Here is a 72,089-nt window from a genome sequence, read left to right as displayed (position 1 = left end):
GATATTTCAAAGTAGTTGCAATGTAATGATTAAATAGAAAATCAAATCTGATGGAAGAAAGAGGTTAGAGGGAGTCTTTACAGTTGCAGGAAATGGATTTCTAAGTCAACAGATGGCAGTCGCATGTGAGATCCAGGAATTAATCTATCCTATATTATTCTTTCTTTCTTCCATTTGAGGGGTTCCAATTTTTTGTTACTGTGAGACCACTTTTTTGGATCCAGAACTTTGATTCCACCTCCATTCTTCAGCATTTCTCTGTTGTATTGAGCATCATGTATGTTTTATGCAAAATAGTTATTTTCTGTTAGGTGATCTATGAGTTATTTTCTGTATGTCTTTCATGTATTCATTTTCAAGGAGAATGAATAAAATACAGCAAAGGTTTCCAAATTTAATTTGAGTCTTGTCTCCTATTTATGGATTTGTAATCTTTCTAGTTTGTGATCAAGGATCATAGATTAGGTTGCATCTCATTTTGGAATGTATGTGGGTAAAATGTCTTGCATATGGATTAAAGAGCCATGTAATTGCTTGGTATTTATCATAGGGTTTGCAAATTCCATGGTGGGATATTTTGAGTATGAGATTCAAATCTGAAGCAAATGTCTGTTCACAAGGTGAAGGATAGATCAGGGATCTGGATGTAGTAATATGTCTCAAATTTCCAAAAGATGTATGGTTATAATTCATTTAATTGCCCAATAAATAAGGCATTGATCAAAAATAGGATCACTAGATTTTGTTGCTCATATTTGGGTCTTGCTGATATCAACATCAATAATCAATGCTTTTCCCTTTCATGTTGAAGAGCTATAATAGAATGCCCTCACTCAGCTTATGAGGTTCATAGAGCATCTAGCTATCATAGTTCTATGTTATTTCGTGAGTTCTTAGGAGAAATAAGGGTTGTATATGCTTAATAAGATTTAGGGATATGTTTTGCACTGGTATGATATCAATTGAATCTCAGGTCTACCCACCTAGGTTTTGTAGAGCCTGAAGAAGAAGAAGGGTGATGCCTTATAGATGGCCTAGTGTCTAAATGGATGTGTTGATAATGGGAGTTAGCTGCCCCTAGATGCATCAGTTTCTCATTGGGATAATTGGAAACCGGTAATATTTTCAAACACCAACAGGGTGAACCATATTTTTTGTTGTGGTATGAAAAATCAAATGACTTTACTTTATGTGCTTATACTAATGTAGACTAGGAAGGCAATATGGATGAAAAAGAGTAAAAGTGGTGGAGAATTTTTCCTTGGAGGAAGATAGGTTTCTTGGCTGAGAAAGAAACAAGATTGTATTTCACAAGAGTACATGAGAAACATAGTATGTCGCAATAGAAAAAAAATTCAATCAAATCATGTGGATGAAAAAAATTCTAAATGATATAGGGATAGAATTTTTAGAATCTATTGTTATCATTGTGATAACACAAGTATAGTGAGTATGTCTAAGAATCGTGTGTTACTTTCTAAGACAAACCATATATTGATTAAGTATCATGTTCTAAGAGAAAATATTTTTGAGAAAGAAATCATATTAGAGTATTTTAATACAAAGGAGAAGATTATAAATATTTTTATGAAGCCATTTTCTAAGGTTACATTTGAGTATCACAAAGGATGCTTGAGGTTATGCCCCTCCCTACATTCAAGTAGATGATGCAAATATTGCATCAATCTAGTGGTACAGAGCACTATTTCTTTATCTATATTAAATGTTGATATTTCCTTATGTAGGAGTATCTATGATTTAGTATCATCATGAAAGACTCTTTTTATCTAGTATTGAATAGTGTCTTTGGATACTTGAGTTAATTAAAGACTTTGTTTCTAGTTCATTGACATAGTGTTACCTTTGATATTTATGTCAATGGGGGACAAGTAGCTCATGTAAATTGTATGCTATCAATTTGGGAGAAGTGAATGAATTTTAGAGAATCTCTTGTGATTAGGGGAGAGTTATAAATAAAATATGCATTTGATGTCAATGGGGAGAAGATAGTTTTATCAATAAGGAAGTATCAATTATTCTTGAGGGTTTTAGATTTATTGATGAAGAGGATTTTAAAAGATAAGAGCAATGGTAACAAGAGAATTAAATTTGGTAATCTTGGAGCTTAGATTTTTTTAATCTATGTTTCCATCAATGCCAAAGGAGGATATCATTAGCATGAATGTTGATGATATTCCTATGGGGGACTATTCTATCATTGCTAGAGCAGTTGGGAGACAATTAGCAAGACTGTGTGTTGCATTCGTGATTATGTTTGTCAATGATGTCAACATACTCTCAAGATTATCACCATAGAATACAAAGAAAATGTTTACATAGATAGAGTATAGAGGATGAGGTCCAACATAGTTGAGCACATGATCTATAGTTTTTCTTGAGTACATGGATAAGTGCATGTGTAGAAAGCTGAAAATATGTAAGAGTTATTCATGATTTCGAGAAGAAAGTTTGCATATAGAATATTAGAGAAAAGTTTTTTGGTATTCATATTATATCTACTAATAGGGAGATAATATGGATGAAAAAATTTAGAAAGAGACAATAGACAAATGAAATCAGCAAGTCCATGAAATCTTAGGTCACATGTGAAAAAAGTTGTGAAGATTGTGAGCCAACAACATTTTGTAATTATGAAAAGATGTAATGAATTATACAATCTTATTGTGGTCCTGTTGTAATTGGAAAAGCCTAAAGTTCAACTCAATAAATTATTTTGATGTACTGATATAAAAAGAAATTATTTTCCCTATGATGAAGTATGAATTATAATTATAAATGGAATAAGAAAATGAGCTTGATAAATGTGAATAAGTGATCAAAAGGATCACTGTGATGTGAAGTTAGAGATCAAGTATTGATATTTGAAAAGTATTTTGGTGAATAATTGGCACAATAAGAGGATAGAGAAAGAGTTTGAGTTTTTGATATAAATTGCATTTCTTTTATTTTGAAAAGAATAATATAGAGGCCAATTGGATAGTGAATTTAGTAATCTTTCCCCTGAAGTTATTTAGATTGTGGGTCATTCTATCTTCTACAACTCCTAATGGGGTTTTCATAACTCCTAAGAGGGTTGAAATCTCCTAACATGGACTAATATGTACTGATTTTATGCCATTAGCTCCTAACAACATCCATCATCTTACAAGGAACTTTTATTTTAGTAAAAAAAATTTGTGAGTACTGTTGGTGTTTTAAAATGTTATAGATTTTAAATTAGCCCAATGAGAATATGGTACATCTAGGCCCAGCTAGCTCCCATCTTCAACATACTATTTCAGACATCAGGCCAACTATAAGGGTAGACCCTTCTTCTACTTTAGGCTCTATAGAACCTAGCCGAGTGGACCTCAGATTCAATTGATATGGTACCAATGATAAAACCTATTCTTGATTCTAACAAAGTAGATAAAAACCCTTATATCTCCTAAAAACTCATGAAATCACATATATCTATAGTAGCTAAATGCAAACCTATGGAATTCATAAGCTGAGTGAGGGTTAGACTTTTTAGCTCTTCAACATGAAAGGGAAAAATGTTTGATTAATGATGTTGAATTCAACAAAACCCCTAATATGCAGTAACATGAACAAGTAATCCTGTAACTGATCAGTGACATTTCTATTGGGCAATTCCATGAATCAAATACATACATATGGATATATGATACTTATTCATATATTCAAATATCTAATCTATCCATTCACCTTGTAAATAAACATCTATGTTCAATCTAAATCTCATTCTTACCAGATATACTCCTCAACAAACTTGCAACCCTATTGATTTCTTTGAAGCATTTAGATAACCCCTTGAGTTATTAGAAACAATGAGACAACATACAACCTTAGGGGAAAACAACTATGACCTAGGCTCTTTGTTCAAAGATTATTAAACATTGAAAATTCAATGAGAAAGGAGACAAGATCTAAAATGAAAACTCAACCACTCGTTGTTCTTTGTATTGATTTCCTTGAAATAATACATTCATATGCCTGAATTTAAAACAAAGAAACACCTAATAGATTTGAACTATCTGTATTTATCTTTGTACTACTATTCATACAAGAGAATTATGCTGAAAGAAATGGTGTCATAGTCAAGAAACATGTCAAAAACTGGAACCAATGGTCCTACAGTGAAAAACTGGAACCCCTAATGGTATCACAGCAATGAAACTTTCTCTTCCAAAAAATTGAAACCAATACAATGAGAAAGAATGAGAATCATATAGAGGAAGGAAATCTTGGATATATTATGAACATGAAATGTGTCCACTTGGAAAGCCTCCTAGGAGTGTTAAAAACCATCTCTATAACCTCTCCCCTCAATTGCAAAATCAAATCCTCGTCATTTGGTTTCCAAAAGCAAGAAATATCTAAGATATTTGGTTGAACATCATAACTGATTTTGATGTGAAAATGAATTGAAGGTAAAAGTGAAAAATTAATTAAATATGACCTCAAGAAGCCAATATAATCTTTTCCAATTTGTTTTTTCCACATTCAGGCTTCAATAAATGTTCATATCTATCTTGTAACCAATTCTAATGATCAATGACAAATTTTGCCCATTCTACTGAGAATGCCCAGGGAATCACAAATTAGCTTATTGCATGAACTGTTGAACACTTGTGCAAAAACCAACCTCATATTTAGAAAACTCAGATCATTTTGGTTCCAATAGTATATTGGAGCTCCTATTTTGAGCAAAAATTGCCCCTGTTATGCCCATTTGAAGTTTCGGCTTCCATCTCATGGCTTTACACAACATTTCACAAAAAATTAATCATTTCCTATAGTTTGGACTATATTATAAATCAAATTTTATTAAAAAAATTGGCCCCTAAATGTGAAAGTCTGAGAAGAATAAAAATAAGTTTCTATCTAAAACCTTTGAATTTCTCTTGCCTTTTCAATCTGGGTCATACCTAGTTTGACCAACCTTGACATGTGGAAAGTTGTGATTGGCTTGGACTTGCACAATCATGTGTCCCTGCCACCTAGATGCCATGCACCATCATCTCATTGGTCCAGCACTTGCACAGGTTGCACCACATGGAATCACTTGATTTGTCCCTCTCATCGCCACATCAGCATGCCACCTGGATGCCACGTCATGGTCACTATGTCACTATATTAATTGGAGTGCAACTTCATGTCAGTGATATAGCAACATGTGTCAGATTTTCCATGTGGCACGATCTAGTGCATTTGCTAGATGTACCTGCCACATCATATCTTACCTTGAAGTTTGTGCCAAATGGCACCTTGTAGTTGGTCTAGAATTCCACTTTATTATTGGGTCATTATGCACCTTATTTTTGGCTACAACTTGTCCTTCTACGATTCATTATTGGGTAGCCACCTCAGCTGAGTCACTACCATTTCATTGATGTCGAGTCTCAAGTTTTCTAGACCATATTTTCAGATTTTTAGGTAGATTGCCATGTTGCATGCCATAATATCTCACCATTTTCTAGTGGTGACATAGCGATCACTGGAAATCTCCACTTTTCTAGCACTCAATTTCCTAGCTTTTTTGGTGATAATGTTAGTACATTTGTTCAAAATTATACCTTGTTCACCTCTAGTTGTCTTTCACATCCAAGTTGGGCATAGGGCCCCACATAGCATGCAGCTTCCAAAAGCATTGTCTTTCAAGACATCTTAATTATGAAGTCCAAAAGTATTTAAACACTCAAATGTTTCCCATATAATCAATGTGGGATAAATGTTTGAAAATGCCTCCTTGACTTGTGTTACCTATAGCATCTCATACTATTTGGGATTAATAAAAATATTACCATTTTTCTACATTGTAGTAGGATCAGGTTGTTGCCACCACTATCTTTCCTTTGGACTGCATTTTTTTTCCTACATCTTCTTGCATTTTTTCCCACGTGGTCTTTGTAGATGGAAATGGGAATTCTCTTTTCTAATACTAGCCAACTCTTCTATTTTAAATGCATGGGCTACCCTATTTACTCTCCCTCCTATGTGAGTCTTTATTGGTACTAGTGTGGTATCCACAACACATGCCCCATTCCTCACTAGGAATGGGGACTCCCTACTTTCTTCCGACTCTCAGAATCATAGTTCAGGAATTGGAAGAAGGAGAAAGTCTTGATTAAATCAGTTAGAGGAGAAAAATCACAAAAAAATCAAAAAATTGAAAATCTCAAAAAAATTCAAAAAATTTTAAAAATAAATAAACAAAAATTTAAAAAAAAAATCATCGAGTAAGACATGTCATCAGAATGACAAAGAGTTGGATCAAGAAACCCTTTCCACTTGATCCGATTCTGGACACAGTGATATTCCATGCACATGCTTACCCAGAAAGGGTAAAGGGGAGGAAGGTTATAGTTCCTATCTTTGCACACCAGTCTCCTATCAGGCCAAAAATAGTCTACCGACTTGATCGTCCAGTGGGATATTACCATCCTTCAGAGAAGAAGAAAGAAAAGAGTAAGAGAGCCTCTCCTCAGAGGATCTAGATAGAGCATGTTGAAGAACAGGCCCCTATGCAGCAACATGAATCTACTTCGAAAGACCCCCGAGACCCTACAATTTCTCATATCCAAGTTGATTTTCCATTGCCTCCTATTTTGTCAAGCCAACAAGAAGAAGGAGAGATTCCAAAGACATCCATTGATCTGATGCATGAAGAATCCGCTTCTCCTATGGTTCCACAGAAGCAAAGGACGGTTAAGGTTAGAATGAACAAGAGGCAGAGAGTGTATATGAGCAATGTTAGTATGCTAATAGAAACCAAATTTAAATAAATCTTCTACAAAGTAAACAAAATTCATAAACTTCAAGATAGACTAAGATGAGCTCTCAATTGAGAATATGAGCCATTGATGGACTCTCTCAATGAGAAGCTCTCTTGTTGAGTAGCTTTGTCTAAATAGATAGGATGTATGCTCAAGCTTATGCTTCAAAAAGGGCTTCAAATGGAGTTGGAATTTGGGTGTGAGTGTATGGTTTTGATGTAAAATGGCTTCTTAAAATGGCATTATGACTTTACTTCATGGATTGTGTTGTTTTGCAAAGGGGAAGGATCCAATTTATAGGCAAGAGGCTTGAGGGATTGAGGGCTAAGATGCAAGGATGGGAAAAAGCTCATGGAGGGCTCAGATTGCATGAGAAGAGAGCACATGGATTGTGCTTCCTTACAGCCAATCAAGGAGTGACACATGTCACATGGTGAGAGGATGGAGGAAAGGGGAAAGATGAGTCAACAAATGAGGCTCAAGGGATAAAATCTTCATAAAGACCCTCATAATGGCTTGTAAGAGCAATAAAAGGGCTTGGAAGAGTCATTTATGGCCTAGTGGACTTCATAAAGTTTTATGGTTGAGATATTTTGAGGGAGATGAGAGTAATTTCGACTTGGGCTTGATTAGGAGGGTTTTAAGCTTGCTTAGGATTGTGCAAATGATTAGAGGATGGTTTAGGATGGTTTAGGATTAGCTTAGGGATAGGCAAGTGGATGGCATTTAATGAGGGTGGGTGAAGGAGGAGATATTTGTTAACTTTGGCTTGGGTTAGTAAGTCTTAACCCATTTTTAGGAAATGTGACAAGGTTAGGAGGGGATTAGGATTAGGTTTAAAGACATCTTCTAGAAGAGTCTAGACTTTGGATGAGGATAAAGACTTTCTAGAATAGTCTAGAACTTCCTAGGATGAGGATGAAGACTTTCTAGAAGAGTCTAGAACCTCTTAGGATGAGGATAAATTAGATTTTTAGGAAATAAATAAAGTTTTATTTATTTCAAGGGTTCGGGTTGAGGAGATATTTATTAAAACTTTTTTAATAAACATGACGATTAATATTTAATCTTAATTAAATATTTTGAGTTGGGATTAGGGGTAGGAAATGATGGGATTAGCCTTTGATCGAAATTAAAGAAGGATTAGGAGATTTTGGAAGAGGTTAGTGGTCTTAAGGAAATTGGCCAAGTTTTGGGCAAAAAAACAAAATTATTTATTTTGGGATTTTTGGTCAATTTATTAATTAAATAATTAATAAATGAGGAAATAATGTTTAAATAAGATTTAAACATTTTTGGGAGGGATTCCTTAATTAAATATTTTTAATTAAGATAAAGGAATTTAATGGCATAAAAATAAATAAATTAATTAAATAAATAAATAATTAATAAATGATGATGTCATCAGGGACTATTTTCAGAAAATAAAAATACTTTATTTTCTAAAGGATTTTAGGTGTCTACAGAGAGTTCATAAAACATTAGTGCCTAATCCATCTGTTCTTGAAACCATTCCCGAGGAAGAATTAGATGAGGATGAAACAGAGTCAAATGGGGAGAAAGAACAAGTGCCTTTACAAGGGAGAACTCGATTTACCAAAGCCATAGAATTAGAAAGAAAGAAGAATGTCACAAATACCCCACCACCCACCCAAGCTATAATAGTAGAGCTCTCTTCTTCGAAAGATGAAGTACAATGATGGGTGAATGAGCAAAGAGAGCTAGGTGATGATATTCTCTCCATTCTAGATTTTGATTTCATGCCAGTGGGTACAAAATTGGTTGGAGATAAGATTAGAGATACTCCTACAGGCGAATCTCAATAGCAAGATTGGATGCAGATGCCACCTAAGACACAAGGTCTTCATCCAACGCCCCGATCTTCACCTCAAGCTATGATGGTAGATAAGGTTTCAGTGACACCTCCACCTCTGAGTTCAGAGGAACATGTTCAGAAAGAATCATCATTACAAGGAGAACCAGAACAAAGGACTACTAATGAGCCACCAAAAGAGGCATAGGTAATGGAATGTCTACAATAGCCTTCCCAGGAAGTTGAGGATCAAACTATGGGATCTACAAAAACTGAGACTATAGAAGAAGAACCCTCACAACAAGAAACTCCAAGAAAAAGTGACAGAGGGAAGGAGGTAGTTGAACACATTCCTTCATTATCTAGAGCCAAGGTTAAAGAAAGACATATCTCGAGATGGTTCCAAAAGGAAATAATGGAAAGCGCTAAGCATCAATTCCTTACTTTAGAGGATGATATTTGTGACTTTGCAAAGATTTTGAACAAGCTTCACTCTCCATTATAGGATGCAACAGCATTTGCATTCATTACCACTACTCAAAATCAAGACTTATTTGCACAAGTGGCTCATCCCCCGAAAGGTACAGATGAAGAAACTGTCAGCCTTCAAGACTATGAAGTAAAGAATATCATGTTAGGGAAACCTACATGGTATACTTCTCGACAGATGATGAGTATGGGAGTCAAAGAGATTCTTCACCATATGGAATGTGATGAGATTAAAATTAGAGCACTTCGAAGGCAAGTTGAGATCTTGAAAGGATATCTAGCTGAAGTTATTGGTCCTCTTGATTCTGAACACCCCGAGGAGACTTTAACTACCATTCTTAAAGAAGGGGAAGGTGTATGGCTCAATCCATTTCTAAGAGCTTGTCAGGATTGGTGAGACAACCTTGAGGATAGGGGTATCACTATAATTACAGGAAGTTTGAAATTATTACATGCTACACAAGACAATGTTGATAAGATCGTGGAAATTTTGAGGCGGGACTTCAGAATTATGGATGAGGTATAGGTTTGGAGCAAGGATTTGCAAATTCTACAAGCCATAAAAGGACAAAGGTACCAAATTATGATTGATGTATATACCGACGAAGAGCTAGACATGATAGATGATTGGATAGAAAAGATTGCAGAGGGAAATAAAGTGATGGAGACATTGTATGATGAGATACATAGGCTCAAGGACCAAGCTTGAGAGCAAATTTTGGAAGTAGAAAAGTTGTATAGTGATGCATGCTTGGATATTTTTGAAGATGAAGAATGAGGGAAGCTTTTACCAGTTGAGGTAGTTGTAGAAAACTTTAGAAAGACTTTAGAGGAAGAATCCAATGATGAAGACATTAGACAACCCTTCAAGATAGAAGAAGCATTGTTAGAGTTGGATACCAAACTTGGGGATTTTGCAAAAACTTGAATTGAGGTGGACAACTATAGACAGAAGGTCAAAGATAAGTATGAAGCTTTGGATCTTCCTGATACTACTAAGATTACTGAGATTATAGAGAAATTCAAGGGAAAATATCCAAACATATCTTTAGGATGAAGATGAACAAAACCTAGATGCCAAAATTTCAATTTTGACACTTAGAAAAATTTTGAGATTTTTGACTTAGTCGAGGTCCATAGATTTACAGGTCCATAGGTCCGTAGGTCCATAGCTCCACAGGATCGCAGCTCCATAGGTCCACAGCTCCGTAGCTCCACAATTCAAAGGTGCAGCGGCAGTTGACTGCCAGTTTCAAAAATAGCACTTTCCATGCATTGGAAATGCATTTTGATGGCATAACAATAAGATTAATTAATTAAATAAATAATTAATTAATAAATGATGATGTCATCAGGGAATTTTTTCAGAAAATAAAAATACTTTATTTTCTAAAGGATTTTAGGTGTCTACATTTTGCCCCTCTTTGATGTGATGCCACAAGTGGCATGGCATCAAAGATAAGACAATAAGATGCTCAAGGCTAGAGCAGAAGAGGAGAGAATGGACTGTGAGATGCCCCCTCAAGAAGGTGGTGGGGAGAGAAAGCAAGGCTCGATGGCTTCTTGAAAAGTACAAGAATCTCGAATGAGAAAGGAGACTCAGATTGGCAAAGAGAAGGGGCTAAATTAGCTCAAACTCTCACTATGGGAGAATGGTAAAGGAGAATCAGATGCACAAGAGGAAGCAAGCTTAAGACTTTAGGGAAGGTGGAAGATGAAGGAGCGGAGCGCTATAAAAAGGAATCCAGGATAGGGAGATGGATGAGGGGATTATAAAGCTAATGCAATAGGATTTCAAAGAGTCAGATTGGTGGAAGATGAGTTTTGATGATCCCTAGGACTAGGATTGTGGATCTTGAAATATGAGGCTTGGTGGATTGATTTGGATTGGTGGATCCCTAAGACTAGGATTGTGGATCCCTAAAGCTAAAGGTTAGGAGTGATTCAAAGAGATACTGATGCATAAGCTAGGGTAGGAGAGACAGATGTTGGATATGGATGGGGGATAATGGAGATGAAGGAAAACCATTGAAGCTTTTTGAGCGGGGGGATACTTCAAAGAGAAGTACCACCATGTAGTTGAGCACTAGATTTGCTATAGGACTGTTGGTTAATTGCCAAGGTTACCAAAAACATCAAGGCCTTTTCACCAACTGTCCAGAGGACTGATGAACTAACTCAAAACAAACATGCAAGGATTTCCCCAGTATCACACATGAATCCTCAAGGAAGCAGTCTGGAAACGACACTGGGTAACCCACAAGCAAAAAAGAAAACAAGTAAAAGACATGATCAAGACCTTACGCTTTGATTGCCCCATTTACAGTATACCATGATATGGAAGATCGTGGCAACCTTGAGGAGGGAACAAGGAGATTACTTGGAAAAGATATTTCAAGACCCAACAGGGAAGAGTCCAAATCCAAAGAAAGAAAAAATCCAAAAGAGAACCGTTTGCCAACGAGATGGGTAGGACGAGGTACTAACAGACCAAGATTAGACATGAGGAAAGCTATATCCTGCAAGGACCTATCAGAGAGCACCTAAGCTAGTGGATTTGGATGAGTGATGTGTCTGGCAAGCTGAACTAAGAAAGATAACACTTTGGTGACAGGAAATCTAGCTAAAGGATGCATTGGAATAGCTAACCAAGATGTGCGATGGGTGCAAGATGTTGATGAAGGACAAACTGACACGAACGCTAGATAAATACAATGGTACTAAGCTAAAGAGGATGTACAAGCTGATGGACCAAGATATGTTACAGATGTACAAGTTTGTTCATGTTTTGGTTTTTGTGAGATGGAAATGTTTGTGAAGGATGGGATGTCTATAATAGGTGATAGGTGGATAGGTAGATGGTTTGCAAAAAGCTTAAGTGAAAATGGGGTTTTGTGTGTGCATGTGATAGGATACAAGCTAGGATACAAGATTATTTGTAAGTTGGAATATGGTACAAGCTTTGGAAGAGATTTTGATATACAAGGTATGGTGCAAGATTTACAAGGTATAATACAAGCTTTGGTACAAGATTTTACAATCTGAGGTACAAGATTTTATAAGCTGTAGAGGAGGTATTTACAAGCTCCATTAGAATTTGGATATTTGGTTGGAACACCAAGGGAACAAGCAGGTGTTTTATGGGATGGTGGGTGAATGGATGATGGATAGGATAGTGATAGATAATAGATTTTTCTTAGTACACAAGGCACCTGAATTACTAGGTTTTCACCAAGGTACCTATCCAAGGCGCTTGAATTGCCAAGTTCTCACCATTAGACGCTTATTTCTCTTTACTATTTTTTTTTGTATTTTTCAAAAGTTGGGTATACCAAGGATCTTCAAGCATATAACTTCTTGAGATGAATGATGTTAGTAGGATCATTCAAGATTTCCCCTTCCAGTGTAGATAGCTGATAGGCTCCAGAGCCAAAGGAAGTAGTGACAACATAAGGACCAAGCCATGTAGGTTCAAACTTGCCTTTCTTTTCGTGATCTTCTTGGACTTTCATGTTTTCTTTGAGGACCATGTCACCTGGCTAAAAGTGTCATGGAAGCACCTTCTTGTTGAAATTCCTTTTGAGATGAGTTTGATAGACTGTGAGATGATCATAGGCTTGTTGTCGCTTCTCGTCTAAGAGATCTAGCTGGGTGAGCCGAGCTACTCTGTATTCTTCATCTGATATTTGCCCTTGCAAAGATATGCGCAAGGAGGGAAGTTCAACCTCTATAGGTAGTACCGCTTTGGTACCATAGACTAGGGAGTATGGAGTTGTGCCTGTGGATGTACGGAAGGAAGTTTGATAGGCCCATAGGGCTAGATTTATTTGTAGGTGCCAATCACGGCCAAAATCATTGACAACTTTCTTTAGGATTTTGAGGAGGGTTTTGTTAGTTGCCTCTGCCTGGTTGTTACCTTGTGGGAAATATGGGCTATAAAATTGGTGATGGATGCAGAGGGAAGTGCATAATTCTTCCATGTTGAGATTTTCAAAGTTACCTCCGTGGTCGGTGAAGATGGTGGATGGGATGTCGAAGCGGCAAACAATGTGGTACAAGATGAACTTGGAGACCTAAACTCCTGTAGCTGAGACTAGGGGGACTACTTCCACCCATTTAGTGAAATAGACTGTAGCTATTATTATCCATTTATGTCCATCAGATGAGAGGGGTGTGATAGTTCCAACTAGATCAAGGCCCCAACAAGTGAAAGGCCAAGGTGGTGCAATAGGCTGTAGATCCTATGCTGGAGCGTACACAAGATTTGCATGCTGCTGACATGGGAGATACTTTCTGACAAAGTCATAGGAGTCTTCTTCAATGGTAGGCCAATAATAGCCTGCTCTAAGGATTTGTCACGCTAGGACAATACCACTTGTGTGGGCACCGCAAAGTCCAGAGTGTACTTCCTTTAACACCATCGCGGCCTCATTTTGGTCTAAACATCGAGAGAGAGTATCGTGATAACCCCGACAATATAGGGCATTGGCTATGATAACATAGTGGGATGATTTTTGGATGAGGTTCTGGCATTGGGTATGTGTGAGGTGAAGAGATATGATACCATCGTTAAGGTAAGCGTGAATCTTATGGTGCCAAGGGGATTGGGGACCAACCAAGATACAAACACAGTTTGAATCCTCATTCACATAGGTGGGTGTGAGGAGTTGCTCCACTAAAAACTCATACTGTGTAGCTACTTGGGGAATTTCCAAGAGCGAGCCTATAGTAGCCATAGCATCTACTGCTTTGTTCTGTATTCGAGGCACTTGTGTAAACTAAAGCCTTGTAAAATGTTGGGTTAGTTGATCAACTAGCTCTTTGTAGGGTAATAGCTTTTCATCTTTGGTTTGATATTCATTTAGGGCTTGCTTGATGATGAGCTGAGAATTTCCAAAGATTTGTAGCTCAGCAATGTTCCATTCTGCAGCTATCTTTAATCCTACTATGAGGGCCTCATATTCAGCTATATTGTTGGTGCTAGGGAATTGTAGCTTGAAGGCTTTTGGAATGTAATTTCCTTGAGGTGTGACCAACAATATTCCTGCCCTTGATCCATGAGATGTGTATGAGCCATCAAAATAAAGTTTCCATGGGGGTTGTTCTTCAATTAGACAGATATGCTCATCTGAAAATTTTGTGATCAATGGATAAGCATCTATTAGAGGTGCATCAGCTAGGTGATCTGGTATAGCTTGCCCTTTGATTGCCTTTCTGTCCACATACTGGATGTCAAATTCGCTAAGGAGCATAACCCATCTGGCCAAACAGCCTGTAAGTGTTGTTCTGGAGAGCATATTCTTGAGAGGGTCAATCTTGGACACTAGTTGGATGGTATGACTTAGGATGTAATGGCGAAGCTTTTGAGTTGAGAAAACAACTGCCAAACAAGCTCTTTCCATAGGAGTGTAATTGAGTTCATAACCAACTAGGGTTCTACTAATGTAGTAGATGGCTCTTTCTCTGCTGTAGTCATCGAGTTGTGCTAGAAGTGTCCCTAGAGCAGTAGGTGCTGCTGATATGTACAAAATTAGGGGACGACCAGGAACTGGTGGAACCAAGATAGGGGGATTGATGAGATACTACTTGAGATGGTCGAAGCTACGCTGACATAAAGGATCCCACTTGAAGTTCTCATCCTTCTTCAGTAAATGTGAAAATGGTGTACACTTATCTGCAAGCTGGGAGATGAAGCACTGAACAGATTGAAGCTTTCCCTAAAGAGAACAAAGTTGTCACAGTGTTTGGGGAGGAGGCATGTCTAAGATAGCCTTGACCTTCTTGGGGTCAATCTCTATACCTCATTTAGAAACTATAAAGCCTAGAAGCTTGCTAGATGTGACCCCAAAGACACATTTCTTGGGATTCAACATGAGATGATATTTTGCTAACCTATCAAAGACTTTCTCCAGGTCAACAAGATGATCCATGAAGGTATGAGACTTGACCAAGATATCATCCACATAATCCTCCAAAATGCTATGGATGAGATCATGAAAAATGGTTGTCATAGCTCTTTGATAGGTAGCCCCAACATTCTTTAGGCCAAAAGGCATCATGTTGTAGCAAAAGGTTCCCCAAGGGGTAGTGAATGTTTTCTTTTGCTAATACTCTTCTGCAATCTTGATTTGATTATACCCAGAAAATCCATCCATGAGGGACAAAATTTCATGTCCAGCTGTAATATCTACAATCATATCTATGTTGGGCAAGGGAAAATCATCTTTTGGACAAGCTTTGTTAAGATCTCTAAAATCAGTGCAGATTTTGATGTCACCGGAAGGTTTAGTGACAGGGACCATGTTGGAGATCCACTCTGAGTAGTTGATAGGTCGGATAACCTTAGCAGCTAACATTCTTTCTAATTTAGCTTTGACCAATAATGCCACCTTGGGGTGCATTTTTCTAAGCTTTTGTCTGACGAGCTTGATCTTTGGTTCAACTCCAAGATGATGAACTACAAGCTTTGGATCAAGTCCTAGCATGTCCTGATATGACCATGCAAATCAGGCTATGTTCTCTCTTAAGACCTCAAAGAGGAGATCAGCTTGGTCTTGTGATAGGGATGCAGCAATGTGAACAAGCCTAGGGATCTCTGAAGAACTGATGTTGACTTCCCTAGTATCCTCAATTAGAATAGAAGATATCTTTGGTCGATTATCTTGAGGAGGTAATGCTAAATCCTCATGTTCTGCTTGTGGCTCTGGATGCTCTTGCTGAGGGGTTCTCTTCACTGCCTTAGCTAGTCTCAGATTCACCTTAGTTCCAGTTTTGGGTGTATCAGAACTAGGTTGGGGATTTTCTCCAAAATACCCCTTGGGATCAAGCTTGTAGATATAGGCAGAATCTAGCTTTGTTTTCTTGTGAGGTGTTTCAGCTCCCATGAATCTCAGAAGTGCTTCCTCTGATGCTAACTCATTAATGTGTATGACGCTTGGTTGATCCCAATCTATGAGTTGTGGATGGGCGAGTGGTAGCTCAATGAGGTGGATGGATAGTTCTTGGAGAACAGAGTCTCCGAGGGAGATTTGGTCTAGGATATCGTCGTAGGCTCTCTTTTCAACTTCCTCAGGAATGTCTTCAATTTTGACAAGGTCGTGGTGAATGTTTGAAAAATTGTGACCATTCTCATTGGTGCCCCCAGTTGTGGGTATGCCAAAGCCAAGACCTGACTTCGATTCCCACTTGTGTGCGTCGATGGAGCACTGCATGCCTCTTTCTTCTAGTCCTAGACCACCACCTTGATAGTTCCATTTGTCAGTGATGAGCTTATGTTCTTGGGGATACTTTTAGCTGAATTGATCAAGGCGTGCTTGATTTCTTTGAGGTGCATCCTTATGTAACCAATTGTTGATATCTGGAGTGAGCTCCTCATGAAGAGGGATTTTCGAGGATACAAAGGTTGTTGGGCCAAACTGTTTGTATCGAGGAGGTGGAATCTCCTTAGCTTTGTGATATGTCGATCTTCCATGGGCATGTGGATCAAGTGGGAGTACCCCGACAACAAAGGCATCTAATAGACTATACTCTCCACAGCCTTTGTTATTGATCTTCACGGTAGATAGGGTGGAGGCAAGGATGGTTTCTAGGTCATTACAAGTGTAGGATGAGATGGCGATGGTTGTGTCGATATCAATTCCAGGGCAATGGTTTATATATGAGGCTTCAACTGCATTGCAGTAAGCAAAGGGTTTTGGATCGGCATGGATGGTTACCTCAGTGCCTTGATACAGAAATTTGATGTACTGATGGTAAGTGGATGGAATGGCTTTCATGGCATGAATCCATGGGCAACTGAGGAGGATGTTGAATGGTAGGTTTAGATCAATAACATGGCAGAGTGTCTCTTGGATGATGGGCCAAACCTTGATTGGCAGCAAAATAGTTCCTTCTATGGGTCTTTCCAAGTTGTCATAAGCTTTGATGGTGATAACCTCACTGATGATATCTGCCTCAGTATACCCAGCTTGTTTTATGAATTTTAGGGTGGAAATATTCAAGTCTGATCCATTATCTATCATTACTCTTTTCACGGCAAAATTGGATACCATGATGGCTATGCGAAGCGGAAGGGTGTGGTCTGGCTCGACCATGGGTATGTCGGTGGGTTTGAAAGATAGGGCACATGAGGATGAAAGGTGTCCAACAAGATTATGAAAATTAGTAGCATTGATATCAGAAGGGATACGGGATTCTATGAGAGCATTGTCAAGGATGTTCTTGTACATAGGGCTAGAGTGAAGAAGGTCTAAAATAGAGATTTGGGCTGGCATGTTCCCAAGGTGTTCCAAGATATTATACTGGCTTTTTGACGGAGCTGATGATGCTGGTGAAACTAGTGGGTTTGCAATGTTAAATTGTGCTCTTCGAGTGGTGACTGCACACTCATTGTTTGGTCCTTGGATATTGATAACATTGACAGAAGGCTCTTTCTTCGATATACAACCTATAAGGCTACCATAGTCTATATAGGATGAAGTGTGGTCATTGTTCTTCCCATGCTGTTGGTTTGGCTGATGATTTTTGGTGTTGTTGTTGTTGGTTTGGATAGGTGCTTTTCCAAGATTTTGGTTGTTGTGTGGAGGAAAAGCATTTTGATAGATCTGTAAGCCTGCATTGAGAGAGGTTTGGGCACCAATAGTGATTTCCTTCCGATCAATGAGGTCCTGCACATAGTCTTTCAATTTCATGCATCTGAGGGTAGTGTGACCTTTTACCCTATGAAATTTGCAGTATTCATTGTCTTTGTACCATGAAGCTTTGGATTGGCTTGGGTCAATTCAATGGGTAGGAGAAAATTTGATGAGGTTTTCCTTGACTAATTTCTCAAAAATGACATCCAATGGCTCACCAAGGGGTGTATAGTTTCTAGGTGTAGGTTGGAATCTGGGCTTTTGTCCTACACCTACATTGATGGCATTAGCTTGATTGCTAGACCCTTGGAAGTTGGGTCTTGGATTGTGGTTTCGATAGCTTTGGTTATTCTATTTTTGGTAGTTGATAGCTTGTTGATTGTTTGGTTGATATGGTGGGTTGGACTGGTTATGAGAAGGACCAACAATATTCACATGTCTGGTGTCAGTGATGCCATCTGTTGCAATGTGCTTGTTTTTGTTCCAATATCTAGACTTGTCATTGGAATGTGATTGATTTTGGTAGGCCTCTTTTTAAATCTTGACCACACCATCTTTAATGAGTTCTTGCTCAAGGATTATTCCTTTCTCTTTGATATCTTTATAGGTCTGCAAACAGTTCATGGTCATGTGGTGAGCCAAGCTAGGATGGGCATTATCAATAAACATTTTCACCACATGGCACTCTGGCAAGGTGTAGGATATGCGGGTGGTAAGGGTTTTCCATCTTTGCAGGTATTCAACAAGGCTTTCTCCATCTTTTTTCTTAGTGTGGACAAGGTCAACTATTGATAGCTCTGTTTCAACAAGATGGGCATATTGGGCTACGAATGCCTCAGATAATTTAGCAAAGTTTTTAATTGTGCCATAGGGGATTCTGTAAAACCATTCAAGAGCTAGTCCAGCCAAGCTTTTGGGAAAAATGCGCAAGAGGAAGACATCATTGTATGCCACGTCTTGGCAGTGCATGTAAAATTCTTTGATATGTGTGACAGGGTCTCCTTTTCCTCTGAATTTGTCAAATTTGGGTACCTCAAAGTGTTTGGGAAATGGTGTCATGGTAATGGCTCTGTCAAATGGGTAAGGACACACATTCTCAAACTTGAATGTCTTCGGATCATTCCCTTCTTGGATGGCTTTCAAAGCTTTCTTCATTTGCTCCCATTCTGAATTGATAGGTGATGGCTGGGGTGCCCCCAATGTAGGAGTACCTTGAGGTAGGTATGCGCTAGATGGGGCCACTGAATATGGATGGCTGTGAGGGATTTGCTGATAGAGATTGTACATTGTTTGGGCAGCTGCATGGTGGATGACGGGTTGTTGAGGGGGATGTGGTGCATATTGCTGCATGTGCTGCGAGGCTTGCTGTTGATATGGGATTTGAGGTTGGGATTGAGGAACATAAGCTGGTTGTGGGATAAATGAATGCCTTTGTGGAGGTAAGGTATAAGATGGTTGTGAAGCTTGAGGAAAGGATCAAGGGGCTTGTGGGGTTTGACCAAGGTATGTGGGTTGCGCCCCCATTTGGGATGGTACCTGCAAATAATTGGTGGTTGGCTGGATTGGTGGGTTACCTCCTAGAAGTGGCATTGAAAAGTAGTTGGTAATAGGAGGTAATGGATTAGTTGGTGGTGGAGGTGGTGGGAATTGAAAGCTAGGAAATGGAATTGATGGGGTTTGATAGCTTGGTGACTGGATTTGGAAGCTCGGTAGAGTGGTGGTGGGAGCTTGGGTCACTTGAGAGCTAGGCAGAACATTGGTAGTAGCTTGTGGGGTTTGATAACTTTGTGGAGTGAGGGTGGTAGCTTGTGGATTTGTGGCTAATGGCAATAAGCTTCCAAGACCTAATGAAAATGATGGGATTGTGCTTTGGGTTGTGGTGAACAAGTTGGGGGTGATGAAAGGATGATTACTTGGCCCCATGGGTGACATCCCTGTTGTATATTGCTGAGGTTGGCCAAAGATGCTAGCACTAATTTGGGAGATGGGTGGATTTGGAAGGCTGGGTTGGGGAGCAACAGCAGCAATAGTGAAGGGCGTGAATGGTGAGGTGTTTTGGGTAAAGGGGGTTTGGAGCGGAGAGGTATGAACCAGGGATGGAGTGGTGGTGGTTGGGTTGGCTTGCGGCATGGAGATTTCAACTTGGGTGGATGATGGTATGTTTGGGTCTGTTGGATCATATGGATTGGCAGGAGGCTCTTCTTTTGGCATATATTGAGGATAATTTGAATCATAAGAGCCTATGGGTGGTGGCAGCTACCCAAACAATGGGTGAGATGGATCTGATAATGGAGGGGGTCTTCCAAAGTCAAAGGTTCCTACATTGTCCCTTCAAAAATTAGCCATGATTGACTCTTTGTTCTTGTTTATAATGGCGTTTACCAATACTGCATTTCCTGGTTGGTTCATGAAGGCTTCAATGTCAGTAGATGATGGCATAGCTTTCTCTGGGCTGAAGGATGGCTGAGTGCTCAATGGGGGTGAGGTTGTTCGATCCAAATGATAGGGCTCCATTGTTTCTTTCTTCTTAGCTAAGCGAGTGACGGGTGGCATGAAAAATGCTCCTAGGGATGAGATGCAACAAATGCTGGTGGATGCAAAAGGGAGGAAGGCTTTTCTATGAAAATTATTTCCTAGATTGAGGCAAAGCTATATGAAAAAACCTAAGGAGGATTGGGTTGGGGATTCTAGCTTTAAAGATATGTTTCCAAAGCACAAAAGGTCTGCTTTCCTATGTACAAGCTTGGTGGTGATTGTGTCAACTTAAGGATGGACTAATCATCCTTTAGGAAGAACACGAAATTGACCATTTGTGGATCCCAACCTTTAGCTCAAGGTGATGAGGGATAACAAGTGGAAAAGCTAAATTACCCTAGACAAAGCTTTGTCAAAAGGGATAACCTTGGTGAGATTGGTGGTTTTGAAAGGTTTTAGGAATGGCAAACTTTTAGCAAGGTGACAACAATTTTGAAAGCTTAGATAGTTTTTGGATTGCTGGCTAGATGGTTTGATTCTAAATGAGATGGATGAGCTAATAATGCTTAAGGGGATAACCTAAGATGGCTGGCTTTTCTACAAAGATGACTCTAAAGTGAAGCTTATCCAAGAAGATGTGGAGAAACAAGGGTGTCTAATCATAGAAATCATGCCTAGTTGGTAAGGCATAAGTAGGATTAACTCCTGGATGTTGGCTAAATTCGATGGTGCGCTCTAACCAAGCCTCTTGAAGTGCTTCGTCAGCAACTTTTTCCTCTACTTTGTGGAGTTTGGAAATTCGCGGGCTTGGTGTTATTTCTTTTCTCTTGGCTAAAAGTTCTTGGTATGCCTGAGATGGCTTGAGTTTAACTTTGTGAAACTTTTTTTTGGGTTTGGGTTGCTCTAACATGAATTCTTGAATCTGCTTGGCTTTGAGAGACCTCAGTTATTTTGCTTCAACTTGTTCAACTTCTAGAATAGGCAGTGACTATGCTAAGTGTACCCTAAGCTTGGATTGATCAAGTTTGGTAAAGATTCATTCAATAAGTAAAAGACCAAGCAATAGATAGAAATAACCATATAGAAGTTTTGATTCCCAGAATGTGATACTTGCGCCAAGGAGTGTGTGTGTTCTACAAATGTTTCGATCAGTCACTTCAAGCACATTAACATCCTAGATGGTTGTCTACAAGGATGATAGTTGGTTTAGTTAGGGAGTTCTCGATATATCCAAGGTACGTGAGGCCCAAATCCGTAGATGAAATCAAAAAGATGTCACACAATCGAGAGGAGCAGTAACCCACTTCTCCTCTTTCACTTCTCAAGGGTATAAAGTTCCTTGAGGCTTAGCCTGAGTGACAAAATCTTGATCCCAAGAGAGGTGTCTTTCGATTCACCTCCCAGTTCTTATACTCCACCAGAACGTGAGAGTTGAGGTCATCCAAGGGGTGATGAAATCCCCAAGTAGGCCTCCTAAAAAGAAACAAGGTTTTGGATCCTAATCTTATGCACCCAAGATGGCCTCAAAAGATGACAAGGGGAGAGAAGACTTGGATGACCTTGGGATAAAAAAAACATGCTTGTTCTTTTACTAACTGACTCTTATGTGTGGTAATCTAGACTTTGCAAGCACTCATGTTGAAGAGACAATGTTCAATTTCAACTTGAAGCACCAACAAAAGTAAATCGATCGAAGAATGCAAACAAGAAGAATAGTTAGGGTCAACAAAAGAAAACCCGCGCGCCCGGAGGCCCTCCACGTCAAGTATCGATTAATTTCCTTTAAAGAATTCAAGAGTTGGTGTGATTTTGTTTTAAGCCCAAAGCAAAGATGTGTCAGATTTGATTTGTCAAGCGCGCGCCCGGAGGCCCTCCACATCAATAGTTGTTCAATTTTAGTGCCCAAAATTGAAGTGTGATCGATTTAATCTAGAGTTTTGGTCATTTAAAAATTTGTATAAAGTTAAAGCAAACGTTCAAAGACCAAGTGAGTGAGTTAGATTGTGGAACATTTAACACCTTTTTCAAGTAGACCCATCCCCATAAATGGCACTGAGATTGCAACCAATGGTTGAATTGATGGGTGATTAGAAAAGAGGTGAGTCCAAGGAACTACTCAAATTGATTTTTGTAAATTTGTATTTAACTTAACAAAATTTCTTAAATGTCCAAAAATCAAACTTTACCTAAATTGCATGTGGAAAGGAGATTTGTTTTGTTCAATTTTAGAAGCTCCAAATGAAGTGTTTGATATTGCAATGGTTAATTGATCCTTGGCATTCAAGATTGGGTTTGTTGTTTTAATCATGAATTCATAAAAAAAACAAACTTGATTTTAATCCATGGCACTCAAGAGTGATTTTAGCAACATGCATTCAAAGACAAGTGATTAAACATTCAAGTTTTTTCCTTTGAGCATTCAAGATTGAGATTTTGTGTATTGTTTTAAGAACTTTGAAGTGCTTTGTTTAAACCTTCGATCATTCAAGATTTTTTTGGACTCAAAATTGAAAATGACTCTTTGGACTTTGGTTTTCATTCAAGATTTTATGTTCTAGTTTTCATATTTTAAGCCCAAAAATGATATTCCTAGGTTGTTTTGATGCATGAAAAACCTAAGAAACATTCAAGATTTTGCAACAAGACATTTGTTTGGAACAAATAGCAAAGCTTTTAGGACAATTTTTGGCAACCATTTAGGACTCTTAGTTTTCATGAGATTTTTAAAAGAATTTTAAAATATTTGCAAATGAGGTTCATTTTATCCTTGATTGATGCTTTGAGTTTAATTTAGATTTTAGTGTGCACTTAGTGCTGATTTTGAACCTTTTGAAATGGAAACTTGAAGTTCTTTTTAAATTCCCAAAAATGAAGTGTTCCTAACTTTGCATGAATGCATCTAAAACCTTGATATTGCAAGGATACAAATGATTGGATTGGTTTAGTTTCACTTGTTAAAAGATTTTTTTTTTTGTGCAAATTTTTAATTTTTTAATGGATTTAAGTATGATTTGGGGGTTCATTTTAAGAACTAAAAAGAAGTGTGTATAATTTTGCTTCCTTAAAAAAAAATGGCCAAGATCTCCCACAAGAAGAAGAAGAAGTAGATGGAATAAGAAGAATATAGACAAGAAGAGGAAGAATAATTTCAAGTGCTTTGTCCACCTATAAGCTTGAAAAATCTGCAAATACTATGAGATAGACAATGAGTTCCTTTGTCTTCTTCATGTTCATGTGGACCTACAAAACCAATTTATACAATCCTACCAATCACAAAAACAAGCAAAATTATCCAAAATAAGCAAATGACATAAAAAACTTGACTAAAAAAGCTAATGAAGATGACCCATACGGGGTCCCACCGGGCATGCCAAAATGTATATGAGCGATGTTAGTATGCTAATAGAAACTAAATTTAAATAAAGCTTCTACAAACTAAAAAAAATTCATAAACTTCAAGATAGACTAAGATGAGCTCTCAATTGAGAATATGATCCATTAATGGGCTCTCTCAATGAGAAGCTCTCTTGTTTAGTAGCTTTGTCTAAATAGATAGGATGTATTCTCAAGCTTATGCTTCAAAAAGGGCATCAAATGGAGTTGGAATTTGGGTGTGAGTGTATGGTTTTGATGTAAAATGGCTTCTTAAAATGGCATTATGACTTTACTTCATGGATTGTATTGTTTTGCAAAGGGGAAAGATCCAATTTATAGGCAAGAGGCTTGAGGGATTGAGGGCTAAGATGCAAGGATGGGAAAAAGCTCATGGAGGGCTCATATTGCATGAGAAGAGAGCACATGGATTGTGCTTCCTTACAGCCAATAAAGGAGTGACACATGTCACATGGTGAGAGGATGGAGGAAAGGGGAAGGACTATTCAACAAAGGAGGCTCAAGGGATAAAATCTTCATAAAGACCCTCATAATGGCTTGTAAGAGCAATAAAAGGGCTTGGAAGAGTCATTTATGGCCTAGTGGACTTCATAAAGTTTTATGGTTGAGATATTTTGAGAGAGATAAGAGAAATTTCGACTTGGGCTTGATTAGGAGGGTTTTAAGCTTGCTTAGGATTGTGCAAATGATTAGAGGATGGATTAGGATGGTTTAGGATTAGCTTAGGGATAGGCAAGTGGATGGCATTTAATGAGGGTGGGTGAAGGAGGAGATATTTGTTAACTTTGGCTTGGGTTAGTAAGTCTTAACCCATTTTTAGGAAATGTGACAAGGTTAGGAGGGGATTAGGATTAGGTTTAAAGACATCTTCTAGAAGAGTCTAGACTTTGGATGAGGATAAAGACTTTTTAGAATAGTCTAGAACTTCTTAGGATGAGGATGAAGACTTTCTAGAAGAGTCTAGAACCTCTTAGGATGAGGATAAATTAGATTTTTAGGAAATAAATAAAGTTTTATTTATTTCAAGGGTTTGGGTTGAGGAGATATTTATTAAAACTTTTTTAATAAACATGAGGATTAATATTTAATCTTAATTAAATATTTTGAGTTGGGATTAGGGGTAGGAAATGATGGGATTAGCCTTTGATCGAAATTAAAGAAGGATTAGGAGATTTTGGAAGAGGTTAGTGGTCTTAAGGAAATTGGCCAAGTTTTGGGCAAAAAAAATTTTTTTTATTTATTTTGGGATTTTTGGTCAATTTATTAATTAAATAATTAATAAATGAGGAAATAATGTTTAAATAAGATTTAAACATTTTTGGGAGGGATTCCTTAATTAAATATTTTTAATTAAGATAAAGGGATTTAATGGCATAAAAATAAATTAATTAATTAAATAAATAAATAATTAATAAATGATGATGTCATCAGGGACTACTTTCAAAAAATAAAAATACTTTATTTTCTAAAGGATTTTAGGTGTCTACAAAGAGTTCATAAAAGATTAGTGCCTAATCCATCTGTTCTTGAAACCATTCCTGAGGAAGAATCAGATGAGGATGAAATAGAGTCAAATGGGGAGAAAGAACAAGTGTCTTTACAAGGGAGAACTCGGTTTACCAAAGCCATAGAATTAGAAAGAAAGAAGAATGTCACAAATACCCCACCACCCACCCAAGCTATAACAGTAGAGCTCTCTTCTTCGAAAGATGAAGTACAATGATGGGTGAATGAGCAAAGAGAGCTAGGTGATGATATTCTCTCCATTCCAGATTTTGATTTCATGCCAGTGGGTACAAAATTGGTTGGAGATAAGATTAGAGATACTCCTACAGGTGAATCTCAACAGCAAGATTGGATGCAGATGCCACCTAAGACACAAGGTCTTCATCCAACACCCTGATCTTCACCTCAAGCTATGATGATAGATAAGGTTTCAGTGACACCTCCACCTCTGAGTTCAGAGGAACATGTTCAGAAATAATCATCATTACAAGGAGAACCAGAAAAAAGGACTACTAATGAGCCACCAAAAGAGGCATAGGTAATGGAATGTCTACAATAGCCTTTCAAGGAAGTTGAGGATCAAACTATGGGATCTACAAAAACTGAGACTATAGAAGAAGAACCCTCACAACAAGAAACTCCAAGAAAAAGTGACAGAGGGAAGGAGGTAGTTGAACACATCCCTTCATCATCTAGAGCCAAGGTTAAAGAAAGACATATCTTGAGATGGTTCCAAAAGGAAATAATGGAAAGCGCTAAGCTTCAATTCCTTACTTTAGAGGATGATATTTGTGACTTTGCAAAGATTTTGAACAAGCTTGACTCTCCATTATAGGATGCAACAGCATTTGCATTCATTACCACTACTCAGAATCAGGACTTATTTGCACAAGTGGCTCATCCCCCAAAAGGTACAGATGAAGAAGTTGTCAGCCTTCAAAACTATGAAGTAAAGAATATCATGTTAGGGAAACCTACATGGTATACTTCTCGACAGATGATGAGTATGGTAGTCAAAGAGATTCTTCACCATATGGAATGTGATGAGATTGAAATTAGAGCACTTTGAAGGCAATTTGAGATCTTGAAAGGATATCTAGCTGAAGTTATTGGTCCTCTTGATTCTGAACACCCCGAGGAGACTTTGACTACCATTCTTAAAGAAGGGGAAGGTGTATGGCTCAATCCATTTCTGAGAGCTTCTCAGGATTGGTGAGACAACCTTGAGGATAGGGTATCACTATAATTACAGGAAGTTTGAAATTATTACATGCTACACAAGACAATGTTGATAAGATCATGGAAATTTTGAGGCAGGACTTCAGAATTATGGATGAGGTATAGGTTTGGAGCAAGGATTTACAAATTCTACAGGCCATAAAAGGACAAAGGCACCACATTATGATTGATGTATATACTGACGAAGAGCTAGACATGATAGATGATTGGATAGAAAAGATTGTAGAGGGAAATAAAGTGATGGAGAGATTGCATGATGAGATACATAGGCTCAAGGACCAAGCTTGAGAGCGAATTTTGGAAGCAGAAAAGTTGTATAGTGATGCATGCTCTGATATTTTTGAAGATGAAGAATGAGGGAAGCTTTTACCAGTTGAGGTAGTTTTAGAAAACTTTAGAAAGACTTTAGAGGAAGAATCCAGTGATGAAGACATCAGACAAGCCTTCAGGACAGAAGAAGCATTGTTAGAGTTGTATACCAAACTTGGGGATTTTGTAGAAACTTGAATTGAGGTAGACAACTATAGACAGAAGGTCAAAGATAAGTATGAAGCTTTGGATCTTCCTGATGCTACTAAGATTACTGAGATTATAGAGAAATTCAAGGGAAAATATCCAAACATATCTTTAGGATGAAGATGAACAAAACCTAGATGCTAGAATTTCAGTTTTGACACTTAGAAAATTTTTGAGATTTTTGACTTAGTCGAGGTCCATAGCTTCGTAGGTCCGCAGGTCCGTAGGTCCACAGGTCTGTAGCTCCACAAGACCGTAGCTCCATAGGTCCACAGCTCCACAATTCAAAGGTGCAACGATAGTTGACTGCCAGTTTCAAAAATATCACTTTCCATGCATTGGAAATGCATTTTGATGGCATGTTAACTCCGACACACATCAAGTGAAAGGCCAGCTTTTATTTTTGATGTCTCCATGCACTTCTACTTTGACTAATGGCTTCCTCCTACTTTCTCTCTCATGCTTTCATTATTTTTGACATGTAAAGGCCTCATGCATCCAATTAATGAATAAAATATGGATGAAGTCCCTCTAAGCACCAGTTAGATTGATAGTGTGTATATATTTAGTTTTTTATTATTATTAAAAAGCATTTTATTGCATCAAGATATCTCTCACTCTCAAAAAAAATTAAGGAGATTGTAAAATATAAAAAGGGTTGCCGTTATTATGCAATAAAATTATGCGTTTGGTTCTAGCATTCGGAGTGTAGTTATTCTTGCCTGAATGTGGCATTATTTTGTGGATTTTATTCATGAGATTGTAATTGAGCCAAAGGTTTATTGCATTTTTCTGGTTGTGCGATCTTTTAGTTCTGGTGTTTGCTACAGATATATGAATTCCATTGATGTAACGAGCTTGAGAAGAAATTGCCCAATTGTGTCTACATAGCTTTTTGTCTCACATGAGCCCACTTTTCATGGCCTTGCAATTTGATGAAGAGTGAAACATCATTTGATTTGTTATAGATTCTCACCGACAATTGCATTAGTGGATTCTAGGAAGCACTGCTCTTGTTTTCATTAGTTTCCTACCGATTTCTTCAAAGGTTTAACTCACAATGTGTTATGTTCTATAGCTTATGTTCATTTAGGAATTTCACTTTCGAGTTATTTGATTTCAAGTTATTTTCTTTCAGTTTCATTATTTGCTTTGCTAACCCCCCTATTAGATTAGGACCTCATACTAGCTACATTGTTAGAGTTGCATTCATAAAAAAATAGAAAATTCAAAAACATTGTTCCTTTGGTGTGATATTTTTGAGACAATAAACAGATTTTACTTGATTCCAAGGTCATAGAGTTTTTGGAACCAGTAAAGGCCTCCTCGTGAACATTCACATTTATCTTCTACTGAGCGAATTTTGGTACGTCGCAAGACAAACACTAAACTTTGGAGTGGATCCTTAAAAACATTTACTTTTCAAGATAGGAATCACACTATGGATTCCTGTCATTGACCTTGTGCAAAATGAATGCCCAACAAAAGTGGCACTAGAAGGAGGACCACAATAAAGAACATACTATTAGAAACAAGAAAGATTTGATCAAGTTTCAAACATTTTGCACCCTTACAATAATCTACACTACGTAAAAAGTCCATAAATCATTTCTAAAATTTTAAAAAATTTAGGTCTACAGATCTACAGCTCCGCAAATCCACAGGTCCGTAGGTCCGCAGCTCCATAGATCTGTAGGTCTGCAACTCCATAGCTTCACAGGTCCACAAATCTCTGTGGTTCACAAAATTTAGAATAGTGAGGAAGTGTACTTCTGCAGAGGTGCACTTTTCCCAGAATTGATACAAGCTGGAAGATATTGATCCTAGATCCTCATTCTAGCAAGCATTAAGATCTTCACCAAGTGCCCAAGAATTTCTAGAGCTTACACATTTTCATAAGCCATGTAGTGATAGAGGAATAACCTAAATTTAGCCACTTCAATTTGACATTTCATCATCTTCTTCTACTCTGCCATCCATTCAACCACTAGGTGGACCTCCACATATTCCAACACTCCTATCACCATTCCAGCTGCCTTTAGGTCCACAAAATCCTCCGATGGCCTTTTTGGCAAATGCAATTGATTCACCCCTTAGCTTGAGAGGTGCCCTCCATGACCTTCCTAAGAATCTCAAGAAATTTTGTCCAAGGTTTATTTACAGAGAAACAAGAACATCCAAAGGTCATGTCAATATTTTTAAGGAAATTTGCAACCGGAAGCAAATTGCCAATGAAGATGTGGTTCTTCATTTATTCCCCTACTATTTGGGGGAAATTTCCTTCAATTGGTACATGATCCTACCGCTAGGATGTGTTGGAGACTAGGACACTTTTTTGAAAAATCATTTTTGGAACAATTCAAAATATTCATCAATCCAGCAGTGATACATCAACAATTTATATCAATAAAAAGGGGCCCAGCTAAAATAGTTTTACGCTTCAATCATCGTTTTCATATGGCCTACCACAAGTTGGAAACACCGTACACAATTTTGGCCGAAGCTGCCATCCAAGTTTATTTCAATACCATGGATCCTCTTACTACGATTTTTCTAAGTAGACTTCCTGTAGAAAATATTGACACATTGGACAAAGTCTTTGCAGAAGCAATCACGTTCACAAAGCAAGCTAATCCTAATGGAGGGGGAATGATGCTTCCTACGCAAACAGTTCCTATTATGCCAATGGTTCCTGTGGAAGCACCCACTGTACCTAGTCATTTCATACCTATGAACCCAGTTCCATTACAACAGGTACCCGCTCCACAAACTCAAGCGATAACACATCCAGGGTATGAACCCTCAAAAATAGCTTTCTTTGAACAAAAGATGACGATTCCTATGGAAGCAGATAATAATCTCCTTTTGAAAGTTGGTCAGATGAAGAAAACCATGGCGCAAATGAAAAATGATTTGACTCATCTTATATTGTCTCAAGGACAAAATAGAAACTTCTAGAGAAATAATGTTGGCCCCTACAACAACAATTTTGGTCAGAATTACAATAGGAACTACAACAATAATGATAACAACAACGCAGGAAACAACGGGGGAAGAAACAACTTCAATCCTCCTAATCACAACAATGGCTTCCAAAGACAAAACTGACAATGGAACACTAGACCAAATAATGCAAGCATTCTTGTCGATAACAACAACATTCAGTATGCCAAAATTAATCAGTATGATGATAGCCAAAATATGCCTAGCAATGATGGTGCATACTACAATGGTAATTAGGATGTGAATCAAAACCTACCAATGAATGATAATCTACCTCCTGTTCAATTCAATCCAATACTATTAGAATCTTATGATTCTACATAGAATGTACAAGTAGAACAACAAGAAAATGAAGAATTCTCGTTCCCTTTTAGTAAAGAACCCAATCTTCAAAATGATGAGATGTTTTCCTTTCAAAATGATAATTGAAACACATATAATCTCATAAACAAAAAGGATCCCTTAACCGATGGAATTCCTCCTAGTTTGCAACCAACCCCACCTGATCCTAGAGAAAGCAACAATCCACCACCGGTAAGGCCAGCCCAAGGAGGACCACAGTATCACAATCAAGTAAACAAACCAAAAATACTAAAGAACCCTACTTGGTCTACTGAAAAATATAACACGATTGAAGACCTGAAGAAAATAAAAGCCAATATGTCCATGTTTGACATGTTGTAGAATTGTCCACAACAAAGAGAAGCACTCATGAAGACATTAGATAATACAAAGGTTTCCCAAAATATGAATAATGTCCCCCAAAAGATGGTGTCACAACAAGTAAATGGTGTAGAAGAGATTCCTACTATGTTCAAGAACAAAGTCAAGGTACCCCCTTTTTTCTGAGCATAAGGATATATGGAAAGAATCTTCACAATTGTCTTATTGATTCAGGAGCTTCCTGTAATGTGATGCCATTATCAATAGCTCAAAGGCTAGGAGTTAATCATCAACCCTCTAACCAAGTGGTAATACAGTTGGATAAAATAGAGGTAAAAGTAATTGGAGTATTGAGAGATGTGTGGATATAGCTAACAGTTGATCCTCAGATCCAAGATATTGTTGACATACATGTGGTTGACATCCTAGAAACATACGGATTACTCTTGAGTAGAGAATGGACAAAATGTCTTAGAGGATGGTTCTCTATATATTTCACTCAATTATGGTTACCATGGAAAGGTTTGAACAATCAAATCAAGATAGATGCCGAGCCCAAACTGAAAACAATGATCACAAATTACAACGCCCCGAATGAGGTAACTTTCTTACAATCCGATTTGGGTTCATACAAAGTAATGGTATTGAACATGGTTCCAAACAAGACATATCAAGACCAAAATGAAGAACCTAAGGTGTCAATACCTAAAAGTGAGACTGTGACACAATTCATAGAAAGTATGGTGACTAATCTATAGTGTCTATGAGAGGAAGCTGACTCCAGTATCCTCCTCCTTCCAAGATTTTTTCGGTTGCACAAAGTTAGTCATTTAGAGTTTGAATATTCAGCATGCCAAGAAATAGTAGCAAAATTTTTGACACAAATAATGGGAAAAAAAAGTACAAAGACCTGAAGTGATGAAATTATCCAAAGTCAAAATTCAGTGAATTCATCCAACCTTCTTAAGCAAGCTGAAGAGGAAAGTGAAGATTTAAATGTATCATATAGTGATACCTCTTCAGATGGTAGAGGTTTATCTTCTCCTCCTCTTGGGATAATTAAAGTTCAGAGAAGAAGATGATATGTTAAAGGAAAAGGATGGACCTCATTAGTCATTCATCCTAAACCTAAAGTTGAGCAAATCACTGAACTAATAGGGGAAATTTAGGAAGAGCAAGGAAAACACACTCTTCTTCTATCCATGGGGTATGAAGGAGGTTCATCAAGCCCTACATGAAAAAATTTACAATGAGTGCCCACGAAACAGTCATTTAAGGCTCAAGTAAAAGAAAAGTTAAGGATGAATAAACACAAAGTCAGAAAACCCAAGGAAAATGCAATTTGGACACTCTGCTTCGATGGTTCCAGATGAAAATCAGGAGCCGGTGTAGGTATTGAACTAATCAACCCAAAAGGTAGGTCTTTCTATGCCGCATATTGATTGCAGTTTAGATGTACTAATAATGGCACAAAATATGAAGGCTGGATTCAAGGACTCCTCTTTGCATTGGAAAAAGGAGTCACTACTCTTATAATCGAAGGGGATTCTCAACTGGTGATAAGACAAGTAAAATCCATATACTCATTCAACGACAAAAGATTAATCACTTAAAAAAAAAGGGTATGGGATATAATGGATGACTTTGAAGCTCTGAACATCAAATCCATTCCAAGAAGAAAGAATGTGGTAGTAGACGCCCTTGCTATTTCAGCTAGCGCTTTACAACTAGTAGAAAGAACAAAGTTGAAAAGATTCTCAGTAGAATTAGTTGTTGTTCCTGCCATTCCTGACAATATCATAAACTTTTAGGTCTTCCAAGATGATCAACATATACTCAAGTTTATTATGTGTAGTCACCATTTCCAAGGACAAGAGATTGATGATACACCTAAAGACAAGCTTGAAGATGATGAGCTTGAGGATGATGATGGAATCCTTAATTTGAAAACCAATAGCATTTCAAAAGGGATGGTTGAACTTGAACACATCTTCGATTGTGACGAATCAGCACTCAATATAAGGGAAACTCAAGAGAAAGGAATCGAAGAATGTGACTCGTAAAATTTAGGTACTGATGAAGAACCAAAAATGGTGCAAATAGGAAAAGCATGCAATCAAAAGGAATAGGATGACATGCTCAAGTTTCTCATCGAGTATAAAGATGTCATTACTTGGAGCTATCAAGAATTAAAGACTTATGATCCTGAGATTATCACACATGACATCCCGTTGAAACTAGATGCTAAACCTTTCCGACAAAGACAACGACCAGTAAATCCAATAATCAAACCACTGATTATGAAAGAAGTTAAAAAAATATTGGATGCTAAGATCATATTCCCTATTTGTCATTCCACCTGGGTAGCAAATTTGGTACTTGTACAGAAAAAGATCAGAGAGATTCACCTTTGTGTTGACTTTCGTAACTTGAACTTGGCATCTTAGAAGGATAACTACCCTCTACCCTCATTAGATGAAGTGTTGCAAATTGTTATTGGTTCAAAGATGATGTCATTTTTGGATGGTTACTTAGGATATAACCAGGTGATGGTCGATGAAGAAGATAGGCTAAAGAATGCTTTCACAACCAAGTGGGGAACGTTTACCTACAGAAGGATGCCTTTCGGGTTGATTAATGCGGGAGCTACATTTCAATGAGCAATGGATGAAGCTTTCAAAGGATTGATAAATAGGTGTATAGCCATCTACATGGATGACTTGACTATCTTTTTGAAGAATCAAAGTACTCATATTGCTGATCTAAGGTAGGTATTCAATAGATGTCACAGGTACAGCATATCACTCAATCCCAAGAAATGTTCATTCTGTGCTACTAAAGGAAAGCTCCTGGGACATGTCATTTTTGAAGTTTGAATTTCCATTGATCCAGATAGAGTTGAGTCTATTTTGAAGTTAGCACCTCCTCATAGCCAAAAAGAATTGAAATATTTCTTTGGAAAGATAAAATTCATATGCAAATTCATAAGTGGTTTCGCAGAGATAGTCTGCCCCCTCAATGATTTACTCAAAAAAGGGGCTAAAATAGAATGGGTACTAGAGACAAAGAAATCCTTCCAAGATATCAAGATTGCCATTTCCATAGCACCAGTTTTGGTAAGTCCAGATTGCAAGTTACCCTTTAAGATCTATTCCTTTGCTTCTGAACATTCTTGTGCAAGGATCTTGATGCAAAAAAGAGAGAAGGAGGATGAATGACCCATTTCTTTCATGAGTTGTCCTCTAAAGAACACTGAGTTAAAATATTCAAATCTTGATAAATAGTCCTTTGCATTAATCAAGGCAGTAAAGAAGTTCTATCACTACATACTCAGAAGTAAGGTGTATGCAATTGTACCTGACCTAGTAGTAAAGATGCTTTTGATGCAAAATGAACCTGGTGAAAGAAGAGGAAAGTGGATGGCAATACTTCAAGAATTCAATCTAGATATTTAACCTATGTGATTAGTCAGAGGCCAAGGATTATCCAAAATGATCGTTGACAACCAAGAAGTAAATCAAAAGGAATTCAAATTTGATGACAAAATTGATTAAGATGATCAAAAGAAGATGGTTGTATCACAAATTGATATCAATCAAGGTGTGGTGACAGATGTGTGGTACCAGGATATTGTCTATTTTCTCCTACAAGATCAATGCCCCAAGTTGATGAACAGTTCGCAACGTAGGGGACTTAAGATAAAATGTGAGTCTTACAAGTTACTTGGTAACAAGTTGTATAAAAGAAACTACGAAGGGATTTATTTGAAATTCTTAAGACATGAAGAAGCTAAGGATGTCCTGGAACATTTTCATGATAAGTATGGTACGGGACATAGTTCAGTAAAAGCAACCGGTCACGTGATTTTAAGATCAGGTTATTTTTGGCCCTCAATATTCAAGGATACTTTTGAACATGAATGTTCCTATCATACATGCCAAACTAGTGCTAACAAAGAGAGGCACCTAGCAATGCCACTGGAACTAGTATATGAGGTGCGCCCTTTCGCAAAGTGGGGACTGGATTTCATTGCTCCAGTAAACACACCATCATCAACTCGACACACATTCATCCTTACAGCTATGGATTACTACACATGATGGACGAAGGCTAAGACTTTCAGAAATTGCACTGCTAAGGTGGTGATAGACTTTTTGGAAGAACATATTGTTACCAAATTTTGAATACTGTTTGCTCTTGTATGCGACAATGGATTTGCATTTTTGACACAATGGGCATTTGAAAACAAAGTCATCATCAGATTCTCTTCAAATTACTACCTGCAAGGAAATTGGGTAGCGGAGTCTACAATCAAAAATTTGATCACTATAATAAAATGACTGCTGAAGGAGAACCCTAGGGATTGGCATACACTATTGAAATACGCCTTGTGGATAGAGCGGGTCAGAGTGAAAAAGGTTTTGGGTACTTCTCCCTATTTACTTGTTTACGAGCAAGAACCGATATTCCTGCTCAACCTCAAGATTCCTATTTTAAGATTCATGAGTGGGTATGCTGATGACACTGACATAGTACAAATTTGATTGATGAATCTTCTAGAAATGGAGGAAAAATGAACAACTACATTAGAACACATGGCTAAACATCAAGAAGCCATTGTCAAGAGATGGTTCAACAACAGGGCCACAATAAAATCCTTCAAGATTTCTGACCTAGTCCTACTTTGGGATAAGGCAAAAGAAAAGCTAGGAAGCCATACCAAGTTTCAATGCTTGTGGACAGGCCTATATCAGATTGTGGAAATTCTTGGAGAAAACACATTTATGCTAAGTTTCTTATAGAGGGAGTTTCTACCTTTGCCCATAAATGGGCAATTTCTAAAACATTATTTTGAATCTTGAAAAAGAAACAAAAAAAACATTAGTTAGGTTTCATTTCCACACGTAGATTAAATTTTCATTTCTGCAATGGTGTTTACTTCTACAAGTGTGTTTCCTTTTTTCTAAGTTGTGTGTTTACTTTCAGTCATGTGTTTTCTTTTAAAGTCAGATTAGTCTTAGGGGGTAAGGTGTACTTGGAAATTTTCTCAAGATTTCACTAACCACTCTTTGGTCCTGATTTCAGGAGGAGGTATTTCTTTGTCAAAACATTTGGATGATTGTGTCTTTTATACCAACCAAGCAAAATACATCTCTTATGGAATTAAAAGGACTTTCAGTCTGGAAATCAGAAGCCTAGACTAACAAGCTCTCAACACTTTGCAAATTTAAAGGTTTGATGGTGTTAGGTGTTGTTCAGTTTCAAGTCAAAGATGATGAGAAATGATCCAAATTCTGAATAGTTCAAACAAGAGGGGTCTCCTCAAAGGATTGCTAAGATCATTATTTGGCATAAGAGTTTCTTAAAAAAAGTTCTAATAGAGGAACGCAAGGGATGTTCATAAGAGATAAAATCCATGAAATGGCACCGATGTTCTGGCTACACAATCTAAGTGTAGTCAGGATATAGAAAAAAGAAGAAGGACAGAGACGGTGTTAAGTTAGAAGGATTCTACCGATCTGAAATTGCTAGAGGTGCATTACAAAACAAAGCACCTTATAGTTAAAAGTATTGTTTCATCAAAAGTAATTTTTAAATGAAATGGAGCAATTATGAAAAAGGCCTAAAATAAAAGAATGTGACATCCCACCAAGAGCCCTCGAACTGATTCTCTTTTCTGGTCAAGCAATTGATTGACAAAGAGCCTTCATGAAAATTCTGAATGAATGAACTAGGAGGGGTGGAAGATTATTTTAAGTTGATAGAGAACTTTGATTGATGACATCCTGATATGTCAAAGAGAATGAATACACAATGCACACATTGAGTTTGAAGTTTTAGACTTCAAAAATTTGGATTGCAAGGTCATCTGAGATACGCTCGAGGTGTTTGAAGTTTGGTTGGTGTTTGACACACAGTGAAAGAATGTTTGTTGATGAAGAAATGCCTTGGTCATTTCTTCCTTTTTTTAGGTCTATTTGTTGTAGTATCCACAACACACACCCCATTCCTCACTAGGAATGAGGACCCCCTACTTTCTTCTGACTCCTGAACTCATAGGCCGGGAATTGGAAGAAGGAGAAAGTCTTGATTAAATCAGTTAGAGGAGAAAAATCATAAAAAGAATTAAAAAATTGAAAATCGCAAAAAAAATCAAAAAATTTAAAATAAATAAATAAATATAAATAAATAAATAAATAATCACAAGAAGTAAAATAAATTCTAGAATATCATATTTTTTATATCCAGTGATTAATCGTTCTTTTTCTTTGTGATGTATAGGCAATATAATCAAATGGTGCCCACATCTAGATCAATAGCAAAGCCAGTTGTGTACAAGTTCCAAGGCATAACCTTGAAGTCACAATTACACAATGAACACTCTGAGATCAAAGACATAGAACTTGGACACACAGACTTGGGAGAATTTTTGAGGATTTGTAACAACCCAATTGAAAGATCTTCTTTGATATCCGCCTTAATCCAGTCTGGATTGGTAAATGCAGCATCACATCTTGGGACCATTCAGTCAGCTAAATTGATTTTGACCTTATCTCGACATTTTTTTCTTGAGGAAAGGGTGGTAAAGAGTGTCACTGGGGAAGTGGTCTTAGATCTACGACCAGATAATATCGAGAGAGTTTTTCACTTACCTAGAGCTGATCAGTTTGTCATAATTTCATATGAAGCAGCTGAGAGGTGGCATAAGGATCATTACCAGGAGGCCATGGACATCATATATTCCTCATACTTCATTGAGAAGCCATCTTTGGGTAAGACAATCAGTAAAGTAGATATGGTGCGAGGATACATGAAAGATGACATTGAATATTCAATCATTCTTCTAAGTAGAGTTATGGGATTGCCTGTAGCAGGTCATCTTGCTCCATTCATGGTTAACTTCATTGAAACCATCAGACATGCAACAATGCCACTGGTTGGGCCACCACACTTAGTGATAATGTCTGTGATTAGTTGCAGATAGTAAAGGACAAGAAGAAGTTTTATATGACTTCTTATGTGGTATATCTACTTGTAGCAAGAGGCATCGACTATCCCAGATTGTACAAAAAGGGCAATATGTAGGACCCTAATGCATGGTCTTATATAGTTTATCCTTAGCTAGTTAAGAAGAAGCTCTCGCCACAAAAAAAAGAGTACAGGATTGTGAATGATAGCTTTATCTTTGACATCATTTGATTCATCGAAGGCAATTATGGAAAGAGATTGTCTGATGAGGCCAAGGCATAGGTCACAGCTCTCGGTGCATATTTTATCTATTTTTAGACATTCACATACATTTGGGTTGGTGGTTCATCTATCCATCCAAAGAAGCTCCCAAGGTACCCAAGTGACAAGTTGGTTCTAATGGAAATTTCTCGACAGATTGAGTTAGCTTATGAGAGGATCAAGAAACAACAAAGACCTTGTTGGGATTGGCCATTTGTAATAGCAGCATACCAAGTAAAGAGAAAGCAAGATATCCTGACTTTCAAGTGGGAATGGGAGAACTATCCCCTCGAAGAATATAACTCTCCCCAGCCATTCTTCAACAATGTTGGTAAAGTAGAAAATCTGGCAAGAAAAGAGTTCTATCACGGGGATGCCATTAAAGATCATTGGATGAATACCACAAATGACTATGATGTCCATATTAGGGACTATTGTAGAATGACTTTATATTTAGCAGAGAAGGATCTCCATTTCACCATCCTAGATGAGATAAAGCTACAAGATTTGCAGGAGCTACTAGATCCCTTATTCAATACAGATAAGGTTGCAGAGAGGCCCATTCTGAATGCAGAAGTTGATAGGGAGGAAGGAGATGATATTAATCATAGAGCAAGACATGTCATCAGAATGACAAAGAGTTGGATCAATAAACCCTTTCCACTTGATCCGATTCCAGACATAGTGATATTCCATGCACATGCTCACCCTGAAAGGGTAAAGGGGAGGAAGGTCACAGTTCCTATCTTTGCGCTCCAGTCTCCTATCAAGCTAGAAACAGTCTACTAGCTTGATCGTCCAGTGGGATATTACCATCCTTCAAAGAAGAAGAAAGAAAAGAGGTAGAGAGCCTCTCCTCAAAGGATCCAGATAGAGCATTTTGAAGAATAGGCCTCTATGCAGCAACATGAATCTACTTCCCAAGACCCTCGAGACCCTACAATTTCTCATATCCAGGTTGATTTTCCATTGCCTCCTATTTTGTCAAGCCAACAAGAAGAAGGAGAGATACCAGAGACATCCATTCATCTAATGCATGAAGAACCTTCTTCTCCTATGGTTCCACAGAAGCAAAGGAGGGTTAAGGTTAGAATTAACAAGAGGCAGAGAGTTCATAAAAGATTAGTGCCTAATCCATCTATTCCTGAAACCATTCTCGAGGAAGAATCAGATGAGGATGAAACAGAGTTAAATGGGGAGAAAGAACAAGTGCCTTTACAAGGGAGAACTTGGTTTGCCAAAGCCACAGAATTGGAAAGAAAGAAGAATGTCACAAATACCCCATCACCCACCCAAGCTAGAACGGTAGAGCTCTCTTCTGTAGAAGATGAAGTACAATGATGGGTGAATGAGAAAAGAGAGCTAGGTGATGATATTCTCTCCATTCCAGATTTTGATTTCATGCCAGTGGCTACAGAATTGGTTGGAGATAAGATTAGAGATACTCCTATAGGTGCATCTCAATAGCAAGATTGGATGCAGATGCCACCTAAGAAACAAGGTCCTCATCCAATGCCCCCATATTCATCTCAAGCTATGATGGTAGATAAGGTTTCAGTGACACCTCCACCTCTGAGTTTAGAGGAACATGTTTAGAAAGAATCATCATTACAAGGAGAACCAGAACCAAGGACTACTAATGAGCCACCAAAAGAGGCACAGGTAATGGAATGCATACAACAACCTTCCCAAGAAGTTGAGGATCAAACTATGGGAGCTACAGAAACTGAGACTATAGAAGAAGAACCCTCGCAATAGGAAATTCTAAGAAAAAGTGATAGAGTGAAGGAGGTAGCTGAACACATCCCTTCATCATCTAGAGCCAAGGTTAAAGAAAGACATATCTCGAGATGGTTTTGGAAGGAAATAATGAGAAGTGCTAAGCATCAATTCCTTGCTTCAGAGGATGATATTTGTGACATTACAGAGACGTTGAACAAGCCTAACTCTCCATTACAAGATGCAACACCATTTGCATTCATTACCACTACTCGGAATTAGCGCTTATTTGCACAAGTGGCTCATCCCTCGAAAGGTAGAGATGAAGAAGCTGTCAACCTTTAGGACTATGAAGTAAAGGATATCATGTTAGGGAAACCTACACAGGATACTTCTCGACAGATGATGACTATGGGAGTCAAAGAGGTTCTTAACCATATGGAACGTGATGAGATTGAAGTCAGAGCACTTCGAAGGCAAGTTGAGATCTTGAAAATATATCTAGCTGAAGTTATTGGTCCTCCTCATTCTGAACGCCCCGAGGAGACTTTGACTACCATTCTTAAAGAATGGGAAGGTGTATGACTCAATCTATTTCTGAGAGCTTGTCAAGATTGGCGAGACAACCTTGAGGATAGGGGTATCACTATAATTATAGGAAGTTTGAAATTATTACATGCTACACAAGGAAATGTTGATAAGATCATGGCAATTTTGAGGTAGGACTTCAGCATTATGGATGAGATACGAGTTTGGAGCTAGGATTTGCAAATTCTATAGGCCATAAAAGGACAAAGGTACTGCATTCTAATTGATGTATATACCAGGAAAAGAGCTAGACATGATAGATGATTGGATAGAAAAGATTGCAGAGCAAAATAAAGTGATGGAAACATTGCATGATGAGATACATAGGCTCAAGGACCAAGCTCGAGAGCAAATTTTGGAAGCAGAAAAGTTATATAGTGATGCATGCTTGGATACTTTTGAAGATGAACAATGAGAGAAGCTTTTACCAATTGAGGTAGTTGTAGAAAACTTCATAAAGACTTTAGAGGAAGCATCCAGTGATGAAGACATTAAACAAGCCTTCAGGATAGAAGAAGCATTGTTAGAGTTGGATACCAAACTTGGGGATTTTGTAGAAACTCAAATTGAGGTGGAAAACTATAGATAGAAGGTCAAAGATAAGTATGAGGCTTTGGATCCTCTCGATTCTGCTAAGATTACTGAGATTATAGAGAAATTTAGGGGCAAATATCCAAACATATCTTTAGGATGAAGATGAACAAAACCCAAATGCCAAAATTTCAATTTTGACACTTGGAAAATTTTTGAGATTTTTGACTCAGTCGAGGTCCGCAGCTCCGTAGGTCCATAGGTTCGCAGCTCCATAGGTACATAGGTCTGCAGCTCCATAGCTCCACAATTCAAAGGTGCGTCGAAAGTTGGCTGCCAATTTCAAAAATAGCACTTTCCATGCATTAGAAACGCATTTTGATGGCAAGTTAACTCTGACACACATCAAGTGAAAGGACAGCTTCTATTTTTGGTGTCTCCATGCACTTCTACATTGACTGATGGCTTCCTCCTACTTTCTCTCTTGCACTTTCATTATTTTTGACATGTAAAGGGCTCATGCATCCAATTAATGAATAAAATATGGATGGAGTCCCTCTAAGCACCAGTTAGATTGATAGTTTGTATATATTTAGTTTTTTTTTATTATTAAAAAGAATTTTATTGCATCAAGATATCTCTCACTCTCAACACAAATTGAGGAAATTATTTCTTATAAATACCCCATTGTAAAATGTAAAAAGGGCCACCATTATTATGCAATAAAATTATGATTTTGATGCTAGCATTTAGAGTGTAGTTATTCTTGCCTGAATATGTCATTATTTTGTGGATTTTATTCATGAGATTGTGATTGAGCCAAAGGTTTATTGTGTTGTTCCTGGTTGTGTGATCTTTTAGTTCTGGTGTTTTCTACAAATATATGAATTCCATTGACGTAACGAGCTTGAGAAGAAATCACCCAATTGTGTCTACATAGCTTTTTGTCTTGCATGAGTGCACTTTTCATGGCCTTGCAATTTGATGAAGAGTGAAACATCATTCGATTTGTTACAAATTTTCACCGACGATTGCATCAGTGGATTCTAGGAAGCGTTGCTCCTATTTTCATTGGTTTCCTACAAATTTCTTCACAGGTTTAACTCAGAGCATGTTTTGTTTTGTAGCTTATGTCCATTTAGGAATTTCACTTTCGAGTTATTTGATTTCAAGTTATTTTCTTTCAGTTTTGCTATTTGCTTTGCTAACCCCCATGTTAGATTAGGACCTCATACTAGTTGCACTGTTAGAGTTGCATTCATAAAAAAAATAGAAAATACAAAAACATTGTTCTTTTGGTGTGATATTTTTGAGACAGCAAACAAATTTTACTTGGTTCCAAGGTAAAAGAGTTTTTGGAACCAGCAAAGGCCTCCTCGTGAACATTCACATTTATCTTCTACTGAGCAAATTTTGGTACGTCGTAAGACAAACACTGAACCTTGGAGCAGATCCTTAAAAAGATTTACTTTTCAAGAGAGGAATCACACTATGGATTCATGCCATTGACCTCATGCAAAATGAATGCCCAACAGGTACATGCTAGGTTCCTTATTCCATGGTTGTTCTTTCCTAAATGTGGTTAGCTCCTCTTAATTTCACTTTCTCTCTTGTCTTGAATAAAAATTGTCTTGCTTCAGTATTGCATGGGTCTGTTATGAGATGCTTCCCATTTAAACCTATAGCTTCACTTTGTCTCTCCACTTTAGCATGGAGCTCCCTTGTCTTATCCCTTTCTTGAGCTACTCTTGCTTTGAATACGTGTTCCTTCTATAGCTACTACATTGAAGATGTTGCCTGCTCCTCCACATTTGGTAGAAACCTCTTGTCTTTGCCGTAAAAATAGTTTCACCTGACTGTATGAATTAATAACTTTAGCTCCTCTCAAATTTTTCTTTGGCAACCTTTTAAAATGAAGCTTCATAACATACTCTTTCCAAGGTGGACTTTTTTTGCATAAACATCTACTTTTTAAACTTTCCATTTATTGCTCCATCACTTTAAACATGGAGGCATTCACTTTAGCTTCATTATTCTGATCCTTTGAATCACTCTACCTAATGGAATCAGTCAAGCCCCAACGTGAGTCTAGCTAAAAAGAATATTTTTTTTAGATAATCAATATGCCAAGCTGATCCAATAGCCATTAGATATTCATTGGGAATCATTTGACTACTATTGATTCAATTTTTTAAACTGAAATCACTTCTTTGAACAAGTTGTCAACTTTGTGCTAGGAGGTCCTTTGACTAGCCTCAAAAATTGACCCAAACACCTGATTGAGCTCTAAAAATTGACCAATTGATTCTCTGTTTTGCACACTTATACCATGTTGAATCTCATCACATGAAAAATTTAGTGTCAAAAGATATTGATTGTCAAAGTTACCTTCTTAGAATTACCTGCATGAAAACATGTTAGAAAATAATAAACTGCATTTGGATTTGGATTTGAAAACTCGGTAAATGGACATGTGGCAAGACAAAAAATGGGGCATTGGTTCACTTTCACGAGGAGATGATTTGGTCTCATGATGAATAACTGAGTGCAAATGGCAAGTAGTCAAAGTGGGCTACGCAAATTTGCAGTCTGGAAACACTGATAGAAAAATGGTTTTTGCAAATGGAATTGACTTGGGAAAGTGTGCAAATGGATTCATCAAGATTTGAAAATTGGCACACTTGAAGTATTTTTAGAGTAAAACACAATGGCACAATCCATTTGATCTCGCATATCAAAAATTTTGAGATATGACATGACAAACAAGGGTGCTAACAATCTGCACCTTTTGACACCAGTAAATAGTCAGAAATTGCATTTGGAATCACATTTAAAAACTAATCAAATAGATTCTTCATAAGCTCAAAATTGAAATGTAATAAGTCTCTTACATCTACAATGCAATGCAAAAGGAATTTTAGCATTTTGGTCAACTGAGTAAAAGTTATAACATTTCAAATAGGGCTTCCCAAAATTCAAAACAATTCATATCCGCATGACATTAGTAAATGACCAACTTTGAGGGAATCAAAACCTAGTCAAACAGATTTGAAACAACTTGAAATTTGAAACATAGGGTCTTTGATATGGACACTAAATACTTCCAAATCAATGATTCATGAAACATAATTGGGTGCGAGATATTCAATTACAAACATGGCCTCCTGTCACAATTTCTCAAAACGAGACTTCACGAAATGACTTGAAATCTCATTTTAGCTTCATGAAACATATAGGCATACTAAATTTAGGGTGCTAGAAGCATTAAACACCTCTTATGGCTCAAATGGGTAGCTAGGTACATATGTATTTAAAAGCTTTTATAGGGCTTAATTTTCTCAATGGTACTCAAAATTAGAGCTACAATTTTGAGCACCAATAGTGGATCTATCTGGGGATGCATGTCCCTTGTGGACATGCCAAGGATTCTAATCTCTAGAAGAAGTAGACCACTCCTAAAATAGAAAAATCCTTCTCTTGAACAACTTTATTGAAAGCAAAAACAAGTACTCTTACTATGTACAAATGATGACCCTAGGCCACTAAACTTCAACAAAAACCTTTACCTCTATCATAAATCTAATTTTAATATAAACTTGTGTGAGCTACGTCTTCTATTAGTTTCACCAATTATATCAACATCTCGAAACACACCACTTAGCAAAACTGAAATTACACCTTGATTCTCATAATGCATACATACATTAGCATTGACCTTGACATCATGCTCATTATTGGACAAAACATCAGCATAATCATGTTTACACAAATTGAACTAAGAATCAAAATCTAACAATGATTCATGCATGCTGATTAGAAACACAAAGACTTCATATTCTACATCATTCACGAAGTTGCATGTACTAAAAACTTGCAACTCACCTTGTGCCTCTAGCTTCAAAGACTACAATGGATCTGAATCAACTTCATGTATCATGTCATCACATACTGAATTAGATCTAAAACTTGCTGAAAAATCATCATCATATTCTTCAAGAAAAGGTTCAAGAAATATAAGAAAAGAATCCTCATTAAAAAATTTAACAGTAGGAAGTTTACTAGCATCAATATTCTCATCAAAGAAATTGTTAGTGACACTTGTGAATGTGTTAAACTCATTGGCATAAGATTCACCAATCTATGGAGAAGATTTAATTTTAGATTCACAAGTACTTTTGTCAGTATTCACTTCACTACATGAATCATCAAAACTCATCTCATGTAACTGCAGATTACTATCATATACTCCATTCGGATCAGATAAAAAATCAACTGATCTCTGAACATTATTAGTAACATTAATCATAGGAGTCTCTTCATTCAATGTTAAATTAGAATCAAGAGATATCAACAACCTCTCATTATCATCTGTATTACATAAATTTGTTTTAACATCACTTATGACAATAGTAAATACACCTCCAAAACTTGATAACAGATATCCCAATTTCATATCAAATTCAACATCAAACCTTGGGGAAATTACCTCATGATGAGAAGGAATACCACAAGGGACAACATGACCATCCAAAGAAACATTTACATATCTTTCGAGATCATGAGCTAGGAGTTCTGAAACTTCATCAACACTCAACTCTAGACTTCATCACAAGTATCTTCTCCTAGGTTCTGATAATAAGCCTATTGGATACAATTGTTAAATTGTATGTTGTCTTTGATGTCACACAAATATCATATCAATCATCAAATAGTGTCTACTAAGCTCAGAAGATAAGCTAGATAAAGGATAGTGTCTACCGAGCTCAGAAGGTCAGCTAGACAATAGACAGTGTCTACTAAGCCCAAAAGGTTAGTAAAGATAGGTTGCAGTGTCTACCGAGTAGATAGTTGATTATTGAGCTTTCAAGGTAATCAAAAAAATTTAGTTCTTACAAATCTCACTCAGTAATCAAAGAAAATGTGACAGAAGTAGTTCTTACCGAGCTAACTTGGTCATCAAAGGAAATGTGACAAAAGCAGTTCGTACCGAGCTAACTTGGTCATCAAAGAAAACATGATAGAAGCAGTTCTTACCGAGCTAACTCAATCATCAAAGAAAATGTGGTAGAAGTAGTTCTTACCAAGCTCTCATGAAGGAATTTAGTTCTTACCAAGTAAACTTGGGAGTCAAAGGGCTTTAAGTATATTGCAATGTTAACTGAGTCAAGAAGGTTAACTCAAGAAATTTTTGGAAGCAGTATCTACCGAGCAGGGTTGGCTAGTAAAGGATTTCACTGTTTTATGAAATAATGTTTATTTGTTTAGAGTAATATCTACAGTCGACTGATGTATGGTTTATTGGTAAATGTAACATGTGACTGAGCCAAGTTGAGAATCAGAATGGTATAAGTAAAAGGTCAAGTTGCGAATTCTAAAAATCTGTAAGATGCGAGTGTGAAATTAATGAGATATGAAGACTGATTATTATAGAAGTGAATTTGAAGGATGATAAGAGATCATTAAGGAGCAAGAGAGCCATATTTCATCAAGGAGGATCTAATGATGATGAACAAAGACCTATAACCAGAAAATTCAGTTGCATCTTGTTCAGGTCAATTCATTGTTGCTTTCTAACCATTGTAGCAATGATTTCAAATCTCTTAATAGAGTTGGTTTAAAAGCCATTTTGTAAACCCTCTAACAAGGTCATAGTTTAGTTGAATTTTTCTAAAGACCTCTAGCAAGGCCACTCCTAACAAGGTGATTAAATCCTCTAACAGGGTCACAACTAACAATGTGTATTGTAACCTTTAATAGGGTTGGCTTCTAACAGGGCTCACTTCAGAAGAGGGAAAAATTGGTGACTAGTTACTTGGTGGTTTTTTCCATATTGGGTTTCCACGTTAAATCTGATGTCTCTTGTGTTCACTTTATTTCTAGTTACATGCATGAATGCTTGAAAAGAAAGTAATAGTTTAATTTACTGAGTTACAACATTTGTTTACTGAGTATCTGCAGCAACTAGATCTTTAAGACATCTAAGGGATCTATGGATTATTATTTTTTTTGTAACAAATTCACCCCCCTCTCAGTTACTTTATCTTTAATCCCAAAAATTTGTATCAAAGCTTTTGGTGCTTACAGGAAAAGATTTCAAGGATCTAAGCTAAAGATCAGGATGTCTTAAAAAAGGGAAATTCCAAGACTTAACAAAGACAACTTCTCAGCATGGCAAGAATTGATGAGGCTTCATCTGGCTTCTATTGGTGATACAGGGCTGAAGTATGTTGATGAAAAATATGAAGAACCTTCTGGTACATTATCTATCAATGATATTTCTCAAAAGAATACTCACAATAACATGATGATAGATATAGCATTTGCTCTAAGTTATGAAGAATTTGATGATGTCAAGAATTGCAAAACTACCTTTGAAATGTCGAACAAGCTGAAAGAGATCTATGGAGGAGATGATAATGTGAGAAGAGCCAAAGAAGAAATTTTGAGAGGGCAATTTGATCAAATGAGGATGAGAGAGGATGAAACCATTACAAAGTATATTGAAAGGGTTAAAGCATGTGTTAGTGCAATCAAAGCATTTGGAGGAGATATCAGTGAGGAGATAGTTATAAGTAAAGTTCTTAGAACACTACTTCCCATTTATGTGATTAGAGTCTCTACAATTCAAGAAAGGAGATGTGAGGAAAATCATAAAATAAATTTAGAGGCCATAGTTGGAAGATTGATTGCATTTGAGCTAGACAACTATGACAATTATGTTTCAGCTGCTAAGAATGTTGAATCGGCATTTGAAGCCAAGCTTTCACTCAAAGAAAAAGGGAAAAAGATGAAGGATCCACAATTAGACAGTGATGAAGAATTAGAACAAAGTTTAGATAGTGATCTTGAAGTGCTTGAAGCTCTACTAGCAAAAAAATATTCAAGAGGTAAAGGGAAATACAAAGGTAAGGTTCCTCTAATATGTTTCTCTTGTGAAGAAATTAGACATATTGCTACTAGGTGCCCAAATAAGTAGAACAAATATGAGAAGAAATGTCACAAGTAAAATGGAAAGAAAGAATTCAAATCATTCAAGGATAAAGGTAAGAAAACATGTTTTATGGCAAAAGATTCTAATGATTCCAATGAAGAAGAAGAAGATGAAATTGTCTACATTGCTGTGAAAGATGAGTTTGATAATGATGAGGAAATGGCACTCATTTCTCATATGAGAAGAAATGATACATGAATCATAGATAGTGGTTGTTCTTATCACATGACTCATGATAAAACTAAGTTTGAATATTTTGAGGACTGATGGTGGCAGTGTAAGATTGGGTAACAATGAACCTTGTTGTATAAGAGGAAAAGGAAGAATCTCACTAACTAAGGACCTTCTATGTGATAATGCATATGGGGTAGAAGGACTAAAGCACAATCTTTTGAGTGTGGCAAAGCTACTCAATAATGGATTCAAAGTAGAATTTATGCATAGAAAAGTAAGATTGTTGGATGGCAAAGGAAAGCTGATTGGATCAGGCACTTACACAAAAGGTAACTTATTTTATCTTGAACTTGGTGAATGTTCATGTTTCATTGCTCAAATTGAAGAAAGTTGGTTATGGCATAGGAGGTTGTGTCATGTAAACTTTGACAACTTAATAAAAATCAGTAAATTCAGGAAAGTAAGAGGTATTCCCAACATAAAGAACTTGAGGTTGGTCTATGCAAGAATTGTCAAATTGGTAAAATGGGAAAGACTAGTTTTAAAAGCAACAACTTTTAGACTAAAGAAGTTCTAGAAATTGTGCATACTAATTTGTGTGGACCTATTGGCATTGAAAGTTATATGGGTGAAAAATTCTTTATTCTGTTTGTTGATGATTATTCAAGAATGATGAGTGTCATGTACCTCAGAGAAAAATCAAAAGTATTTGAAAAGTTCAAATGGTATTTGGCCAAAGTAAAAAAGGAAATAGACAAAAGACTAAAATGCTTAAGATTTGATAGAGGTGGTGAATTCATTTCACATGAGTTCAATAACTTTTGCATTGAAAGAGGAATTAAAAGACAGGTTTTAGCACCTAGAACTCCTAAACAAAATGGAATAGCAGAAAGAAGGAATAGATCTATAATAGATTGTGCAAGAACCTTAATAATTGAGAAAGGCATTGCTATCAAATATTGGAAGGAAGCTATTAGCACTTCAGTTCATACTTGTACCGAGTAGAGCTGAAAAATGACTCATTCTAAACACCTTATGAGTGGTGGTATGGCTACAAACCCAATGTAAGTTATCTAAAAATATTTGGAAGAAAATGTTACATTTTGAAAGAATCTGGAAAAGGTAAATTTGATGTTAAAAGTGATGAAAGAATATTTGTGGGATACTCTTGCAAAAGAAAAGCATATAGATGTTTGAACTTATCTACTCACAAAGTCATAGAAAGTGCACATGTGAAAGTTGATGAGTTTGCAGAAAGAATAGAAGAAGAAAGCAAGAAGGAACCTGAAGACTACATAAGATTTTTTACATTGAACATGATACAATGCTAAGTATACCTATTAATCAGGAATCCTCAACTCCAAAGCCTTCATTAACCAAGTCACAAGAAGTTCAAATCGAGTCGGCATCTACCAAGTTGCAAGAGCCTGAGTTGCAAATAGAAGCTACCAAGTTAGCATCTACCAAGCCCAAGCAACCAAAATCAGAACTAGAAGTTGAGACATAGAAGGATAAGAATGAAAGTCATTCAAAAGGAAAGGAGCCTATGTTAGCCAAGTATGTCAAAAAGCATCATGCACTAGATCAGATCATTGGTGATAAATTAGAAGGAACAATGACAACAACTAAGTTGAAAGGCACTTGTTTACTTGTTGATTTTGAACCTAGAAATGTCAAAGATGCACTAGATAATGAAATTTGGATTGAAGCTATGAATGAAGAGATAGAACAAATAGAGAAAAACAAGACATGGACTCTTGTACCAAGACCCAAAGACAAAAATGTGATTGGAAAAAAGTGGGTATTCAAAAAACAACTAAATGAAGATGGTAAGGCATCAAGGAACGAAGCTAGACTAGTGTGCAAAGGATACTCTCAAGAAGAAGGTGCAGACTATGGAAAAAATTTTGCTACTGTTGCAAGATTGGAAGGTGTCAGATTCTTACTTGCATATGCTACATTCAAAGGATAAAAAGTTTATTAGATGGATGTCAAGTCAACATTTCTCAATGGCATATTGGATGAATAGGTTTATATTGAACAACCTGAAGGTTTTTTTGATCCAAATAAGGACATGGTCTGCAAATTGCATTAAGCATTATATAGTCTGAGACAAGCCCCTAGAGCATGGTATGAAAGATTGCATGACTATCTTATTCTAATTGGTTTTCAAAGAACTAATGAGAACATCAATTTGTACATAAATGAAGGATCGTATTAAAATATTATTTTGGTATAAATATTTGTAGATGATACTTTGTTCATAGGAAATGATGATCTTTGCAAAAAAAATTTAGAACAAATGAACAAGGAATTTGAAATGTCAATGTTTGATGAAATAAAATTCTTTGTTGGTATTCAAATTCAATACAATAAGAATGGCATCTACATCACTCAACCTAAACACATCAAGGAGATACTAAAAAAGTTTGGTATGGAAGACTGCAAACCAGTTGGGACTCCTATGTGTACTGGATTAAAACTCAACAAGGATGATGAATCAAACGAAGTGGATCAGATATTGTACAAATCTATGATTGGAAAGCTGCAATATGTAGTGCACACAAGACTAGACATTGCCCTTGCAGTAGGAATTGTATCAAGATTCTCAGCAAAACCAAAAGAAAATCACATGATGGAAATCAAAAGGATCATGAGATACTTAAAAGGAATTGAAGAATATGGATTATGGTATAAACTTAGAGGAAAACTGCATTTAAAGGTGTTTACTAATGCAGATTGGGAAGGAAATATTGATGATAGGAAAAGCACAAGTGGAGGAGCTTTCTTTCTTGGAAAAAGCTTGGTTTCTTGGATGGCTGACTATGTTGCAGTAGTAGTAAATTGCTCAAATATTGTGTGGTTTAAACACTTATTGGAAGTTATGAAGCAAGAAATCAAAGAACCTATTGTTATGTTTTGTGATAACACAAGTGCAATTAACATCTCCAAGAATCTAGTGATGCATTCAAAAACCAAGCACATTGCCATAAAGTATCACTTTGTTAGAGAATTGGTACAAGAAAAGGAAATAAGATAGGAATATGTCCATACAAAGGAAAAAATTTCTGACATATTCACAAAGCCTTTACCTAAGGATACATTCTTGTATCTAAGAGGTAAGTTAGGGGTCATTCCGCTATCTGAAGCTCGCTAAAATACAATTTTAGTGATGCATCAATAGGAATAGAATTGAAGATCTATCAGTTGATGTAGTAAACCAATGAAAACATTGCATATGAATCAGTACATCAAGTGCAATACTATTCAATTGTTTTGACTTATCTTTGGCATGTGTTGTTAAAGAGGGAGAATATACTATCATATCTTTTTGAAATTTGCAAAATAATAAGAGTTTGTGTAAGAGGGAGAGATTATTATGAAAGAGGGAGTTTTTTATTCTATCATTTAAATACTTGTTTTCAAATTTTATTCTGCTATGACATGTTGTGTTGCCATTAATGCCAAAGAGGGAGATTGTTGGATACAATTGTTAAATTGTGTGTTGTCTTTGATGTCACACAAATATCATATCAGTCATAAGATAGTGTCTACTGAGCTCAAAAGGTCAGCTAGATAAAGGATAGTGTCTACCAAGCTAAGAAGGTCATCTAGATAATAGACAGTGCCTACCGAGCCCAAAAGGTTAGTAAAGATAGTTTGCAGTGTCTACCAAGTAGACAATTGATTATTGAGCTTTCAAGGTAATCAAATAAATTTAGTTCTTATCGAGCTCACTCAATAATCAAAGAAAATGTGACAGAAGTAGTTCTTACCGAGCTAACTCGATCATCAAAGGAAATGTGACAAAAGCAGTTCTTACTGAGCTAACTCAGTCATCAAAGGAAATGTGACAGAAGCAGTTCTTACCAAGCTAACTCGGTCATCAAAGTAAATGTGGCAGAAGTAATTCTTACCAAGCTCTCATGAAGGAATTCAGTTCTTACTGAGTAAACTTGGCAGCCAAAAGACTTTAAGGATATTGCAATGTTAACCAAGTCAAGAAGGTTGACTCAAGAAATTTTTGGAAGTAGTATCTACCGAGAAGGGTTGACCAGTAAAGGATTTCATTATTTTATGAAATAACATTTATTTGTTTAGAGTAATATCTATAGCCGACTGATGTATGGTTTTTTGGTAAATGTAACATGTGAATGAGCTGACTTGGCAATCTAAATGGTATAAGTAATAGGTAAAGTTGCAAATTCTAATAATATGTAAGATGCAAGTGTGAAATTAGTGAGATATGAAGACTGATTATTGTGGAAGTAAATTTGAAGGATGATCAGAGATGATTAAGGAGCAGCAGAGCCATATTTAATCAACGAGGATCTAATGATGCTAAACGGAGACCTATAACCAACAAATTTAGTTGCATCTTGTTCAGGTCAATTCATTGTTGCTTTCTAACCATTGTAGCAGTGATTTCAAATCTCTTAATAGATTTGGTTTAACAAGCATTTTTTAAACCCTCTAACAAGGTGATAGTTTAGTTGAATTGTTCTAAAGACCTCTAGCAAGGCCACTCCTAACAGGGTGATTAAATCCTCTAACAAGGTCACACCTAACAATGTGTATTGTAACCTTTAATAGGGTTGGCTCCTAATAGGGCTCACTTCAGAAGAGTGAAAAATTGGTGACTAGTTACTTGGTGGTTTTTCCCATATTTGGTTTCTACATTAAATCTAATGTCTCTTGTGTTCACTTTATTTTCAAGTACATGCATCAAGGCTTGATAAGAAATTAATAGTTTAATTTACCGAGTTACAGCATTTTTTTACAGAATATCAGTAGTAACTAGATCTTTAAGACATCTAAGGGATTTGTGGATTAATTTTTTGTTAGTAACTGATTCACCCCCCTCTCAATTACTCTATCTTTAATCCCAACAAAACTAGCTGACCTAAAAAATTTATAGCAGTTATACCATTAATATGAAAATCTGCAAATCTATAATCCATACTACAACATATTACCTCTTCTTCACACAATACCTCTTTACTAGGTATGCTATTCTCATTTTTACCAAAAGAAGAATTATCTGTACTACTATTAAAACTTTCCACACTCTCATGCACATTGTCACATGACTCATTTTCAGTCACATAACCATCTTCATCCTACTAACTAAAATCATCTAATTTAGTAGATCTAGAATCTAGGTCTTCATAATCACAAGAAATGTTATCATTATCTATGGATTCTCTAGACTCACTATTACTTTCATCACATTCACATTGGTTATTTAAATCATTCTCAAATTTCTTGAAAAGACTATCAACATGAAAAACCTTTTGTAGTCTTAAATGTGATGGCCAGTTAACTAAATTAGGCATAAAGACATCTAAGAAAGCAATAGGCCATGAAGATTCCCTGATTCTTAGAAACACATGCAACTCCATAAGTGTTGATTTAAACCTTTCATAGACCTAATCATCTTATAAACCTTGAACACTTCCTACCACATTTTTAACAAATTTGACAATCTTATTATGAAGAGCCTTCTTAATTTCTATCACATCTTCTAGCACATCTTTATATCTTGGTAAACTAATTCCAGATCTAAGATCTAATTCTATCTTAAAACAAACCCTCTACCTCTTTATCCTAGTATTGAAATAACTAAATAGAGGCTCTAATTTTGATCTCATAGAAAGAACATTATCAAATAAGTGTTGTAATTTTCAAGATTCTAACATCGTAATCTCTCAAAGTTTTTTCCATCACAAGACTTATACACATACCTCAACAAGTTTGTATTAAAATTGCAACAACATTTGTTCCCTCTACTAGTTTTCATACTTAACCATAGTCTTTTCAAAATTTGAATTCAAGAATATGAAAACTTATAAAACAAATCTATATCTAATCTATTTCATGATAGAGATTTTGGTTCTTTCTATATGCAACTCCCTAGAAAAGTTTGAATATTTTTGGTGTTTTAAAACATTATAGGTTTTAAATTACCTTGATGAGAATATGGTACATCTAGGGGCAGCTAACTCCCATCTTCAACATACTATTTCAAACATTAAACTAGCTATAAGGCTAGAACCTTCTTCTACTTCAAGCTCTGCAAAACCTAGGTGGGTGGAGCTTAGATTCAATCGATATGGTACCAGTGCAAAAATCTTTTCCTGAATCTAACAAAGCAGATAAAAAATCTTATATCTCCTAATAACTCATGAAATGACACATATCTACAATAGGTAAATGCAAACCTATGGAATTCATAAGCTAAGTGAGGGTTAGACTTTTTAGCTCTTCAACATGAAAGGGATGATGTTGAATTCAACAAAACCCCTCATATGTAGTAGCATGAACAAGTGATCATATAACTGATTAGTGCCTTATCTATTCGGAAATTCCATGAATCAAATACATACATATGGATATCTAATACTTATTCATATATTCAGATATTAGATCTATCCATTCACCTTGTAAATAGACATCTGTGTTCAATAAAAATCTCATTCTTAGCTAATATCCTCCTCAACAAACTTGCGACCCTATTGATTCCTCTAAAGCATTTACATAACCCCTTGAGTTATAAGAAACAATGAAACAACATACAACCTCAAGGGACTGCAACTAGGACCTAGGCTCTTTGTTCAAAGATCATAGAACATTGAAATTTCATTGAGAAAGGAGAGAAGATCTAAAATGAAATCTCAAACACTTGCTAGTCTTTGTATTGATTTCCTTGAAATAATACATTCATATGCCTAAATTTAAAACAAAGAAACACCTAATAGATCTAAACTATCTATATTTATCTTCCTACTACTATTCAAACAATAGAATTATGCTAAAAGAAATGGTGTCATAGTGAAGGAAACATGTCCAAAACTGGAACCAATGGTCTCACAGTGAAAAAATGGAACCCCTAATGGTATCATAGCAATGGAACTTTTTCTTCCCAAAAATTGGTACCAATACAAGGAGAAAGAATGAGAATCATATAGAGGAAGGAATTCTTGGATTTTTCGTGAAGATGACATGTGTCCACTTAGAAAACTTCCTGGTAGTGTTAAAAACCATCTCTATAATCTTTTTGCTCAACTACAAAATCAAATCCTCATAATTTGGTTTCCAAAAGCATAAATATATGAGATATTTGATTGAATATCATAACTAATTTTGATGTCAAAATGAACTAAAGGTAAAAGTGAAAAATCAGTTAAATATGACCTCAAGAAGCCAATATAATATTCTCCAAATTGTTTCTTCCACATTCAGGCTTCAATAAGTCTTCATGTTTTCCCTCTAACCAATTCTGATGATCAATGATCAATGACAACATTTAGCAAAAATTTAGTCCTTTCTTATACTTTGGACTATATTATAAATTAAATTTTATTTAAAAATTTTTCCCCTACACATGAAAGTCTGAGAAGAATCAAAATAAGTTTTTATTTGAAACCTTTGAATTTCTCTTACCATTTCAATTCAAGTCAAACCTAGTTTGACCAACCTTGACATGTGGTGAGATGTGATTGGCTTGAACCTACATAGTCATGTGTCCCTGCCACCTGGATGCCATGTGGCATCATCTCATTGGTCTAGCACTTACATAGTTGGTGCCACATAACATCACTTGATTCATCCTTCTCATCACCATGTCAGTACGTCACCTAGATGCCACGTCGTGGTCACTATGTTGCTATGTTAACTAGTGTACAAAATCACCTTAGTGACATAGTGATATCTACCAGATCTACCACGTGGCACAATTTGGTGCATTTTCTAGATCTACCTCCAACATCACAGCTTGCCTTGAAGTCCATGCCATGTGGAATCTTGTAGTTTGTTTGGAATTTGACTTCATTGCTAGGTCATTGGACACCTTGTTTTTCATTGCCACTTGTCCTTCTACAATTTGTTCTTAGGTAGCCACCTCAACTGAGTCACTTCCATTTCATTGCTACTGGGTCTCAATTTTTTCTAGCCAAATTTTGAGATTTTTTAGTAGGTCACTATATCACATGCCAGAAAATCTCACCATTTTCCAATGGCAACATAGTGACGACTAGAAATCTCCACTTTTTTGGCACTTGATTTCCTAGCTTATAAGGCAATGATATTAGTACATTTGTTCAAAATTATACCTTATTTGCCTCCAGCTGTCTTTCACATCCAATTCAAGCACGAGGCCATAGATAGCATGTGGCTTCCAAAAGCCTTGTCTTTTAAGACATCTTAATTATGAAGTCTAAAGGTATTTAAACACTCAAATGTTTCCCATATAATCAATATGGGATAAAGGTTTCAAAATGCCTCCTTGACTTGTGTTACCTGCATCCTCTCATACTATTTGGGATTAATAAAAATATTACCATTGTTCTACATTATAGTAGGATCAGGTTGTTGTCATGGTTATCTTTGCTTTGAACTTGTGTTATCTTTCTAGTTGGACATGGGAACTCTCATTTTTAATACTGGCTGACTCCCCTATTTTAAATGCATGGGTTGACTTGTTTACTCTACATCCTATGTGAGTCTTTGTTTGTCCACACTAGCTTCCTTATTGCATGGTTGTTCTTTCCTCAATGTGGGCAACTCCTCTTAATTGTGCTTTGTCTCTTATCTTCAATAAAAAATGTCTTGCTTCAGTCTTGTGTGGGTCTACTATGAAACACCTCTCATTTAGACCTACGGCTTCACTTTGTATCTCCACTTTAGTGTGGAGCTCCCCATTCTTATCCCTGCACTAAGTTGCTCTTGCTTTGAATGTGTTCCTTCTATAGCTATTCACCTGAAGATGTTGCCTACTCCTCCACATTTGGCAGTAACCTCTTGTCTTTGTAGTAAAAATAGTTTGACCTAACTACATGAATTAAGAACTATAGCTCCTCTCAAATTTATCTTTGATGGTTTTTAAAAATGAAGCTTCATAACATCCTCTTTCCAAGGGGGCATTCTTTTGCATAAATTTCTACTTTTTAAACTTGCCATTTATTAATCCCTTATGAATTGACATTAGAACAGTTTTTTGTGTTACCATGGAAATAAAAAATAATATTATTGAGGTCAATGTTAGTTTTATTATAATTATTTGGAGCTTAAGTTGGGTGCAATCTAGGATTTGGACTTTTCAAATTCCTTGCTAGAAGCCTTGAAGCACTCCTATTTCTATGTCTCCTACTAGGTTTATCATTTGCACACATTACAGAATCTTTTTTCTTTGGAAGAAATGAAGGCATTGTTCAAAAACAAATTTCTTGTCAGGATAGCCGGTAGCCTTGAATAAAATAAAAGAAATCCTTTTCTTCTCTTTTTCTTCCTTGATGCCATGTTTCATGCTCGCCTCCCCAATCTCATTAGTATTTGGCTGCCCACCAACAACATCCCATGAGAGAAAAAATCTTATAACTAATGATCCACACTAGAACACAAACAAATCCAATGGCTTTCATCAAACTTTCCCCAAACACCATCATGGTTTGTGGTAGAGTTTTATTTATCAACCAAATATGACCAACATTATAAAGCACTTTAGATGTTGTGGTTAACAAATATGCTTCATCACTTTAAACATAGAGGCATTCACTTTAGCTTCATTATTCTCATGCTTTGAATCACTCTGCCTGATGGAATTAGTTGCACCCCAACGTGGGTCTAGCTAAAAAAAAAATCATTTTAGGACAACTGATATGCCAAACTAATTGAATAGTCATCTGATATTCACTGGAAATCATTCAACTACTATTGATTCAAATTTTTAAACTCAAATCACTTCTTTCTGCAAGTTGTCAACTTTGTGCTAGGAGATCATTCGACTAGCCTTAAAAACTGACCCAAACACCTAACTGGGCTCTGAAAAATAACCAACTAATGCTCTATTTTGTACTCTTGTACCATGTCAAATCTCGTCTCATGAGGAATTTAATGTCAAAATATATTGACTGTCAAAGTTACATTCTCAAAATTACCTACATGAAAACATGTTAGAAAATAATAAACTCCATTCGGATCTCACTTTGAAAACTAGCTAAATAGACACTTGGGAAGACAAAAACTAGGGCATTGGTTCACTGTCATGAGGAGAGTATATATGTATGATTTGCGCTTATGAAAAATAACTGGGCACAAATTGTGACTGGTCAAAGTGGGCTACTCAAATTTGCAGACTGGGAACACTAATAGAAAAATGATTTTTGCAAATGGAATTGACTTGGCAAAGTGTACAAATGGATTTGTCAAGATTTAAAAATTTGTACAGTTGAAGTATTTTTAGAGTATTACACAATCGTACAATCCATTTGATCTCACCTATCATGAATTTTGAGATATGACACCACAAACAGGGGTACTAACAAATATGTACTTTTGACACCAGTAAAAAGTGAAAAATTGCATTTCAAATTACATTTGAAAACTAATCAAACAGATTTTTCATAAGCTCAAAATTGAAACAAAATAATTCTTTGACCTCTAAAAAGAAATGAAAAAGGAATTTTAGCATTTTAGTCAACTTGGTCAAAGTTGTAACACATCAAACAGGGCTTCCCAGAATTCAGAACAATTCATATCAGCATTGCATCAGTAAATGACCAACTTTGAGGGATTCAAAACCTAGCCAAATGGATTAAAAATGACTCAAACACTTAAAAATATGCTCTTTAGTATGGAAACTAAATATTCACAAAGCAGTGAGTCATGAAACATAAATGGGTGTGAGATATTCAATTGCAAACATGGACTCCTATCGTTATTTGACACTCAGGTGAAAATGCAAGATTGACAATTTCTCAAAATGGGACTTCATGAAATGACTCAAAATCTCAATAATTTAGCTTCATGAAACATATAGGCATACTAAATTTAGGGTGCTAGAAGCATTAAACACCTCTTATGCTTCAAATGGGTAGCCGGGTACATATGCATTTAAAAGCTTTTATAGGGCTTAATTTTCTCAATGGTACTCAAAATTGGAGCTACAATTTTGAGTGCCAACAGGTACCATCCCCAATAGGGTTTTTCCATTAATCAAAGGTTTCTCTCACTAACATATTTAGTGTTATTGTGTATGTGTATCTTCTTATGTTTTTTATTGATATTGTTCACATGTTTTTAAGGCTAATTTAGTTGATAAAAGTTTTAATAATCAGATAATTAATTCACCCCATCCTAGTTATCTTGGTGGAATTTACTTGGTGACAAATCTACCTCTTTTTAAATGAACCATCATCCCATCTCTCACATAAGAAATATGGCATCTTCTTGACTTGTCTACATTTTCCTATTCACTTTGTCATGCAACGACTTCATAACATCAACAAACACTTCCCCTTTTACACTCCTCTTCTCTTCACCAACCATATTTTTCAAATATGATATACCTCTAGGCTATATTCCAATAAAAATATGAAAAATTTTATTTAACTATAGGCCAGGTACCTCAAATATGATATGCTCAATTTATCCCCAACTAAGCATCTTAGAAAATTAACCAAGTTTGTATTCACAACTTTTGTCTATCCATTAGTCTATGGATGGAATCTATAACTAAAATTTAACTTAGTATCCATTTTCTTCCACAAAGCCTTCTAAAATAACCAACAAACTTGTTATCTCAGTCAAAGATAATACTTCTCATCAATTCATGCAATCTATCAAACTCTTTGAGGAAAAGCTCTACAAGATGTACTCCATTAGATGTCTTCTTACATGGTATAAAATGAGCAATCTTAGAAAATGTATCCACAAAAAAAAATATTAAATCATAGCCTCTTTCTATCTTAGGAAAGCCAAGAAAAAAACCCATACTAATATCACTTGAAGGATTGTCATGAATAGAAATAGGTGTATACAATCCAATATTCTAACTTGCTTCTTTTGCATCTTTACAAATTCAATAACTTTGTACAAACTTCTAAACCAGGGTTAGTTAAACCTTCATCTCATCAAAGTCAAGAACTTCAACCTTCATATCGATCAAAAAAGAATGTATTATGCTGAATGCATCTACAACATAGTTAGTGATTCTACTTCTATGATTTATCACAAATGTGAAACTCTATAAGTACTCAACCAATTTTATATATCTCTAATTCAACTTACATTGAATTCCCAAGTACTATAAATCCTTATTATGAGTACACAACAAAAATTATTCAGGAAGAAAATAATGCCACACTTCTTAAAGGATTGAATAATAGCATATAACTCTTGATCATACACACAATATTCCCTCTTAGCATTATTCATCTTCTTACTATAGAAACAAACAAGTTGTCTTTCTTGACTCAACATAGATCCTATTTTTCTACCACTAGAATTACACTCAACTTGGAACACTTTATTGAAATCATGGAAAGCCAACATAGGTAAATTAGCAATCTTTTGTTTTCATCTCAAACTTCTTATCAACACCATGTTTGTAGTTGAAATTCATTTTATCTCCTCTCATTGTCTTAGTCATAGCATTACAAATAGAGCTGAAATTCCTTAGAAACTTTCTATAGAAAATTTTCAAACCATGAAATGATCTTACCTTACTCACATTATTAGGTTTAGATCATTAAAGAATAACTATAACCTTCTTAGGATCCATCTTCAAACCTTTAGTTGAAATCAAAAATCCCAAATACACAATCACATCTTGTGTGAATGAACACTTCTTCAAATAAATCAATAGCTTCTCCTCCTTTAGTATTTGCAACACTTATTAATGCATAAAATATGTTCTACCTTAGCCTTACAAAATATCATAATGTCATCAAAATAAAAAATAAAAATATTTCCCAAGAATTTGTTTAGAACATCATTCATCAACCTCATAAAAGTACTAAGTGCATTAGCCAAACCAAATGGCATAACCAACCATTCATACAAAATATATTTTATTTTGAAAGAAATCTTCCACTCATAACTATCTCTAATTTTGATCTAATGATAACTGCTCTTCAAATCAATCTTGGTAAAATATTTAGCTCCACTCAAGAAATCCATTATATCATCAATTCTTGGCATAGGAAACCTATATTTCATTGTTATCTTGTTAATATCTCTACAATCAATCTATACATTCTCCATTTACCATTATTCATTCTTCTTAGGCACTTATGTGGTAGGTATAATACATGGATTAAAGCTTTCTCTAATCAAACCTTTCTATAACAACTCCTGCACTTTCTTGTTAAGTTCTTCATTCTAAATAGGTATCAATCTATATGATTTTTTATTCAAAAAACTTTCTCTAGGAATTAGATCCATAGAATGACTTATACTTCTTATTGGTGGTAAACCATAAGGTATATCTTCTACAACAATATCCTTATACTCATTAAGAAATTTCTACCTTTTCTTAGCTCTCTTCTTATACTATCATCTTTCTCTATCAGTCATTCAATACTTTCTTCTATTACTCGGTTAATACCATCACAACCCAGTCCTCTAGGAATCATAGCAAATAAAACATTATTCTTCTTAATATTTTTTCAAATTGTTTCCCCTTAATGGTAAAAAATCTAATAGTAGTAAAATTTACCTTATCTAGAACTTGAATCGAAGGCAATAATGTTTTATTTCTTCCATTCACCCAAATAATATATTGATTCAATCTACCATCATGCACAATATGTCTGTCATAGTGCCAAGGTCTACCTAACAAAATATTACAACAATCTATAGGCATAATATCACATAGAAATTCATTAAATTAGTTTCCAATGTGGAATTTCACAACACATTTATCACTTACCAACAACTTATTCTCTTCTTTGATCCATGAAATATGATAGGGTTTAGGGTGTCTCAACCACTCCAACAAGAACTTTGTAACTAGTTCTTTAGATGCCAAATTTTTTGAGCTTTCACTATCAATGATCACTTTGTGACTTTTTTCTACCAACTTACATCTGGTTTTAAAAAGGCTTCTCCTTGGGATAGATTCCTCATCAACTCTTTCACTACACAAAGTTATCCTTATGGTCAAGTTTTTTCTAGTCTCATGTCCACTTGGTTTAACCTCAAGATTTCCTTGAACTACAACATTTTGGCCATTCTTACCTTCATTCTCCCTTCCAAAATTTTTACATTTGAAGATCTATGTCCTTCTTCACCACATTTAAAATAGGTACCACTTAATCCTCCTCTTTGTTAACTACCTTGGTAAGAACTACCTCTTCCTTGGAAAGAACTACCATATTTCAACTTAGTCTTTCCTTTATCTTTATTTCTATTTATTTTTTTCCTTATCTTTCACACAATTATTCGAATTGCCATTTTCTCAATAGATCTACCTCTTCCTCTATTAAATACTTCACCTCTATCTCTTCATCTTTTCTTATGAATCTTTGCCAAGATCTCCTCATATTTCAAGGAATATTGATATGCTTCTTTCACACTATGTAGTTTTACAAAATTTGTCTCATCTTGAATTACAAATCTCAAACCATTCATGTACCGTACAACTATATCAACCTCATCAACAACATGTCTAGATGTAATTTCCAATCTATAGAATTATTCAATGTGCTTCTGTACACACATGTCCTTTTTCCTTAGATTATGCTTCTTCCTCAACAAATTCACTTCATAGTCAGCAAGGAGAAACTTCTTCTTAAATTTATTCAACATTTTTAGATAAGTTCATATATTTTCTTCTCCCTTCCTTTTTCTATCAATTTGAAAATGCTTCCACCAAAGTGAGGCATGTTTCTCAACTTAGTAATACCTATCTTCACCTTCCTATTCTCATAAGTATTGGTGTCCAATATTCCATCATAAATTGTCACTTTAATAGAAGGCTTTTAATGTGCCCTAGACAGGACTTGAAATAATCTTTCCTCATTAGATTCCACCTTAATTTCAAGATTAGGTTTTAGTTCTCCAAGTACCCCATCATCACTAAAATCATCAAGATTAGGTCTTAGGTTGCAATTTGTTTCAATGTATCCATAATAGGATTATTAGCATTTCCTCTACCCTAAACCATCTTTAATATACTCTTACAAGATCATAACCCTCTGCAAGTTATAAGTAAGGCTTAGATCAACCACTCTACAACCAAGATCAACTAGGGTTCTACATGATCTAATCCCTAGAAGGATGAACTTGATCCAATACTAATTAACATAAGGGAGGTTTGGTAATTAGGGCTAAAGGTACACCTAACTATCAAACCACCTTGCCAAGTAAAAACAATGGAAAACGAAAAAGAGAATAACACCAAGGAGAGAGAGAAAACAATAATATTTTATAGATTTGTCAAGTTATCTACAATAATGCTTGCATGTGAGGCATTTTGGGTTATGACCAACAAATTTGAATTGTAAGATACAAATTGAGATCCACAATTTCACCACAAATTATGACTATAAGCTTGATCTTTTATGATCATTAGCTATATCATCTAGAACTTGCCCCTTTCTCTCCTTCTCCTAACCTAAGCCTAGAAACCTTTATTTATACTTTCCAAAATGACTTAAATAAGATTCTAGATCTTCACATTAGAGAAATTTGACCCTATAATGGTCTACACACATCCCAATGCATGATCGTTATATTAAATGCACAAAACAACAAAGAAAAAATTTGACTTGAGAAAAGAACCAATGCATAAAGAAACTTGGCCAAAGGAAGAATTCAACATGACCAAGCTTTTGGTACAAAGATCATTGAAGTTACTCAAACCATATAGCATTTAATGAATACTAGAGCTTCATGTAAACTAGATCTTAGTATGATTAATGAATCGGTACACACTAGAACTTGGCCAATAGCATAATTGAGCCACTACTACAACTTAGCCAAAACAAAATAGATAAGAAGGATAGAAAAGAAACATGCGATGCTCTTGCATCATATCTTTACAATGCTATCAAAGAGATAGATTAAAAAACATGTTATGTAGTGCTTATATCTATGATATTTGATCTATCCTTATAGTTGTATCTTCAAAAATATTCATATAACAATACAATTGGAAATATACTCAATAAGATGTCTTGAGTGTTGTCATTTATGGAAACATATATTCAACATTTCATTTATACATTTAGAGTTAGAAAATTGTCTGTGTTAGAAAAATATAAACAACATATAGTCATACGTGATGTGTATGGATAACACACTTTGAATCAGCTTATGCAAAGCTTAGGGTAGCTCTATGAAAATTTCATGATGATGCAGTTAAGTGTGTAGATGTTTACATACAATATGATGCAAGTTATAGTTGCTAAGGGTATTTGATAGAGAAGAACAAAACATAACAAAGAATTGAGTTGTATGACTTAAGAAATTATGTTGGCAACAAAATAAATACTAAGTCATGATGAACCAGTTTTGTGGATATTAATCCATAAGTTATTTTATATTATATCAACTGTGTGAAGACATGAAGGTAGAGTAAGTAGATAATTATTAATTTATGAAGTATAAGTAGAGATCTTATCTTGCACAAAGAATGTGAAGTTGAAGTGATGACATATGAAATGAGAACTATGGTATGAACATCTTGAAAGATATATGAGACTTATGTGATTCAAGATCTAATGTATGATCAGAGAAAGTGAAATCACAACAATAAGAAAGTATTGTAAGAATATCTACTCTTGTGAAGAACTTAATTGTATAATTGCAAGTTAGGGTAGTGGGCTCTTCTTGCATACATTGTATTTGGTCTACCAACTTCTAATAGGTTTGAGGCTTCTAACATCACCTATTCCTCTAACAAGGACTGAAGACACTATATGTACTTCATAAAATCTTGGCAGGATCAATATCCTTAGTAGGATCCTTTCTTTTAGTGAATTATCTTATGGGTATCATCTCCACCAAGATTTCACCTTTGTCAGGGTTTCCCTAGTTAAAAAACAATGGTTCTATGAGTTCTCTATGTGTATGATTATATTTACTATTCAATATTGTTGGTTTACTTTCACAAGCAAGATATAAAGTAATTAACAATATTCAATTGTGGGAAAGAGTTTGTAGAATACTGATTCACCCCCCTTGTTTGTATTATCTATTTATAACAATTGGTATTAGAGAAAGGTATGTATAGGATGATGGTCAACCAAACTACACCCTTAAGTGGCAATGAAAAATTAGAAACTCAGGGTTATGTCAACTTTACGTGCAATTTTCAACTTGTTATGAACTTTCTATCAAAAAGTTGAGAGAAAAGAATCTCTGGGAAATTGAATTTAGTTTCTAAAATACTAGGCCTTATCTAAAAAACAATTAAAATTGATTGATCAATTTTTTTAATTTTAATGCAATAATAAAAAATGTTTAGGACAAAAATAAGAATCAAATGGATGTATGATCAACTTAATCAAAATCAAACAATAGTAAATTTTTAATAAGATTCTAGATATAAGAAGTAGACTCATTCTTAGATGTGACGCATATTTTTGGCTATTTTAATTCTAAATAAATAAATAATTATGAATTTTCTACTGTAGTATTTTCAAAATTAAAAAAACTCTTGTGTTTGACCACCTTAACTCATTCAAAAATGTGTAAAATTTAATTTTTTTCCTTATAGTAGAAGAAGCATAGAATGTGTTGCATCTTTTGGATTTCAAAAATGTTGTACTATTTGAAAGTTGTAATTGTTTTTCAATCAAGTGTCAATCAACACTTTATGCATAACTCAATTAGAAAATAAGTAATAATTACTTATTGAACTTGTCATTCGATAGGTGTTACATTTATGGAAAGATAAGAAAATTCTTAAGAGACCCTTTTCATTTCATCAAATTTGGGTGAAAAAAAGTCATCAAAAACATGTTTGAAGTAAAAAATATAGAAGAATAGGCCATAAACAGATCTTTTGGGATGTTTTTATAGTTGATCATGTAGGGGGGTAATAGTTAAAATTTGTGTCACCTTTTAGGCTAACTTATCAAAATGACTGAATTCGAGTATTTCAATCCAAAAATCAAATTTTCTCAAACATATGATCTAGATAAATTCATTCTAGCTAAGTTATATATGGTGTCACACTTTTCCAATTGGAAATGTCTATTAAGTGCATGTTTTATAGTAGTTTGTATCCAATAACTAAAGAAATAAAATTATTTTAGAAAACACACATTTCAATAACTCTTACTATGTTTCATGATATTGTTTTAGTAAAATATAAAACCATTTTATAGAGCTCAAAGTCAAGAATATTCTCATATAGATTTTATAGTGTTTTAATTAGATATTGTAAATTGTAAGTAAAAAATCCTACAAGCACATATTTTACCACTCGAAAAGATGTCAATTTTGAGAAAGGAAAAAATATTAAATCATATAATTTAAAAAAAAAAAAATTACTTTCTAGATGAGAGTGTCCTCTTTTAGGATATATAATTTATCTTCTGGTTAGAATAGATTTGTTTTGAAAAATGTGGTGGCAAATGAACTATCTATTGGTGTAAATAAGTATTTACTTATTACACTTACTTATGTTTACTTAGGTTAATGCATTATTTATTTAATTTGCATTATTTTATTTGTGAGACACTTAGGAGTTTGTACACTCTTGTGAGTTGTCTTGATGACATCATAGGGGTCCGCACCTCTTTTAAGCACACGTTGTCTACAACACAGGAATCTTCTACACACATATGACACTTAGTCATTCTTATCCATTCATCTAGAATGTTGGATAAGGTGCTTAGTTGTCTTATCTTCTAGTTGTTTCAAGAGACATTCTAGGTGCTTCCTGAGAGGCCTTTATAAATAGGCACTCTTAATGTGTTGAATATCACATTCTAAATAGAGCAATGTATTCAGACATACTCTGATTAATTGATCATATCTTTTTTTGGTCTACTGTGTGCTTGTGTTTGAGTTCTTAGTTCTTGGGTGAATTTTGCCCTTAGAAAAATTCTTACATGGTATCAGAGCCTCTTGGAGATTTTCTCATCACATTGTCGTTCAAGACCATCATCTTGCTTCATCACCGTAGCCCAACTCTAGAGTATCGTAGAAATTGGGAGTGTCCAGCATCAGATCTAACCTCACCATTGCATCCAGAATGCTGAATCGATGAAAATTGGCTACAAAGCTGCCTACCCTAGGCCAAAGTCGATTGTGAGGAATTTTTTTTTTTTTTCAAACTAGCACTTGAAGGACTACTTTGCAGAATTGGTATGATCATTTTGGATCTGTATTTTAATTCTCAGATCTACTTTTTTTCATCTGCATCTCTGCTCTTTTTTCATATCTACATTATTTTCTAGAAATTTGTTGGCCATAGGGCCATAGGAGAGATTTTTTGCAAGTGAAGATTGAAGCTTATTGGTGCAAATCTAATATTTGCATCACATTCAGAAGGTCCAAAAATCCTCAGATCAGATTTTGTTTCATCCAAATCGGACATCTGAGGCAAAATCTAGAGGGCCATTTATTTTTTGGAGGCATGGCGGCGATTCAAAAAAAATAACAGTAGCAGCAATTTTCAAACAATGATATCTTCCTCATACGAACTCCTTTTTGCAAGAAATTGTCTTTTTTTTGGGATAGGATTTTGTGATCTACACATTGGTGCAGGTGGTTTGAGATCTCTATTTCTGAATTTTTTTGCAACTCCAAAATTTCAAATTTTGCCACTTAAAATGCTTGGTACGGGCTCATCCGGACTCCAAATCAGGTTCCATTTTTTTTGAAAGTGCATATTTTTTTATCTACTTTCTAGATCTGCAATCACATTATAGGTTTTGTAGACAAAAATACTACTTTTAGAAATAGGCCCTAAATTGGCAAGTGGCTTTCAAGTGCCAACAACATCTTTTTCAGGGGGGTTCTTTGATTTTTTTGGAGGTTTCTTTGATTGGTCCATCATGGAAGAGGAAGATTTGATTGAATTGACCCCACACAACTATCATGAATGGAGTCAACTTGCTATCAGATATCTCCATCAGCACAATGTAATGCCCTATGCACCAGATCTTGAGTTTACTTTTGATCAACGTGACATCATTTGGCATACTCTCTATTTACATATGGAATATAAAGTTCTAAAAAAGATGATCAAAATTAAGTCATCTGATCCATATGTTTTTTGGTTGTATCCTTGGGAGCATTATGGAGATCCAACTATTCCTCCATTCCCAGAAGATCTTCTTCCACCAATTGTAGCTAAATCCTTTTTAGATGAGATCACACCTCTAGCTCCGGTTACTCCTACTGATCCTATTTCAGCCATAGATGCTTCAGAATTAGTGCAGAAAGACACTTTATGTCTTCTTACTCTACCTTCATGTGAAGACTTCCTTTCAGACATTGCACAGTATTTTGTGGAGTCTCACATTAAAGATGTGGGAGATATTCTTGATGACATTCGTCTTTTATTTGAGGCAGATATTCCATCCTTGGCTGTAGTGATAGATTCATGTACTTCAGCACTGTAGGGTACTCATGGTCTTCTAGGTGATGATTTCTTGCCATACATTTCAGTTCTATTCTTGGCGTCACACACAGTAGATATGGGAGACTTTTATGATGATTCCTCACTTCTCTTTGCTGAGGATTCTTCTACAGTTGTTGCGAGGGCCCACTCTGACCCTCAACTCCATGCTCTACATGATCAATCCTTCTAGGTTAGTGTGATTGTGGATTCTTCTTTACAACATCTACAAGAGGTCTCTTCATTATCTGCAAGAGGTCTCTTCATTAGTTGAGAAGACTGTTGGTTTCCTAAGAAAGGTTCTACCTCCTTCCTTGTTCAATTTGCTCTTCTTTTCAGCATTTTTGGAGGGAGCCATCATCAGTATCGACACAGGGACATTTGAATGGGTTTTAGAGTTACTAGTCATCATAGAGATTCCTTCTCCATACAGGGGACACAACTCCCAGGTGCCCTTGCTCTTGTTTCTTCCAAAGGGAAGGAACATCATACAGAGGTCATGGATCAGCTTCTACATCAGAGCATTCTTCCTTGATTGGCACACTACTTTTAAGGGGGAGGGGGGCGGAACTAATTCATCTCCTTCTTCTCCTTTTTGGGGGGGACTTTTTCTTCATAGGAGCTTTTGTCCTTCTCCATTGTTTCTTGTATATACATGGATGTATGTCGTAATGGGGGGGTCTTGATTACTCGATCCATCAATGCATCCTTATTCATCTCTCTGGAGGGTTTTCTAAGACCCGCACTAGTACCCTATTTTAGATTTCATAAAATCAATGTGATCAAGAGTTAATTAGAGTATGATGGATATTTTGTTACTAATAATTATTTATGAGATCCTATTAGAGACTAAGCAGGCTTTGGTTATGATAAGTGTAATACCCATTAAATAATTTTAGATGGAATAACTAAAATCACCTGAAAATGAAACTCTATATGTTCAATCTAGGGACTTGATCAAAGGATTTACAGAATAGTTTACTAGCCAAATTAGGGAAGATGAATTAACATTTTCTCTTCTAGGAGATAACAATGAATGTAGGTTAAGCTGACAACAAGAAATATGATTACATTTGAAACTTGGGTTTAAAGAATGATGACACAATTATGGAAACATTCTAACAGTTTGAGGAATTAACCCCTAAAAATGTGATAAAGGAATATTGCTAGGACTGTCGGCATGTTTAGCTTGATTAAAAGGATACTAGTTAACAGGTCTACATATTAGTGATTTTCACTTAAGACACATATACTGAAATCCATTTCATATGTTTTGAATGTTTAATGATTATAAGAATGGTGACAGTAATTAGAATGGTAATTTCATTATGATAAGAAAGATAAATGTTGATACCCATATGTTGATATTGACATGTTTTGAATATGAATCAAATGAAAGTTAATTATGTAGGGACTTAGATGAAAGTTAAATGAATATGACATTGCAATGCTTTCTTTTATAGTATTTAGAAGGGAAATGATTAGATGAAGTTAAATGTATATGTTAAGGTGAATTGTGGATTTATTCTGCACTTATCTGTATGTAGTTGTATAGTATTGTATTGGGCTACTAATATTTAAGTTGAGTGTGCAGGAAAGTTGAACTATGGAGATAATTGGGGGAAACAAGGTTCAATCTTATGTGAACACGGTAAAGCCAAGGTGAATCTTTGGAAGATTCAAAACCTCGTTGTATTGTGTTTATTTCGTAATGTGATTGTGCATGAGTTTTATAGTCAGAGAACATAATTAATTAGAGACATGTCATCGTGATGTGCAAAGTGTTTTAATGTTTGTGTGTTTTATTTGACACTTGTATTGTCTATGTGTAAATGACACGTCAAATAGGATTCTTTGGCATGAAGTCACTTAAATTAAGCCTAATCCTCATTGTGAAATCAATTAACCCAGCTTGGAGGGTGTTAAGAAGAGTCACCTTCGTGATGGAAATTCAATTTATAATTTGATAGGAACTTTAGAGAGCCTAAAGTGATTTCCAAGTGTTAATTTTGTGAAAATAAGTTACCCACATGGTAATAGTATGGGTTAGGGGTGTAAATATAACCATAGGTGGGTCTAGGGGACCTAGGGGACCCTCAAAACAAGTCATTTCCAAACCAATTCGAAAATCATATTATTACATGACTCCTTCCCTCATTACACCACTTGGTTAAGTCCTCATTGGTGGAAAGATACAAGAAAGTAAGTGGGGTAGGTGAGGATGAAAGTGAAGGTCTTTATAGGGAGTTTGTGCCAATCTTGGTGATTCATTCACCCACTCTCTAATTTTAGAGACAGGCAGGGATTGGAAAGGAAAAATTTGGAAACCAAGTAGGAAGAGGTCCCCATTCCATTGCCATAGCTTGTAAGCAGGTTAGTGCTTCATGCCATGCTTTCTTTATATTTTATAGCTGAAATGGAAAATGGTAAGAGTGCCTTTTGTAGGATTGTTCTTGGGTTTATTGTGTTGTGATGTATTGTGAGGGTGTGTTTTGTTCATGAAATTTCTTGGGGTTTCCTTAAGATTTTCTTGTTTTGTTTGAATGTTGAAATTTGTTCATGGGTGTGAAGGCTTCACTTACCCTTGGGAGGGAAGAGCAAGCCTTGGGTGAAGGGGTTAGTTGGGCTTGACATATAGTTGAGAACCTTGGAGTATGGCCTCCATTGTATGCCATATGCTTTCATAATTTTTTATGGATAGTAAGGAGAGTGATGGTGTGGTAAGAAGGTTGATGAAGTATGGTTTTCAAGGTGGCTGTAGTTGATAGTAGTATGAAGGGAGAATGCTTGTGAATAGCCCCAAAAGGGCATGAAATTATTGTTTTGTGAAAGCCCGAAAGGCATGGAAATCATTGATTTATGAAGCCCTGAAAGGGCATGTAAATTGTTGTTACAAATTTTATAGGATATGGCAAATCTCCTAATTGAGAGCCCACCTTCACCCAATGTTTATGATTCCATGTGTGAATCATTATGCAAGCCTTGGTTGGGAATTGTAAATGTGATGTTAAACTGAGATATTCCTATTGGTTTTTGTTATTGTGATGGTGTTTGAGTGTAACCTGGTTGAGCCTTATTTCCCCTAGCACGGGGGTTGTCTCCTTGAGGCCTAGGTTGGGAGGTGAGCCTCCATGGTTCATTGTTTTTATCTCTCATCTGCAGGTTCTTATTGGATGTTCTCGAAAACTTGGAGTTCTCAATGTCTTCCATGTGCATAGGAGATGAAAACATTCTTGTTGTATTTGAGTTGAAGCTTTGAGTAAAACTCCAACTTCTTGTGTGTGTTTAAATGTATTGCCAGAATAAATTTTATTGCTTCTCATTGTCAAGGAGATTGGAAGGAACATCTAAGTTTAGTGAGTAGCATTTCCACTGTATTAGCATACTAAAGAGATCTCACCACCTTTTTTTATGTAATGGAAGAATCATCGATGGGAACATGTATTTTGTGTGAAGAGATAAGTTATCTTTGTTCTTTAAGTTAATATGCTTCTTCATTTCTATTTAGATTGCAAGTATGACTCTAATTATCATGGAAGAATAGAAATAACTAGAAGTATTAGATCATGTAATGGTATTGGAATGATAATGTTATTTCAATTATCTTGGATAATTAATGTACATGCATATTTGAGTTAACTCTTGACTTCATAGCAAGTGTAGTCTATATCTGAATTGTCATGAAGTTGTGATCTTGATTTTTAAAAAAAACAACAATAGTTAGGAGCTTTGAGTATTGAGATTTATATGCAGGTGTTATGGTGTACCATAAAGAAGCATTTGCAATTTAAGTTGACAAGTAATTAGGATAATTGTTATTTCCTATAATAAAGTCCAATATGGAATAAACCATGAGATTTATTAAGTAATGATCAAGTATGTTAACCTTCAATTAAGTATACATATAGAAAATAAATTTGGAAGAAACCAAAAACAACCAAGATCAACTTGAAAATAAAATCATATAGAT

Source organism: Cupressus sempervirens, chromosome 10, assembly GCF_028749045.1.
Source record: "Cupressus sempervirens isolate cs-2001-9-10 chromosome 10, ASM2874904v1, whole genome shotgun sequence".
Taxonomy (NCBI): domain Eukaryota; kingdom Viridiplantae; phylum Streptophyta; class Pinopsida; order Cupressales; family Cupressaceae; genus Cupressus; species Cupressus sempervirens.
The sequence above is the reverse complement of the archived record's forward strand: the minus strand, read 5'-3'. Positions refer to the sequence as shown.